Genomic DNA, 72089 nt, shown 5'->3' on the forward strand with positions numbered 1-72089 from the left:
ATAAAAATCTATCTTACCCTACAGGAAAGTAGGAGGGGAAGTAGATAAAAGAATGAGGGGGTGGTGATAAAGGAAGGGTAGATTGAGGTAGGTGTAGTCAGAAGAAAAACACTTTTAAGGAGGGACAGGATGTAAGGAGAGAAAATAGAATAAATGGAGTGGGTGGAATAGAATGATGGGAAATACAGTTAGCAACTGAAAAAAAATGAAGCAAATGTCTCTGATAAAGTCCTCATTTATCAAACATATAGAGAACTGAGTCAAATTTATAGAAAATAAGAGCTCCATTCCCTAATTGATAAATGATCAAAAGATATAATTGGTTTTCATATGAAGTAATTAAAACGATCTACAGTCATATGGAAAAAAAATAACTCACTACTGATTGGAGAAATGCAAATTAAAATAATTCTGAGGTACTACCTCATACCTATGAGATTGTGTACTAGGATAGCAAAGATTAATGACAAATATTGGAGGGTATGTGGGAAAAACGAGACATTAAAACACTGTTGGTGGAGTTGTGAACTGATTCAGACATTCTGTGGAGCAGTTTGGAACTATGCCCAAAGGGCTATAAAATCACACATACACTTTGATCTATTAATACCACTAGTACATCTTTATCCCAAAAGAGCCAAAAAAGAAAAGTACCTATGTGTACAAAAATATTTATAGCAGCTCTTTCTGGGGTCAAAAATTAGAAATTGAGGGGATGCCCATCAATTGGGGAATGACTGAACAAGTTGTGGTATGTGATTATTATGGAATACTATTGTACTATAAGAAATGATGAGTGGGATGCTCTCAGAAAAACCTATAAAGATTTGCATGGGCTGATACAAAATGAAATGTACTGTGTACAAAATAACAGTAATATGGTAAGATGATCAGCTTTGAATGACTTAGCTATTCTCAGCAATACAATCCAAGACAACTCTGAAGGACTTAAGATGAAAAATGCTATCCATTCCCAGAGGAAGAACTAATGATGTCTGAATAAGGATTGGAGCATACTTTTTTTTTTAACTTTATTTTCCTTGAGTTTTTTTCTTTTGTCTGTTTTCTTTCATATATCTATTATGGAAATGTTTTGCATGTCTACACATGTATAACCTACATGGAATTGCTTGACTTCTCAAAGGGGATGGGTGTGGAGGGAGGAAGGGAGAGAATGTGGAACTCAAACTTTTAAAAACAAATGGTAAAAATTGTTTTTACATGTGACTGGGGGAAAATAAAATAATAAATACAAAAAAGGGGGAAAAAGAAGTTATTGGGACAGAGCTCAGGTCATGTGTAAGGTTGCTAATCACATTTTTATTTTCTATATTTCAGTATTTTCAGGGAAGTTGTAGTAAAGCTATTGGCCTTTGATATATAGAACAATTCTATTAATTTTTTTTAAGTTTGCTCTAAGCAAGTATTTGTTAATATCTCTTGTTACAGATGTTTATCAATGCTGAGAATAAGTGACAGCCTTGAAAACAAATAATATCCTTATTTAGAGTTAGGTTATGTTTGAATACTATGTATCAATAATTTTGCTAGCTACATAGTTTTAAGAGCCATACTAACCAGTCTTTGGCAAGAAAGCAAAAAAAAAAAGTCCATTCCCAAAATTCATGAGTCTACAACTGTATTGACAAAAAGGTTCAGTACCAGCTAATTCATATCTCTTATTCTTAGTTATTTGTATTGATTGAATCCACACAATACATTCTGTTCTCACACACATCATTGATTTTAGAGTAGCTTAAGTAGAAATCACATGTTCTGTCCTATACAGCTTTCTAAGAAAGATACTATATCTTCCTGAGATACACCCTATTACAAAAAAAGTGGAGAAATAATTGTTTCCCTTACATTTACTACATAAAAAACTGTGTTAATTAAGCATCCATATTTGCTAGCTCTTTTTTAAGGTCAATTTAAATGTACTTAATTTAACAATTATATTTAAGAAAATTTTACAAGGCACTTTCCTTATGGAAAACCCTGCACTGGGTGTTCTTGGTAAGATGCAATGTTTATATAACACAGTCCATCTTCTCATGGAGTTTGCAGAGTATGAGGAGTACATAATACAAATTGCAAATAAAGTTCTATGTAATGGCTCAAGGAGGAAAAGTTATAAATGGCAGAGGAGCCCAAGAAGGGCTTCATGAGGAGGTGGCATTTGAGTTGGATTTTGACAAACTGAGATAGGGAAGATGAAAATCACTTGCAGCATAGGGACCAGTAGGGCCAAAACAGATATATAAGAAAATGAAATACATATATGGAGAGATCAAATATTTTGAGGGGATAGAGTATAGAATATTTGGATAGTAGTATTAGGAAGTAAGCCTAAAGAGTTTTATTGATAATGTAGATCGAGAAGGACCTTGAATGTCAGGTATAGGACTTTATATTTTATTTTTTGAGACATAGTAGATCGTTGACAGGTTTTCAGCAAATGAGAAACATGACCAGCTCTGTGCATAAGGAAGATTGGTTCTGGCATTAGCAAGAAGAATTAATGAGAGAGGTAAAATGGGAGGTAGTTGGAAAAGGATATTGAGAAATTATTTGGTCAGAGTGTTAGGAATTTTCTCAACCTGAATATTAAAGTTGTATGCATATTGGCATAGGATAAGATGAAAGATAAGATTAGGAGAAGTCACTGAGGAAATTTGGAAATTTAATTGGTAGGTGGCAGATGAAAGCAAAAATAAATGAGAGAAAATGATATAAATTGCCATAATTGTAAAATTAGGGGAAAATTTTTTGAGAGATTGTGGTAGTGAAAAAAATGATCTGAGATCAAGAGTAGGGATCAAGGAGCATGCCAAACCCTTCACTTCATCAGAGAAGTTACAAAAAAAGTAGTAAAAAATGGAAATATTTTCAAGAAGGTGATATCCACAAGGAAAACTAATTTTTAGCTAAAGCAAAGACGTGGAAGTTGTTGGCTGAAAAGTTCAAGAATGTAAGAGGATTTTTTGAGAAGAAAATTTTATCTAGGAAGTTAACTTCAATGATGATCCAGGATACTAGAAGTATCCTCCATCCTTGGGGCATCTTCTTCTGACTAGCTGTTTCTTTTCTGAAACTAACCTAAGGAAGATATACAGGCAAGCCATGTCTTCATCCCTCTCCAGACTGCGTTTCTAAATCTCCATATTTTCTCTACCTTGCCTGTGATTCCAACATTCCCCCTGCCTTTTTAGTGTCTGTTTATTTGTAATTCCCCCTCCCTTTAGAATGTAAGCTTTTTGACAGCAGTGACTATCATTCTCTCTGCATGTATTTTTATTTTAAGAATTTAGCACAGTGCTTGGCACATGGTAAGTGGTTAATAAATGCTTGTTGACTTGATTTGTTGCATAAAATTAATTGAAGGGAATAGGAGATAGATGAATTATGATATTGTAGGACTGGGTAAGAGTGAGACATATTTCAATTGAGCTTAGGGGTAGCTAGTAGTGACAAACTGCTTAAATCTAAGGGGATGAGACTATAGCAATTAGATTAAAGAACCAGTATTCTAAGAGCAATGGATATTAGGAGTACCACTATTTCCCAAAATAGCTACCCTCAATGAAAAGTTTCTCTTTGGGTTCACATGTACTTAAATTGAGAGCTCAGGAGCTGCAACTTCAGTATGTATATGTATATGTATGTATATATTCATTCATTCATTTATTGTTTATCTATTAATTCATTTATTCCAGTGGAGAAGATCACAGTAGTACAAAGCAAAAGCTGTCCTCACTTGGGATGCTTCTTGTTGGTCCTGGCATCACTGCTGAACAGTTTGCTTTGTTCACCTCTGCTTGCTTTGGTGTGTAGTGTTCAGTGGTCTCATTTACTGCTGTGTATACAGTCTCCACCGGCACTGAATAATGGTCTTGGCATCTTTGTTAAGCATGTTGCTCTCCTGTCCTCTGCTAGTCTCAGCTGAATGGTGCTCTGGTGGCTTCTGGGCACATCATCTGTGTTACATATTGCTCCCTGCTTCTAACTTCTGGGCTCATTGCTTCAGGGTAACCCAAGTCATCTGATCTTCTGCTAGAATATTATGACTAAAACATAGACCTTTTAAGGGTAGGGTTAGGGTTATAGTTTCAGTTATAGTTGTGTTAGGGTTAGAAATATTTTATTTTAGCCACTATACCCCGCTAACAAAAGTCATGAAAAGAATCTCAAGCTAAGATTATGTCTGTCCTTTTTAATTCCTCTCTTTGAGAATAGTGCTGAGACAAGGAAGAGAGAAATAAGAAAACAGCTTGAGATAAGATTGTAGGATCTAGTAAAAGTTTTGCACTCAGGTCTTTCTGACTCCATTGCGGTCCAACACACTATTCTCTGTACAACCAGGCTGCTATATTTTATGTTTTCTATATACATTATTTCATGGGTTGAAACAAGCAACACACACGCATATACAAACATGTACGTATGTAATTCTACAGAGTACATAAGTTTATATTTTATGAACTAACGACAGAAAAAAAAATGACCCAATCACATACAGAGAGTGCTCCATTAGTACCTAGATGATGTTGAGATGGTTTTTAAAAAAGTTTCCAAAACCACAGGTACCATTGTGGTAGACTTATGAGAGGATATGGACAACAGTCACTATGCACGTGCAAGGTCTGTATTTCCAAAGCTAAATCCCACAGAAATGAGATCACATGTCCACCGGGCTCAACATTAGGGTACTGGGGGGGAAGGGGTCCTTTTTAAATTAAAGTTTATGTATATGTATGATAATTTTAAGGAACTTAGGATATAATTTTGCTCTTGTAAATGAGTATAGCAATCCTTACTCTTCTATTAACAGCCCTCTCTGATGTCTTGTTATGCCATGGAGGTGATCTGGGTTGTTGAAAACTATGTCAGTAGGGCAGATAATGGGACAGCCCATTATCTGCCCTATTGACATAGTACCAAGTCAAAAAGGCTCAATTTTGAGGCCAGCAACAGAATGAATGTCTAAATAAATATGGAAGAGGAACTACTCATTTGAAAGCTGGCTTTCAGATATTAAATTTTGTCAGCCACAGAAACCCACAGACTGTGCTGTTTAGGGGATTGAGGGAAGCAGGTTGTGATCTGTGTGGTAGAAGTGAGAATTTCTGCCAGTGTAATGATGAATCTTTGATATATCTGAAGTAAGGAGAGGTTCGTTATGGGTATGAAAAGTCTACAATAAATAAGAAATAAAAATCCCATTCCCCCAAGTTTACAACTGAGGATATCACTTTTGCCTTACATGAATGCCTTGCTTTCTTTTTTCTACATCTCAGAATACCTTGATGTTATTTTTTATTCTCTATTTTATTCTGGTCTCTAAAGAAGAAAGTCCTTTCTTCCTGCCCTTTATCTTCTATCCTCCCTTTCTTCCTCCAGCTAATTATCCCCACTATTATCACCTTTTCACTAATTTTACTCAGTCAATCAACAATTAAGTGCCTGGCATTTGTTGGCTCTGTGCTAAATGGGGATACAAAAAGAGGCAAAAGATAGCCCCTGACCTCAAGAAGTTTACAATCTAAAGGGGGGAGACAACATGCAGACAAATGTATCCAAGCAAGCTATATAAAGGATTAGTAAGAAATAATTAACTGAGGGAAAGCATTGGAATTAAGAGGGATTGAGGAGGGCTTCTTGTATAATGTAGAAATTTAGTTGGGACTTAAAGGAACCTATGGAAGTCAGTAGGCAAAGTGGAGGAGAGAAAGCATTCCAGGCATGGAGGACAGCCAAAGAAAATACCTGGCACTGAGAGATGAAGTGTCTTATTGGTGGAAGCCAGGACACCAGTGTCTCTGGGTCAAAGTGTACATGTCTTAGAGTATGGTATAAGGAGAAGTAAGGGATGAAAAGTAAGACAGGAGGGGTCTAAGTTTTGAAAAACTTTGAATGCCAAAAAGTGCATTTCATAATTGATCCTGGAGACAATAGGAAACCATTGGCATTTACTGAGTAGGAGAGAGACATGATCAATCTGTACTTTAGGATGGAGAGTGATATGGAGTAGAGACTTGAGACATGCAAACACACCAGAAGTCTGTTTCAATAATCCAGGCAAGAGGTGATGAGAACCTGCATTAGATGTCTATAAACATGCAGGTCTCCACCATCCTTAAAAGAAAAAAAAGACAATATTATATTATACACTACTATCCCCTCAAGTTATTGTCCTTTATCTTTGCCCTCTTTCACAGTCCATGCTCCTAGAAAAAGTTACCTATTCTTATAGTAGTACATATAGGCTCTGGATTCATTCTGAACCCATACTCTTATTAGCAGGTTGGGTACCCAGAGTAAAACTATTTGCATCTAGGATTCTAGGGGTAGCCCAGCCTTTCCCTTCCCTTCCCATTCTATTACTATCGCAAGCGTCCATTCAGTGTACTCCTTAGAATATTTTTCACCAGTGAATATCTTATAGTAGTGTACTAAGTAAAGTACTCAGAATATCTTTCACCAACGAATATCTTTTTAAATATCAATTTAACATCAATTTGAACGTCAGTTTTTCCTCAATATCAGTTAAGATCAATTTTAAAATATATTTTTACTGCACTAAATATTTCCCAATTACATGTAAAAATTTTAACACTATTTTAATATGAGTTCTAAATTTGCCAATCTATATACAAAGTAACTCCAGAAAGAGCTAAAGTAAATGTTGTAACCAGAGGTTTTCAGCAACCTGATCTTGTATTTCCCCTAAGAAAAATAGTTCAGTATTCACTAATTCAGCATTCACAGTGACCTTATATAGCTATCACAAATTATGAGAATTTACTATGTATTAATTATACAAATTGAATCATTTTATGTTTCTGACTGTTCTTTTTTCCAATTCTATTTTATTTAATTAAACATTTCCCAATTACATTTTTAAAACTTTTTAACATTTTTTTAAATTTTGAGTTCCAAATTCTCTTCTGCCCTCCTGCACCTCCTCCATCCACTGAGAAGGCAAAGAATATGATATAAATTATACATGTGAAGTCATACAAAATATATTTTTATATTAGTCATTTTATAAAAATGCAAACAAACCCACACACATATGCAAGAAAAATAAAGTGAAAATACTATGCTTCAATCTATACTCAGAGTTCATCAATTCTCTCTGTGCAGGTGATAGCATTTCTCATCATGGGTTCTTTGGAACTGGCTTAGATCATTGTCTTGGTCAGAGAGACTGAGTCTTTCACAGTTGATCACCATTACAATATTGCTGTTATTATGTAAAAGTTCTCTTACTTCTGCTAACTTTACTTTGCATAAGTTCATATGTCTTCCAAGGTTGGATTTTTTTTCCTGAAGCTATCCTGCTCATCATTTCACATAGCATGATGGTATTCCATCACAATCATATACCACAACTTGTTTAACTGTTCCCCAATTGATGGGCATACCACTGATTTCCAATTATTTGCCATGACAAAAAAGAGCTGCCATATATATGTAATTATATGTGTGTGTGTGTGTGTGTGTGTGTATGTGCATGTGCAAATAGGTCCTTTTCCTCTTTCTATGATTTCTTTGGGATATAGACTTAGTGATAGTATTGCTCGGTCAAAGTATATGCACAGTTTTATAGCTTTTTTGGGTGTAGTTCCCAATTGTTCTCCAGAATAGTTGGACTCATTCATAACTCCACAAACAGTGCATTAGTGGCTCAATTTTTCCACATCCCTTCCAGAATTTGTCATTTTCCTTTTTGGTCATGTTAGACAATCTGATAGGTGTAAAGTGGTATATCAGAGTTGTTTTAATTTGCATGTCTTCAATGGGTAGTGACTTAGAGCATTTCTTCGTATGACTATTGATAGCTTTGATTTCTTTTCTCTGAAAACTGACTGTTCATATCCTTTGACCGCTTATCAACCGGGGAATAGCACTTCTTTAAAAAAATAAATTTGGTTCAGTTCCTTATGTATTTGAGAAATGAGGTTTTTATCAGAAAAACTTACTATAAATTTTTCCAAGTTTCCTGTTTTCTTTCTAATTTTGGCTACATTAGTTTTGTTTATACAAAAGCTTTTTAATTTCATGTAATCAGAGTTATCTACTTTACTTCCCTGTAATCCTCTCTATATATTGTTTGGTCATAAACTCTTCCCTTATCCATAGATTTGACAGATGGTTTTTTTCCATGTTTCCCTAATTTACTTAGGATATCACCCTTTATGTCTAAGTCATTTATCCATTTTGATCTTATGTTGGTATAGGGTGTGAGATATTTGCCTGTGCCTAGTTTCTGCAAAATTGTTTTCTTTTTTCCCCCAGGAATTTTGTCAAATAGTGAGGATTTGTCCCCAAAGCTTGGATCTTTATGTTTATCAAACACTAGATTACTATGTCATTTATGACTATTTATTGGGTAACTAATTTATTTTACTGATCCACCACTCTATTTCTTAGCCAGTACCAGATTGTTTCAATGATCACTGCTTTGTAAAATAGTTTGAATCTGGAACTACTAGGCCACCTGTCTTCACACTTTTTTCCTTATAGATTCCCTTGATATTCTTGACCACTTTTTCTTCCTAATGCATTTTATCTTATTTTTTTCTAGTGCTATAAAATAATTCTTTGGTAGTTTAATTAGTATGGGGCTGAATAAATAAATGAACTTAGTTAGAATTGTCATTTTTATTATATTGGCTCAGCCTACCTATGAGCAATTAATATTCCTCTAGTTGTTTAGATCTGTCTTTATGTGAAAAGTGTTTTGCAATTGTGTTCATATAATCCCTGAGTTTGTCTTGGAAGGCAGAGAGCCAAGTATTTTATATTGTCTGCAGTTATTTTAAATGGAACTTCTCTTTCTATCTACTACTGCTGCTGAATTATGTTGGTAGTATATAGAAATTATGATGAATTACGTGGGTTTATTTTATATCCTACAACTTTGCTGAAGTTGTTAATTGTTTGAACTAGTTTTTTTTAAGTTGATTCTCTAGAGTTCTCTAAGTATATCATCATATCATCTGTACCTATTCTAATTCCCTCAATTTATTTTTTCTTGTATTATTGCTATAGCCTACATTTTTTGGACAATATTGAATAATAGTGGTGATAATGCACATTCTTCTTCACTGCTGAACTTATTGGGAAGACTTCAAGTTTACACATGTTACAAATAATATTTGTGCTTGGTTTTAGATAGATGCTTCTTTCATTTTAAGAAAAACTCCATTTATTCCTATGCTTTCTAGTATTTTTAATATAATTGATGTATTTTGTCAAAGACTTTTCTACATCTATTGATAAAATCATATGATTTTTTTGGGCGAGGATTGTGATTGATATGGTTAATTATGGTTATAGTTTCCCTAACATTAAAGCAGACCTGCATTCCTGGTATAAATCCTACCTGATCATAGTATATGATCTTTGTGATATTTTGGTATAATTTCCTTGAAAGTATTTTATTTATTTTTGCATTGATATTAATAAAATTGACTTAGAGTTTTCTTTCTCTGTTTTTGCTCTCCCTGGTTTAGATGTCAAAACCTTGTATCATAAAAATAATTTGGTAATGACCAGGTAGGATTTATACCAGGAATGCAGGGCTGGTTCAAAATTAGGAAAACTATCAGCATCATTGATCGTATCAACAACAAAATTAACAGAAACCACATGATCATCTCAATAGATACAGAAAAAGCTTTTGACAAAATACAACACCCATTCCTATCAAAAACACTAGATAACATTGGAATAATGTAGTCTTCCTTAAAATGATAGATAGCATCTACTGAAAACCATCAGCAAACATTATATGTAATGAAGATAAGCTAGAAGCATTTCCAATAAGATTGGTGATGATGGACATCCTTGTTTCTTATTATCCAATGTTATTCAATATTGTGCTAGAAATGTTAGCTGTAACAATTAGAGAAGAAAAATAAATTGAAGGAATTAGAATAGGCGAAGAAGAAACAAAGCTATCACTCTTTTCTGATGATATGATGGTATATTTAGAGAATCCTAGAATCAAGTAAAAAATTACTTGAAATAATAATCAAATTTAGCAGAGTTGTAGGATATAAAATAAACCCACACAAATCATCAGCATCTATATATGTATATGTATATATGTATATATACACATTGATATATATGTGTATGTGTATATATATACATATTTATACATATACATATATATATAATATATATGTATATATTACTAACAAAGCCCAGCAGCAAGGGATAGAAAGAGAAATTCCATTTAAAATTACTGTAGACAGAATAAAATATTTGGGAGTCTACCTGCCAAAACAAAACCGGGAACTATATGAACACAATTACAAGACACTTTTCACACAAATGAAGTCAGATCTAAATAATTGGAAAAATATCAGTTGCTCTTGGATAGGCCAAGCTAATACAATAAAAATGACAATTCTACCTAAATTAATTTATTTATTCAGTGCCATGTCAATCAGATTACCAAAAAATAGTTTATAGAGCTAGAAAAAAAAACAGTAACAAAATTCATCTGGAAGAACCAAAATTCCAGAATACCAAGGGAATTAATGAAAAGAAATGCAAGTGAAGGTAGCCTAGCTGTACCATATTTTAAATTGTATTATAAAGCTTCAATCATCAAAACTACTTAGTACTGACCAAGAAATAGAATGGTGGATCAGTGGAATAGGTTAGGTATGCAAGACACAACAGTCAATAACTATACTACCCTACTATTTGATAAATCCAAAGATTCCAGTTTCTGGGATAAGAACTCACTATTTGACAAAAACTGCTGGGAAAACTGGAAAAAAGTATGGCAGAAACTGAGCGTAGACCAACATCTTACACCCTATACCAAGATATACCAAAATGGGCACACAATTTACATATAAAGACTAATACGATAAGCAAACTAGAAGAGCAAGGAATAGTTTACCTGTCAGATCTATGGAGAAGGGAAGAATTTGTGACCAAACAAGAGATAGAGAACATTATGAAATGCAAAAGGGATAATTTTGATTACGTTAAATTGAAAAGTTTTTTGCACAAATAAGTCTAATGCATCCAAGATTAAGAGGTAAGCAGAAAACTGTGAAAGAATTTTTACAACCAGTGTCTCTGATAAGGGCCTTATTTCCAAAACATATAGAGAACTAAGTCAAATTTATAAGAATACAAGTCATTCCCCAATTGATAAATGGTCAAAGTATACGAACAGGTAGTTTTCAGAGGAAGAAGCTAAAGCTATCTATAGTCATATGAAAAAATGTTCTAAATCATTATTGACTAGAGAAATGAAAATCAAAATGACTTTGAGGTACCACATCACACCTAACAGGTTGACTAACATGGTAAAACAGGACAAATATAAATGTTGGAAAAGTTGTGGGAAAATTGGAACACTAATGTATTGTTGGTGGAGTTGTGAAATAGTCCAACCATTTTGGAGAACAATTTGGAACTATACCCAAAGGGCTATAAAATTGTATCTTTTGACCCATCAATACAACTTTTAGGTCTGTATCCCAAAGAGATCATAAAAACAGGAAAAGGACCCACAAGTACAAAAATATTTATAGGAGCTCTTTTCATGGTGACAAAGAATTGGAAATTGAGGGAATGCCCATCAATTGGGAAATGGCTGGATAAGTTGTGGTATATGAATGTAATGGAATGCTATTGTGCTAGAAGAAATGATGAGCAGGTGGATTTCAGAAAAACCTGGAAAAACTTACATGAATTGATGCTGAGTGAAGTGAGCAGAACCAGAGAACATTGTACACAGTAACAGCAAAATTGTGCTATGACCAACTTTGGTAAACTTAGCTTTTCTCAAAAATGCAATGATCTAAGACAATTCCAAGAGGCTCATGATTGAAAATACTGTCTACATCCAGAGAAAGAACTGTGGAATTTGAATGCAGATCAAAGCATAATATTTTCTCTTTTTCTTTCTCATGGTTTTCCCTTTTGTTCTGATTCTTCTTTCACAGTATGACTAATGTGAAAATATGTTTAATATGATTTTACATGTACAGCCTTGCATGTCATTTTGGGGAGGGGGGAAGGAGAGAAAAAATTTGGAACTCAAAATTTTATAAAAGGGAATGTTGAAAACTATCTTTGCATGTAATTGGAAAAAATAAAATACTATTAAGTGAGGGGGATGGGAAGAAGTAGCAGCATATTTTTGTATGCAAATGGTGACCAACATAAGGAAACCACTCCTCCACCCAAAAACTTAAAGCATTTCTTCTTCTCACTTGGTAGCTAGCAGGGAGAATTCTGGAGAGAATTCATCTGTTAGTGCCTTTTGTATGCTCAGTAACCAGATAAAATGTTTTTCATTACCATGAAATAAGCCAATAGAAGAGACCAAGATTACTTTTGCATGTTCTGAGTAAGGTTCAAGGCTCCTCCATTATACATAATCACACATTTCCAGAAGACTCATCAACCTAGGATTTCTAGCAGGCAGAGTTTATTTTATATGCTTGAAGGATTAGGACCCCATTGGTCCCAAAACAATTGACCTCTCATACCTATTTTCTATTACCTTCAAATAGTTTCTTCTCACTCATCAATCCTTCTGTAATCTGGTTTCTGACTATATAGTTCAACCTAAACAACTCTCTTTGAAGTTGCCAGTGGATTCTTAATTGCCAAATCTGATAGATTTTTCTTAGTTCTTATTCTTCTTGACTGCTTTGTAGCATTTCATAACTGTTTACCATCCTCTTGATTTTTTGTCATTCTTAGCTTTCTTGATTTTCATCACACTGTTCTTAGTTCTCCTCCTAATTATGTAATCATTCCTTCTTGGTTCTTATTTGCTTGTCATCTGTATTATATTCCTTGTAGCACTATGGGTATACCCAAAGGCTCCATCTTGGATTCTACTCTCTTCCCTATATATATCCTCTTCCTCTTGGTTATTTCATCAGCTCCCCAGGTTTCATTTTTCTTCCCTGTTAAAAAAAAAAAAAAAACTTATGGATCCATGTATCTAGAATGAGTTGCTCTCCCAAGTTGCATTACTGCATTGCAATTACCTACTGGACATTTTAAACTGGATGTTTCATAGCCATTTCAAACTCAACATGTCTGAAACTCAACATATTCAAAAAAGAACATTATCTTTCCTTCCAAATCTACCCTACTTCTGAACTTTCATATTACTGTTAAGGAGACCATCGTTACTTCCAGACACCCAGTGCACAGACTCAATCATTGTCTACTCCTCACTTCCGCTCATCCATTGTATACAATTACTTAAACCTTGTTGCTTCTGTGTCCACTTTATCTTTTTTCTGTCACCTTCTTTCTAGTCATAGAACCACCATGTTCAATCAGGCACCACTTCAGTCCCTAAGCACTTTCTCCTCACCTATCAGAAGGGCATCCTGTTTAGTCTTCCTTCCTCATCTCTTCCCATTCCATTCCATCCTTTATACAGCTTTCAAAGTAATTTTCCTAAAGCACACATTTGTCCATATCACTCCCTTATTCAATGAACTCTAGTTCCATATTATCCTAATGATCAAATAAGGACTACTCTGTTTTGGCTTTTAAAGCACTTCACAAGGTGGTCCCTACCTTTCCAGTCTTACTATATACTATTCTCCTTCACTCATTCTTCCTTCCTAACAAATTAGTCTTCTTACTGTTTCTCTCATACATGGCAGTCCATCTCTCATCTTCCTGCATTTGCACTTGTTGTCCTTTACACCTGGAAGGAACTCCCAACCCCCACTAACTCTTCCTCTTACAGGTACTCGTTTCTTTCAGTTTACAATCTAAATGCTGTGTTTTTCATGATGCTTTTGATAATCCCCTAGTTGCTAGTGTCTCCTTTCCCAAAATACCTAGTATGTGTTTCATATATGTTTTACTTATTACTAATATGGATGCATATTGTTGCCCTTGATAGAAGGTATGTTCTTGAGGACTGGGATGACATCATTATTTTCTTTGTATCTTCAGTAGCATAATTCCTAGAACATAGTAAGTACTCATAATTGCTAAATGATTGATAATTATAAAGAAGATTCATAATAAAGGATATTATCAAAGAGTATAAGATTGAAAAAGAAGATAAACTGATAACTTAGCAGTAATGTTAACAGATAGCCCTCATGCTTCCCAGGTACCCTTAGGAAATCAACAGAAGGTTAATAAGGCCTCCTGTGCATTAGGGAATTCTTGTACAAGAACAGGGAAAAAAGTTGCAAAGGTTGGGCAGGCAGGTGTACAGTGTGATTTGTCTCACTGGAGAGAACATTGACATAAGAGATTCATCAGGTCCACTTGAATATTTGAGAGAACTATGATTTTTTTATCCTAGAATTTTTAATATGTTGTTGATCATAGTCATGATTAATAAAATGAAAAATCCTTGGTCAAGAGCATATCCCCAACCATGACAGTTTTCCTTTGGGAAAATATTATCTTTTATCACAATTTCATTTGCAATATTATTTCCAGGAATATGAAAATCAGGTGCTGCCTGTCATTGCTTGACTCTATTTCATTTTCCCTGTGTAGAAACAGACTCTGTTGCTGCTTGCTCTTTTGTTTATACCTCATTATTGCTGTTTTGGAAACTTAGGAAATCTTTGTAAACTTTTTTTATTTGCTTGAGTCTGGGGAGCATGATGCTGCCTGCTGTAATGCCTCACATAGACATTTTTCTATGTTATTTCCCATGGCCTAGGAATGCAGAAGCTAGTAACTACACAGGCTGCCATACACAGAATTGATTAGGAAGGGGGCATTGTGGAAGCAGGGGGAGGTCAAACAAGAATACACAGTAATTTGACATAGATGGAAATTAGGGAAACCAAATTCATTAAAAAATAGGGAACAAGTAGTTGGCAGCATGGTTAATATTCTTAATGCTATCTGCCAGACAATAGTAGGGATTGCATTATTTGCAAATCTCCTTGAAGTTACATCCCTTACTGAATTGCTTACACATTTATTTTGATCTAGACCTAAGCTTTTATTGGGATAGAGAACCCTGGTTGTGAAAACTTCTTCTGTGGATGAAGATTTCCAACTAGTTTTAATATGTAGTCTCAGAATATTAAATGAGGCAATGACACTGGTAAGTAATTTACCCACAGTTGCACAAAGGCCACTAAGTGGTGCAGAGTCAGCAAGGTGGTACATTGGAGAAAGTGTTAGATCTGGAGTCAAGAACACCTGAGTTTGCATACTGCATCTGACATTTACTAGCTGAGTGACTCTGGAAAAAAATTTTAACCTCTGTCTACTTCATTTTCCTTATCTGTAAGATAAGGACAATATTAGAACCTACCTTCCAGGGTTGCTGTGAGGAGCCAGAAGGATAATAATATGCATAAATCACTTTGCAAACATTAAAGTGCTATATACATGCTAGCTGTTGTTGCTGTTTTTACACTATCTGTTAAAAACAGGACTTGAACCCAAGTCTTCCTGATCTGAAAACCCATCCTTTAACAACTCCCTGTTACACACACATTTAAGTGTTCAGTTGGGACTCTAAATGAGGAAGATAATATCAGTGTGGAATTTAGGAATGGAAAGCACCTTAGAGTTTAACTAAGATTTCATTTAACTAAGATCTTACAAAGATCTCATTTTACAGATGAGGTAACTGAGCCCAAAGAGGCAACGTGCCTGAGATCACATGTATAATAAACAGTAAAACTAGCATTTGAACTCAGACTATTCAACTACAAACCCAGTCGTCTTTATACTATATTCACAATGCCTTGTGATTAAGATGCCTTGTGGTATAAGTAGTGCAGTATAAGAATATGTTAATCATGATATTAATAGAGAAATCTTGCATTAAAAAAATTTGTCTCTTGTTAATATAGCTGATTTGAAACCAAGAAAGGCTAAAATTCAAATGCAAAATACAGTTCATTAAATCAGTCTCAGTAATTTAGAAAAATTGGAGAAATAATTGCTTCGCAATGTGAACACCATCTCTTCAAATTCTAGAGAGAACACCCAGGATTCTTCAGGATTATTTGAGAAAGAATCTTAAAAAAATTTTTAAGAGATTTTTATCTTCAGTATCATAGCTGTAAGTACCCTTTTTCACAAAGGGGCAAAACAAAGCAGGATTATGCATTAGGGATTATGGCAATGAAATATTCACATTTCCTGCTGAAGAAGTAATATGCTAGCTTTTGAACTACTGAAATATGCTGTTTGTTATTTGTAAGGAAATGTTATTAGTAAAGATGGGCAACACTTAGGTGGTTTGGGGTTTATCATTTTTCTGAATAGAGAGTTTTTAAAAAGACATTTCAAATATCCTGTCCTCCCTTGCTACATAAAACTAAAATAATAATTATAGAATTTCTGTTTTAACAGTCCTTGCCCTCATTCTACTGTGAATACTGAGGGAACTAAATTAAAAAGAATGCAAAATATAGCATCTATAATGTAAATGGTGGTTTGGGGAGCAAGCAGGAAACAACAAAAACAATCTTATGAAACTATTGATGATGCACATATATTCATTCAAAAGGAAAAAATACTTAAAAAAATCAATTCATGGTATTAGCTTAACACAAATATATTAACATTATACTCTGTAAAAAGGTTGGTTATCAGAGTTGAGGGTACAAAATGAAATATGATACAATCCTTGCCACCAAAAACCGTATAGTCTAAAGCAGGGATGGGGAACCTGTGGCCTGAAGGCCAGATGTGGCCTTCTAAGTCCTTGGTTGCAGCCTTTTGAATGAGTCTAAATTTTACAGAACAAACTTTTATTAAGGTTTTTTTTTCTATAAAGTTTGGATTCAGTCAACAGGCCACACTTGAGGACCTAGAGGGCCACATGTGACCTCGAGGTTGCAGGTTCCCCACTCTTGCTCTAAAGGGATAAGGAATGAACACAAATAACTCTAACTCAGATTATAATAAGGAAAGTGCACAGGAGACGGTAAGCAGGGTGAGAGATTAGGGAGGAAGGAATCTTTCCTACACTATGAATCAGAAAAAGAGTGAGACTTGATGTGAATGGACCTACATTGACCTTGATTCTCATGAAATTAGGCCAGTCACTTAAACTATCTGAACCTTAGTTTTTTGGTTTTGTTTTGTTTTTAAAATCTGTAAAACCAGAAAGAAATTACTTGTGCCTCCTAAAAATACAATGTAAATATGACTTGCTATTCATAATGGAAGGTCATCCACCTATCAGAGAAAGATTAACAAAGCATGCTTATGTGCCTACCAACTAAAAATATAGACCTTAATTTTTGGTTTGGTTAAAAACAAACAACAATATAACAACAACAACCACCAAAACAAAAGAAAACAAAACAAACAAATAAAAAAAAAACCAGATTACCTAAAAGTCATAGTGACAATGGTCCTTCCACTAAACAGTACTTGAACACCCTATGTCATATGCACACTAATTAGAGATGATTGTACAATTATCCCATTATCACTTTCATATTGCAACTTTCCCCATTGCAGTTTTGATATATCATGGGTTGGCATAAAAAATTAAGTGAGATTTTTTTTTTGGAGTTTTGTGGAAGCCTCAGACAACATGCAAAGGCCAGCAGATGACATAGAGCCTATGACCAAATACTTAACTCAATTTTTGCAATAAGGTACCATAAACACACCATAAAAGAAAAAGAAAAAAAAAATTCAGACTTCTCTGATACAAAGGGAGGGCCAAAAATTTTATATGGAATTTCCAGATTGCAGGGGCTTCACACCCCTAACCCTCATGATATGAAAGGGATAACTGTAAATCATAAGGAAAATAAGCCACTTCAGAGGTATTTGAAACACAGCTTAAGAGGCCTATGCCAAAAGAGGATGAGGATCAGATGTGGAGGTAGGGGAACTCTGAATTTGAATTGAAACTCTAGAGAACAAATTGATTTCAAATTTTAAAAAGAATGATGTTAACAATTCAATTCAATTCATTTCAACAAACATTTTCTGAGTTGATATTGCATACAAGGGATACAAAGAAATTAACAAAACAATCCTGGATCTCAAGTAATTTAGAGTGAACAGGCAAAAAACATAAGTGCAAAATATATACTACAGATATGCAGAGTAAATACAAAGGGTTTTTTTGTTTGTTTTGTTTTGTTTCATTTTGTTTTGTTTTTTGGTGGGGAGGGGAGGAGAGTAACAATAAGTTGGGGGATGACCCTCTATAGAAGGTAGTACCTAACCTGTGCTTTGAAGGAAGCGAAAGATTCACTTAAGCAGATGTGAGAAGGAAAAACATCCTAGGAATGAGAGACAAAAAAATGTAAAGGCAAAGAAATGGGTAGTGGTATATAGGGAATAGTAAGACAGTTGGAGTGGTTCACATGAAGATGAGTAATGTACAATCAATCTGGAAAGATATATTGTATACAGTTTTAAAGCCCTTAAAAATACCAACTGGAAAAGTTTGTAATTTATCCTAGAGGTAGGAAACCTCTTGAAAAAGGGAATGCCATAGTCAGACCAATTTATGCCCCAGGAATATCAATTTGGGAACTATGTGGAGAGTCTGCCACCAGGGAGATGAATTAGTAATGTACAATAAATAGTTCAGATGAGAAGTAATGAGTATGAGTGGAGAAAAGATGTGAGAGATGTTGTGAAAGTAGTATCAACAGAATTGGCAATTGATTGGATCTAGAGGATGAGTAAGAGTGAAAAGTTAAACTGGTTAACTTTAGATGAGTGGCAGAGTAGAAAAGTAGGTATGAGTAGAGTAACTTCAGGTTTAGATGAGAAAAAAATAACAAGTTTTGGTGGAGTGAGGCTTTGGGAAGGATAGAAGAACAGGTGGTTTTTGTCAAGCAGAGGAATTTCAGAACTCTCAATCATGAAAATATAACATTTTGGGTAATAGGGAGATGAAATGGAATTAGTGGCAAATATGTGTGAAGTACTGTGCTAAGTGCCAGAGATACAAATAGAAAAGTGAGATAGTCCCTGCTCACATGGAATTCACATTCTAATTAGGAAGACCATATCTAAAAGAGGACTCATGTGAAGTTGAATTCATAACAAATGGAAAGGTCAGGTAGTAATTAGGCAAGTGTAGTATCAGGGCAGATGATAAATCCAAGAGGTCCTTTAGGAGCAATAGCAGGAAGTATATAATAACTAACCAAGAGGACAGTCAGTTCAGGGGTTAGCTGACAAAAACAAAAACATTGTATTCAATAAAGTTAAACTGTTTACATCTCTACATGGGAAAACAATACTTATACCTCTTAAGAACTATCTGTATTAGGGCAATTAGAAGGAGTATACTTAGAAGATGGGGGTATAAGTTGACTTTGATGTGATGATAAAAAAAATAAGTTGTGGGAAAAAAAGATTTTACTAGGAGAAGAGGAAAGGAGGAGACAGAATGGGGTAAATTATATCACATGAAGAGGTATGAAAGAGCTGTTACAGCAGAGGAAAAGAAGGGAGAGGGTGAGCATTGTTTGAACTTTACTCTCATTGAATTTGGCTCAAAGAAGAAATCAGATATATGCTTAGTTGGGTAAAGAAATCTATATTACCTTATAGGGAAGTAGGAGGGGAAGGGGAAAGAAAAAGAGGGGTGGTGCTAGAAGGGAAGGTAAATTGAGGGAGGTGGTGGTTAAAAGCAAAACACTGGTAAGGAGAGATAGGGTGAAAGGACAGAGAAAAGCATAAACAGAGGGAAAAATAGACTGGAGGGAACTATATAGTTAGTAATCATAACTGTGAATAAGAATGGGATGAACTCTCCCATAAAATGCAAGCAGATAGCAGAGTGGATTAAAAACACAATCCTACAATATGTTGTTTATAAACACATTTGAAGCACAGAGACACACACAGGGTAAAGGTAAAAGGCTGTAGCAGAATATATTATGCTTCAGTTGAAGAAAAAAAAACTGAGGTAGCAATTCTGATCTTAGACAAAGCAAAAGCAAGAATAGATCTAATTAAAAGAGACAAGGAAGGAAATTACATCTTGCTAAAAAGTACTAGACAATGAAGTAATATCAGTACTAAACTAAACATATATGCACCAAGTGGTGAGGAATCCAGATTCTTAGAGGGGAGTTAAGTGACTTATAGAAAGAAATAGACAGCAAAACTATACTAGTCAGGGTCTTCAGCCTCCCCCTCTCAGAACTAGATAAATCTAACCACAAAATAGACAAGAAAGAACTTAAGGAGTGAATAGAATTTTAGAAAAGTTAGATGTGATAAACCTCTGGAGAAAACTGAATGGGTATAGAAAGAAGGTATACATTTTTCTCAGTGGTATATGGCACTTACATAAAAACTGATCATGTATTAGGACGTAACCTCACAATCAAATGCAGAAAGGCAGAAATATTAAATCTATCCTTTATAGATCATGATACAATAAAAATCACATGTCATAAAGAGCCATGGAAAGATAGATTAAAAATTAATTGGAATTTAAGTAATCTAATCCTAAAAAAAAGTGGGTCAAACAGCAAATCATATAATCAATAATTTCATCAAGAGAATGACAGCAATGAGACAACATACCAGAATTTATGGGATTCAGCCAAAGCAGTACTCAGAGGAAATTTTATATTTTTAAATGCTTACATGAATAAAGTGTAAAAAAAAAAAAATTAAGAGAAAGAACAGATCGATGAATTGGGCAAGCAATTTAAAAAGCTAGGAAAAGAACAAGTTGAAACTCTCCAATTGAACACCAAATTAGAAAATTGGAAAATCAAAGTGGAGATTAATAAAATTGAAAGTAAAAAAACTATTGAACTAATAAATAAACTAAGGGGGGAAAACAATGAAATAGAGAAGACTTTGGTTGTTTTAAAAAGAGAAAGTAGAAAATAAAATTACTAGTATCAAAAATGAAAAGATTGAATTCGTCACCAGTGAAGAGGAAATTGAAGCAACAATTAGGAACTATTTTGCCCAGCTGTATGCCAATAAATCTGACAATATAAGTGAAATGGATGAATATTTACCAAAAAATATAAACTGCCCAGATTAACAGAAGAGGAAATAAAATACTCAAATAGCCCTGATTTTAGGGAAAAATAAGAAATTGAACAAGCCATCAATGCACTCCCTAAGAAAAAATCTCCAGGGCCATATGGATTTACAAATGAATTCTACCAAACTTTTAAAGAACAATTAATTCCAATACTATACAAACTACTTGGAAATTAGGCAAAGAAGGAATCCTACCAAATTCCTTTTGTGACACAAATGTGGTGTTGATACCTAAACAAGAAAAAGCCAAAACAGAGAAATGAAATTATAGGCCAATTTCCCTAATGAATATTGATACAAAAATTTTAAATAAAATATTAGCAAAGAGATTACAGCAACTTACCTCAAGGATAATACATTAAGACCAGGTGGCATTTATACCAGAAATGCAGGGTTGGTTCAGTATTAGGAAAACTATTAACATAATTGACCTTATCAATAACTAAACCAACAGAAATCATATGATTACCTCAATAGATGTAGAAAAAAAAAACAAAAAACAAGAAACAAAAACCTTTGACAAAATACAGCACCCATTCCTATTAAAAACTCTAGAGAGCATAGGAAAAAAGCTCTCCTTAAAATTATAAGTAGCATCTATCTAAAACCATTAACAAGCACTATCTGTAACAGAGATAAATTAAAAGCCTTCCCAAGGATGCCCATTGTTACCACTGTTATTCAATATTGTACTAGACATTTTAGCTTTAGCAATAAGAGAAGAAAATGAAATTGACTGAATTAGAATAGGCAACAAGGAAACAAAATTATCACTCTTTGAAGATAATATGATAGTATGCTTAGAGAATCCACTAAAAAAAAAACAACTTCTTGAAATTATTAACAACTTTAGTTGCTGGATATAAAATGAACCCACATAAATCATTAGCACTTCTATATTTTACCAATGAAGCTCACCAGCAAGAAATAAAAAGAGAAATGCCATTTAACATCACTGTAGACCTGATAAAAAGACCAGAACTCAACAAAAAATTTGATCTTCAAGTACAAGATTCAAGAGAGACATAAAAAGGTAAATAGGACAGAAAGATACAATATGTTGTTAATAAGGGCAAAATGTTTACATCCCTACAAGGGAAGATGACACTTGCAACTCTTGAGAACTGTATTGTTATTATACCATGTTAAAGAGTATACATAAAGGGGGTGGATATAAGTTGACTTTGATGAAATGATAAAACAAAAATCTAATCAAGTGGGTTAAATGGATTGAAGTAGGTGGATTAGTTTGAGCTAAGAAAATGTACTGAGAAAGGAGGAGGCAGACAAGGGTAAATTAGATTACAGGAAAAGGCACAAAAACCTATTAGAGCAAGGTAAAGAAGGGGGGGGATGAGCATTGTTTGAACCTTACTCTCATCAGATTTGGCTCAAGAAGGGAATAACATAATAAGTTAGGTATAGAAATCTAACTTGCACTATAGGCAGTAGGAGGGAAAAGGAAAAAGAAAAGGGAGGGGGGGTAGAAGGGAGGGAAGAAGCAGTAAGGGTAAAGGGAAAGAAAAGGAAAAGGGATAATAGAAGGGAGGTGGAACTGAAGGAGGCAGTGGTCAAAAGCAAAACACTAGTGAGGGGGGAAAGGAGAAAGGAGAAAGAAAAGCATAAACGGGGAAAAAAGATGGAGAGAAAGACACAGATAGTAATCATAACTGTGAATGTGAATGGGATGAACTCTCCCATAAAACAGAAGTGTATAGCAGAATGGATTAAAAACCATAATCCTACAATATGTTGTTTACAGGAAACACATTTGAAACAGAGTGACACATACAGGGTAAAGGTAAAAGGCTGAAGCAAAATATATTATGCTTCAACTGAAGTAAAAAAAGCAGGGGTAGCAAACCCGATCTCAGACAAAGCAAAAACAAAAAATAGATTTTATCAAAAGAGATAAGAAAGGAAACTACATCCTGCTAAAAGGCACCACAGACAATGAAGTAATACCATTACTAAACATATCTGCACCAAGTGGTATAATATCCAAATTCTTAGAAGAGAAGTTCAGGAAGTTACAGGAAGAAATAGACAGCAAAACTATACTAATGAGGGACCTCAACCTCCCCCTTTCTGAACTACATAAATCTAACCACAAAATAAACAAGAAAGAAGTTCGGGGATAGAAAGGAATATACTTTTTTCTTGGTGGTACATAGCACATACACAAAAATTGACCATGTACTAGGGCATAAAAACCTCACAATCCAATGCAGAAAGGCAAAAATATTAAATGCATCCTTTTCAGATCATGATGCAATAAAAATTATATGTAATAATGGCCATGGAAAGATAGACTAAAAAATAATTGGAAACTAAACAATCTAATCCTAAAAAATGATTGGGTTAAACAAAAAATCATAGAAGCAATCAATAATTTCATTCAAGAGAATGACAATAGTGAGACAACATACCAAAACTTACGGGATGCAGCAAAAGCAGTTCTTGGGGGAAGTTTTATATCTCTAAATACTTACATAAATAAAATAGACAAAGAGGAGATCAATGAATTGGGCATACAACTAAAAAAACTAGAAAAAGAACAAGTTAAAAATCTTCAGTTAAACACCAAATTAGAAATATTGAAAACCGAAGGAAAAATTAATAAAATTGAAATGAAGAAAACTACTGAACTTATAAATAAAACTAAGAGCTGGTTTTATGAAAAAAAAACCAATAAAATAGATAAACCTTTGGTTAATCTAATTAAAAAAAAGAAAGAAGAAAACCAAATTGCTAGTATCAAGAATGACAAGGGTGAAGCTACCACCAATGAAGAGGAAATTAAAACAATTAGGAATTATTTTGCCCAACTATATGCCAACAAATTTGACAATCTTAGTGAAATGGATACACCAGAAGAGGAAGTAAAATACTTAAATAACCCCATCTCAGAAAAAGAAATTGAACAAGTCATTGATGAACTCCCTAGGAAAAAATTTCCAGAGCCAGATGGATTTACATGCGAATTCTATTAAACATTTAAAGAACAATTAATTCCAATGCTATACAGACTTTTTGTTAAAAGAGGTGAAGGAGTCTTACCAAATTCTTTTTATGATACAAATATGGTGCTGATACCTAAACCAGGAAGAGTCAAAACAGAGAAAGAAAATTATAGACCAATTTCTCTAATGAATATAGATACAAAAATTTTAAGCAAAATATTAGCAAATAGATTACAGCAACTTATCACAAGAATAATACACTATGACCGGGTAGGATTTATACCAGGAATGCAGGGCTGGTTCAACATAAGGAAAACTATCAGTATAATTCATCATATCAACACCAAAACTAACAGAAACCACATGATCATCTCAATAGATGCAGAAAAAGCTTTTGAAAAAATACAACACCCATTCCTGTTAAAAACACTAGAGAGCATAGGTATAAATGGAGTCTTCCTTAAAATAATAAATAGCATCTATCTAAAACCTTTAGCAAGCATCATACATAATGGACACAAACTAGAAGCATTTTCAATAAGATCAGGGGTGAAACAAGGATGTCCCTTATCACCACTGTTATTCAGCATCCTACTGGAAATGTTAACTTCAGCAATAAGAGAAGAAAAAGACATTGAAGGTATTAGAATAGGCAAAGAAGAAACAAAGCTATCACTCTTTGCAGATGACATGATGTTATACTTAGAGAATCCCAGAGAATCAAGTAAAACATTACTTGAAATAATAAATAGCTTTAGCAAAGTTGCAGGCTATAAAATAAACCCACATAAATCATTGGTATTTCTATATATTACCAACAAAGCCCAACAGCAAGAGATAGAAAGAGAAATTCCATTTAAACTTACTGTAGACATTATAAAATGTTTAGTAGTCTATCTCCTGAAACAAACCCAGGAACTCTATGAACACAATTACAAAACACTTCTCACGCAAATAAAGTCAGATCTAAATAATTGGAAAAACATCAGTTGCTCATGGGTAGGCCGAAGTAATATAATAAAAATGACAATTCTACCTAAGCTAATTTACTTATTCAGTGCCATAACAATCAAACTACCAAAAATTATTTTATAGAGTTAGAAAAAATAATAACAAGATTCATTTGGAAGAACAAAAGGTCCAGAATATCAGGAGAATTAATGAAAAGAAATGCAGGGGAAGGTGGCCTAGCCATTCCAGATCTTAAATTGTATTATGAAGCAGCAATCATCAAAACTGCTTGGTATTGGCTAAGAAATAGAGTGATGGATCAGTGGAATAGGTTAAATATGCAAGACACAGTAGTCAATGACCATAGTAATCTATTATTTGATAAACCCAAAGACCCCAGCTTCTAGGATAAGAACCCATTCTTTGAAAAAAACTGTTGGGAAAACTGGAAAAGAGTATGGCAGAAACTAGGCACAGACCAAAATCTCACACCATATACCAAAATAAAGTCAAATTGGGTTCATGATTTAGATATAAAGGCTGATACTACAAGCAAACTGGGAGAGCAAGGAATAGTTTACCTGTCAGATCTATGGAGAACAGAAGAATTCATGAACACACAGGAGATAGAGAACATTACGAAAAGCAAAATAGTTAATTTTGATTACATTAAATTGAAAAGTTTTTGCACAAACAAAGCCAGTGCAACTAAGATTAGAAGGAAGGTAAAAAATTGGGAAAGAATTTTTTACAACCAGTCTCTCTGATAAGGGCGTCATTTCTAAAATATATAGAGAACTAAGTCAAATTTATAAGAATGCAAGCCATTCCTCAATTGATAAATGGTCTAAGGACATGAACAGACAGTTCTCAGATGAAGAAATTAAAGCCATCTATAGCCATATGAAAAAATGCTCTAAATCACTATTGATTAGAGAAATGCAAACTACAACAACTCTGAGGTACCACATCACACCTATCAGAATGGCCAACATGACAAAACAGGAAAATGATAAATGTTGGAGAAGATGTGGGAAAATTGGAACACTAATTTATTGTTGGTGGAGTTGTGAAATGATCTAATCATTTTGGAGAACAATTTGGAAATATGCCCAAAGGGCTATAAAAATGTGCATACCCTTTGACCCAGCAATAGCACTTCTAGGGCTATATCTCAAAGAGATCATACAAACAGGAAAAGGACCTACATGTACAAAAATATTCATAGCAGCTCTTTTTGTGGTGGCAAAGAATAGGAAATTGAGAGGATGCCCATCAATTGGGCAATGGCTGAACAAGTTGTGGTATATGAATGTGATGGAATACTATTGTGCTATAAGAAATGATGAACAGGCTGACTTCAGAAAAACCTAGAAAGACTTGTATGGTCTGATGCTGAGTGAAGTGAGCAGAACCAAGAGAATGTTGTATACAATTACAGCCACGTTGTGTGATGACTAATATTGATAAACTTAACCCTTCCTGGCAATTCAAGGATCTAAGACATCTCTAGAGGCTTTGTGATGGAAAATGCTATCTACATCCAAAGAAAGAACTATGAAAGTTGAATTGTTATATTTTTTTTCTCTTCTGTTGAGTTTTGTTTCCTTTCTGATGGTTCCTCCTATTGGTTTTAATAGTACATCACTAATGTGAAAATATGTTTAACATGACTGTATGTGTATAGCCTATATCAGATTGTGTGCCATCTTGGGGAGGGTGGTGGGGGGGAAGGGGGAGAAAAATTTTAAACTCAAAAGCATATGGAAGTGATTATTGATAAATCAAAATAAATTAATAAAAAATAAAATAACTGTAGACAATATAAAATGTGTGAGAGTCTACTTATAAGAAAAACCCAGTAACTATATGAACACAATTACAAAACACTTTTCACACAAATAAAGACAGATCAAAACAATTGAGAAAATATCAATTACTCCTGGGTAGGCTGAGCTAATATAACAAAAATGACAATTATACATAAATTAATTTACTTATTCAATACCTTACCAATCAAACCACCAAAAAATATATTGTAGAGCTAGAAAAAGTAATAACAAAATTCATCTGGAAGAATAAATGGTCAAGAATATCAAGGGAATTAATAAAAAGAAATACGAGGGAAGGTGGCCTAACTACCAGATCTAAAAATATTTCGTAAAGTAGCAATCATCAAAACTATTTGATATTGGCGAAAACATGGAGTGGCAGATTAGTGAAGCGGATTAGATATACAAGATATGGTAGTAAATGCTAGTAATCTACTGTTTGATAAACCCAACGACTCCAGCTTCTGGTATAAGAACTCACTACTTGATAAAAATTGCTGGGAAAACTGGAAAATAGCATGGAAGTAACTAGGCAAAGACCAACATCTTAGACCCTATACCAAGATAAGGACAAAATGTGCACACAATTTAGACATAAATGGTGATACCATAAACTGATTAAGAGAGCAAGGAATAGTTTATCTCTCAGAGCTATGGAGAAGGGAAGAATTTGTGACCAAACAAGAAATAAAAATCATTATGACATGCAAAATGGATAATTTTAATTACATTAATTTTTTTTAAAAAAATTGCACAAACAAAATCAGCATGACCAAGATTAGAAGGAAAGCAGGAATTTGGGAAACAATTTTTACAGCCGGTGTTTCTGATAGTGGCCTCATTTCTCAAATATGTGGAGAACTGAGCCAAATTTAAAAGAATATACATCAATCCCCAAATGATAAATGTTCAAAGGATATGAGTCTGTAGTTTTCAGATAAAGAAACTATAGATATCTATAGCTCTAAATCACTATTGATTACAGAAATGCAAATTAAAATAATTCTGAGGTACCAAAATTTTGGAGAACATGTGGGAAAATTGGGAAACTAATGCATTGTTGGTGGGGTTATGAACTGATCCAACTATTCTAGAGAACAATTTGGAACTATGCCCAAAGGGCAATCAAACTGGGCATACCCTTGATCCAGCAGTACCACTACTAGGTCTGTATCCCAAAGAGATCATAAAAAAAGGTGGCAGGGGAAGGGATCTATATGTACAAAAATAGTTATAGCATCTGTTTCTGTGGTTGTGGTTTGTCCTTCATTCTCGAAGAGGACTATGACATCAGTGAAATTATGACATGATTTGCAATTGACTTTGATTTGGGTGAGGGAGGGCTGTGCAAGATTAACAGCATCACTTTCTCCTCCACGGTCATCTGGGTCCAGTGACCAGATATTCATCAGGATGACTGGAGATGGCCTGGAATGCAATGAAAGACCCTGACCCTTTTAAGCTAAGGTCTTTTCAAATTATCCCTTTGAGTGAGGCAATGCCCATTCATTGAATAGGTTTCTTTAAGAAGTGGAAGTGGAAGTCCTTTAATTAAAAGAAAAAATCAAACTGGGTGGGGAAGACCCTCAAGGTTGCTGGTCAAATACTATTTACATTCATTCTAAGCCTGGAGGGCCCAAAAAATAACCATTAAGTGGTGGTTGGGCAGAGACTTTTGTTGTCCAATCGATGAGATCCAGAGTGAATTGGGTTTAAGGCATGGTCTTTGAGAAAGAAATCTAGCCAGTTAACTCCTAATTAACTAAGTAGGTTTCAGCCATCAAAATTGACCTTCAGGGGGCAGCTAGGTGGCACAGTGGATAGAATACCAACCCTGGATTCAGGAGGACCTGAATTCAAATGTGGCCCCGGATACATAACACTTACTAGCTGTGTGACCCTGGGCAAGTCACTTAACCCCCAACCGAACAAAAAAAAAAATTGACCTTTCTTTGGGCAGAACACTTTCAGGTGTTACTGGAGGAGATACTGGAGGAGAGGAGAAGACAAGATAGGAGGGGACAGGAGGGGAGGGAAGGGGAAAGGAGGCTGAATTGTCCAACTGGAACTGGTCAGCTGGGTCCCCATACTGGCGGCTTGGACTATTGACAGGTTATGGTTTGTCAAGAATTGGAAATTGAGGGAATGCCCATCACTTGGGGAATGGCTGAACAAGTTGTGGTGTATGAATGTAATGGAATTCTATTGTGTTATAAGAAATGATAAGTAAGTGGATTTCAGAAAAACTTGGAAAAACTTACATGAATTGATGCTGAGTGAAGTGAGCAGAACTAAGAGAACAGTGTACACAAAACAGTAACATTGTACAATAATCAACCATGATTGACTTAGCTCTTTCCAGCAATACAATGATCCAAGACAATTCTTAAAGACTCACGATAGAAAACACTATCCACATCCAGAGAAAGAACTATGGAGTCTGAATGCAGATAAGAGCATATTATTTTTACTTTTGTTGTTGGTGTTTTTGTTTGTTTTTGGCTTTTTCCTTTTGTTCTGTTTCTTCTTTCATATCACTAAAGAGGAAATATGTTTTCATGATTCCACATACATAACCGAGCTCATAGATTGGACAATAGGTCCCTGCCCAAACACCGCTTAGGGTTTATATTTGCGGCCCTTATGGCTTAGAGTGAATGTAAATAGTAACTGTTTCTCTTTTGGTCTTCCCCTCCTAGTTCGATTTTTTTTTTTTTTTTTGTTAAAGGGGCCATCCCTTGACTCACTTCTTAAAGAGGCCTATTTACAGAAAGGGCATTGCCTCACTCAAAGTGAGAACCTGAAAAGACCTTAGCTTAAAAGGGCCAAGGTCTCCTCTTGTATCCTGGGCCATCTCCGATCTTCCTGATGGATATCTGGCCACTGAACTCAGATGGCTCTGGAGGAGAAAGTGAGACTGGTGACATTGCACAGACTTCCCTCAGTCAAATCAAAGTCAACTGCAAGTCATATCATCATCTCTCTGATGTCATGGTCCTCTTTGAGAATGAAGGAAAAACACAGTAATTGATATCAGATTTCTTGCTATCTTGAGGAGGGTGGAGGGCAGGCAGGGAGAGAGAAAAATTTGGAACTCAAAATCTTATAAAATGAATGTTGAAAATAACAGAACTGGAAAAAATAAAATACTATTTACAGAAAAAAATAAAGAGAGTGTGTGGGAGGAGAAAAGATTATAGGCATTTAGATTTGTTTATTAATAGAAGTAATTCACTGACAGTATTATCTCTATTTTTCTTTTGAAGAAAGATCCCTTCATAGTTGTTTCTGAAAGTTACAATAAAAAGTTATCTTCAAATTAAAAAGAAAATAGGTTTTTTTAAATTCAATGTCAAAGTATTATTCAAGAATAATCTTTCATCATGATTGTATTTAATAAACATAACACATGAATCCAGACCTTTTTTTTCACTCAACAAGGATAATCTAGAACCTTCTGTGTAAAAATTTTTTGAGTGTGTTTTTTTTTTTTGGCGAGGCAATTGGGGTTAAATGCCATCAGCTAGTAAGTGTTATCTATCTGAGGCCAGATTTGAACTTAGGTCCTCCTGATTACAGGGCCAGAGCTCTATCCACTGTTTCACCTAGCTGCCCCAAATGTATATTCTTAATAGCAGAATTTAATGTTTCTAATTAGTGAATGCATATATTTTAGAAATGAAAAATTTTAGCATGAAAATACTTGTATAATATTTCATACTCATTTTTATCTAAAAAAGAAAAAAGTATTTATTTTGTATAAATTGCATATATGTTTAAATTCTTATAATAATTCAAGTTTACATGAGTTTTATAGAGAGATCCCCAAAGTAAATAGTCATATTTCATTCTTTGTGCATAAGCTAAAATTTCAGTATAGTTTATTTTTTATATTCCTTTTAGTATCATGCAATTTAATTGTTTTCCAACCTAAACATAAAATTTATCTAACGAATCCATTGATTTTTGGTAAGTTGACACAAAAGAAGATGAGAAAATAGTTAAACTGAAAATAGAAATAGGCTTGAAAATCATTATTGAATATTTCATAATAATCTTACAATGAAAATTTAATAAACTCATCCTCGGTTGGTATGTTTTCATGAGAGATGCTAAGTAACATTTTAGTGAACATATATTGTAACCTTGTCTTCATTGATTATTTCCATGAAAATTATAGTGAGAAAAACATAAATTAGGAGAAGTAGGAGCAGAATAAATGGAAATTGACAAAGGGGTGAATTTAGGCCTGAAAGAAGGAAAACAACAGGCTTCCTTGGGAAGTAGTGTGTTATTCCTCATTAGAAGACTTCAAACAGAGACTGAATGACCACTCTTTCGATATGATGTGGTGGGCTTTCTTTTGCTGGTATAAGTTGGACTAGATAGTTGCAACTATGTAAATCTGTGATTCTGATTTTCTGAAAAACTGGACATACTAAAAAAGAATAGAAATAAAGTGAAAAATAATGAGAGCTACCTAATATGTGTGATTATGCTCTGCTAAACCCCTTTTTATGTAAACCTGACCCCTGTTATTAATCAACACTTGTTTACCAAGGGCTTTCTTGTCTATTCTATCTCAATGCCAATATATTCTGTGACTTAAGGCCCCTTTATTCTTATTTCCCCATTCTTATACTGCTCTTGGTATTAAATTAGAGAAGTAAATTCTCCTGAAGACAGAGTGGGGAATGTATATTTTTAGTTTCTGGGAAGATATTCACTTATAGCCCTTCACTATTTATTAGGGAATCTTGGATAGCCCATTGTGTTGAGTAGATAGCACACAGGCCTCTTTTTGGCCTTAATAAAAAACAAACAAAAAAAACCCCAATCTGTCTCCAGTGTTCAATGTATTTTTAAGCCTGGGGTGGAGGTAGGGAGGTCTATGTTAGCAATATTCATATTCATAAGCAAGAAGACTGGGTAGAATAGACCTAGAATAGTGTTGTTTTATGTTTTGTGATTTTTGTTTTTCTTTGGTTTGTTGTTGTTACCATAAGTTACTTTCAGGGTTTGATATTCAAACCATCAGGATCATATGGTCAGCTACTTAAAAAAAAAAAAGGATCTGAATGTGTTTGCCTAAGGAAAAAAAAAATCTATAATTTATCCTGGTTCTCTCCCAGAGAGGTATTTTGCCATCATGAATTGAGAGAGAAGGCCTCTGAGACAGATAGACCTGAGTTCGGGTCCTAACACATACTTGGTATAATAGTTGTTCTAGGCAATTCTCTAAGACTGTAAGTTTTGGAGAAAAGGACAACCTAAAATGATATAAGAAGTTTTCTGTACTGAAAGTTCCCATACCAATGAAATTACATGACCAGTCCCTAGCCCTTCTCTGCCAGGCTTAAAGACCTGCACAAGTATTTTTACTCCTCCTCTCCCTTCCCCTCTTTCCTCCAAAATTTTTTTTTCTTCCCAATCCTCTCCTTCTCTTTCTTTTTTTCTTCTTCCCTTGCACTCCCTCTCTTCCTCTCTTTTCTCTCTCCTTTTCCCTCCTCTCTGTTCTAAATTTTAAATTGTTATAATGCATTTTCCTAATGTAATAAACACATGCATTTTCTCACAGTAAATAGCTCATATAATATCACTAAGACTACTCCAAGGGGTAGTAACTCTGCGCTGTTGTGTCTTAATGCTTAATCACACCCTCTGGCTACTTAATCTTTTTATGTGCAAGAAAATCACTAATTTAATTAGGTGGCTTAATGCTGATGAAAGGTCCATCTATGAATCAATAAATTTTTCTATCATGATGTGCCATATGTCCTTTCATTATCATTTCAAAGTAAGTTTAAATTATGCCTAGACTGAGTTTTGTAGGATATGAATTAAAATTATCATATGTCTGTATAAAGGTTAGACATACCTAGAATAATAATGGCTTTGTGTACCTTGCAGTGGACTAAATGAATGTCTGGTGATCATAAAATAATTCTAAGAATAAGTATCATTTACAAAACAATCTATTTTTAGTAATATCTATATAATTTACATCAAAACCCCGTATTTTTGCTGGAGTTCCTTTTTTAATGCCCACACACTTTCAATCATCTAGTATTTTTTTTTTAATCAAGTAGATTGAATTCATTTGTGACAAGATGGGAAAAACCTCTTGTGTTTCCTAGCAATCATTTATTCATTTTCTTCAGTGGCTGATATAGAATGTGTAAGTGAAAAATGCAGACTGTGTTGTGAATTTTTATTCTCTTCAGTTGAAAAAAAATTGCTTTTTTGTATGGCTCAGATCACATCTCTTGTACAAGGCATCATATAATATATTGTATTTGATCTAGATTTCATTAACTTCAGCACTATCTTTTTTAATTTCTCCTGAAGTTATCACATTAGTGGTAGCTTCTGTTAAAGGCAATGAGAGTTCCACACCGAAAGAAAGCTATTTTTTTGCCTGAACTTTCTTTTTCTTAGATCTTGGAGGTTCTTGTGTGTTTCCAACATTCACACTTAAATTCAAAAGGGTGGAAATGATGACTATGGGATCTGGACCCCAAAAAAGTAAAAGCCCCAGGACTTTCCCAAGTGGCCTAGTCCCTGGTGTTCCCCAGAGGTTTAGTCCATCCTACTATAATCCTTTCAACTGTCCTTTTATTCTTCTTTAATTCTCCATTACCTCTAACCCAGCTGGGCCCTCATTGCATGCACCTGGCCCCACCCTAGGATTTCCCCCCACCCCCACTTCTTGATTCCATCTAGACCCACTCCTTGACCGCTGTATGTAAGTGTCCATATTGCCCCCATTAAATCACTCAGATTTTTAAAATCTGGTCAAAGGCTGGCCTGGTTGTCAATACCAGCATCTCAAATGCTCAGATTCTTAAAATCTGAAAATCTCACTCACCTCAACTGGTGTTTTAATAAATGTTGTCTCTGCCTGAAGGAATTCTTTCAAGACAGGACCTGCATCTTCTGCCCTTGAATTTTGGGGTTCCCAGCATCCCTAAACCTCAACAGGAAGTAGAAGACTAATAGAATTCTCTGATATAGATCAATTCTTGTTATTGTCTTCCAGACCACAGGTTGGAAATTTCCTACACACTGCAATCTGCTAGTGGTAAGACGTCCCAAAATTTTCTCTATGAACCCTTTCTTACCCAAAGTCTATGCTGTAGATTAGCATGTAGTATTACATTCACTATGGGTGTTGTATTTGGAAGTTTTTTGCCAGAAAATACCATTCTCAGAATTAAAAAAAAACAGCTAAAAAAAGACTTAATTACTTTAACTTTCTCACAATTGTCTTTTGTCATCATCCCAGTCCCTCTAGGTAGTGTTTCTAGCTCTTATTTGATCTTTCTCTTATCCCCCATCATAGCTAAATAAATTAACCAGTATTTATTAAGTGCCTACTGCAAAATACAAACAAATCTTTCAGTTATCACATATTGTATCTCATTTAATTCAGTGAGGACTGATGAAGGCAATATTTAAAAATCTGAAAGACCTAAGGTACAGAAGAGGGGCCCTAGATGAGAATTCAGACATTAGAGGGATTAGGCAATATCCTGGTCATAAGAAACCAGGCTTAAACTTAATTATGAGAACTAGAATACAAAATCGTTGTAATGGCAGTCACAATATCTAGTTTCATGAGCTATAGATATTACTAGTATTTCATATTTCTATAGTAATTTAAGATTTATCTTTATCCTCACAAAGTAGTTAGAGGAAATATTAATGTGATTCCCCATTTATAGATCAAGAAACTGAGGATCAGAAAGGCAAGTAACATAGTCTATTAGAGACACTATTTCTATTGAAATCTCCCTTTCTACTATGCCATACTGCCTTCCCTAGATCTGCAGGTCATTATATATCCTCTGTCTGGAGACTGCAGTAGGACTAAGTTATTCCAGCTGATAAATAGAAAGATTTCGAGACAGAGAGCAAGAACTCAATATAACTGTTTTTTTTCCTCCTCCTCCAGTAAGATCCTAAGGAACTTCCAAAGGTGGTTAGAAACTACTAGCTTAAATGACCATAGGAATTTTTTTTTTCAATAAGGAATGATCTTGAACCAACCTCATTTTAGTCCAACCTAACTTTTTAGAAAAGTTAGAGATGCGTGTTAGGCATAATAGTCTTTTTGTCAGACACATATCTTATGATTTTGTGGTGATTAATTATATAATTTTATACAGCATTTTGAAAATCTTTGCATATTCTGTATTTAAGGGTGAGAATTATGTTTTGTTTTGCTTTTTGGTAATAAGATGAATTATCTTGCCTTGTGTAAAGTAAGTGATAAAAAGTTACTCCTGATAGTCTAGTGAGAACATTCCTGAATGAATCAAAGAGATTAAAATAAGTACAAAATGTCCTTATAAGTCTTTGTATGAACTGGAATGATATTGCACACACACACACACACACACAATGTTTGGATTGAATGGTCCTAACCTGGGTTCCTGTATAAAGTTGAGAGCTCATGTAGCATCTAAGGCATTAGTTCTTGGTATTAGAGAAGAGAATTTCCCCTGAAGGGGAATCCCTTGGGGGTGGGGGAAGAGTACCTTAGCTTTGTCCTAGGTCTCTTCCTCCTCCCTTTGGCTAAAGAGGAGGAAACTCAGAGTTTTGAAAGATTTGGAATATTTGGAATTTTTAACTATGCTGTAGCAGTTTTACCTAGGACAACAGCGGCTGATCTGCATCAGGAGTTAAGAACACACCAGATGGATAAGGACAGGCACATCCAAGGCTTTATAGAGAGCCAAGCACAAAAGCTACACCATATTTAAAGACAACAACTGAGGATTTCAGAAGAAAAAAAATTCTTCTGGGAGTTGTAAGTTACTCCCTAGCCACGTATGCTTTCAATTCTTGAGCCCAGTTTCCCCTAGATTCTACATGTACTTGGTGTGGGGTGGGGGGAGAGGGAGGGGAGTATATTACAGTTTTGTGGACATCTTTTGGAACAGTGCTAGGACCATAATAAATAGCAATTTCTAAAAGTTAATTAAATGTGGATAACTCATTGACATAAATAAAATATAATAATCATGAGTTTATAAGCAGAGGCTCATGAGCTATATAGTACTAAGAAAGAAAAAAAAACTCTCTGGGATGCTCCTAGATTCTAGGGCCTAGTATATGGAAGACAAGCAGTCAAACTCTGGGAGCACAGCCTGTTCATGCAGTTGGAGTGAGTGTAGCTCAAGAGACTATGTGCCCTACATGCAAACACAAAGCATCAGTAATATTCTGTCTGTATATTAAATAGTACTTTTAGCTGATTATAAACAGCTGGAGTCAGTTATTCTGCAGAAGATATAGACTGACTAATATAGAGTGACAGCCAACCACTGTATGTAGGGAAGCAGGTTATAATATTTCTGATCACTATGTACTGGAGAGAATCAAAAAGAGACTTTTTAGATCCTCTCTGGCCTTTACTTTGTTTTATTTTTTAATTCTCTTCCCAGATGCCTTAATATTGCTGGTTTATCTTAGAACTGATAACTAAAAATAATATCCAGGAGACTATCAGACAATGAATGACATAAACAAAACAAATACATCGTTAAAACAAATTCATTATACAATTGATAAACATCAATAACAATAAAAAAAAATCAAACAGGTAAAGCAAGGGTTAAAATCTTACCTGAAACTTTTAGTATTTAATAAGTAGAGACAAATTAATTTAAAAGGCATCAAACAAGAAGCAATTTTGGGGATTATTGTTCTTGTGAATCCCCAGCTCTCAGCACAATGCCAGGCACATAGTAAATATTTATTAAATGCTTGCTTAACTGTCTGCTTCTTCTGGCTTTGTTTTCCTTGACTATTTCTTCACACACACACACACACACACACACACACACACACACAATTCATAAAGTACTTAATTCACTTAAAAACAACTAAATATGGCTAACAATTCCATAATTTAGAATTAATGGGAAAGACAGCAAAAACTAAAGTATAATCAGTGTCCTGCCTTTTCTCCCAATTTTATAACAGCTTGTTTTTAAACAGGAACAAGCACTTGCATTCCAAGTTATTAACGCCTTTCTTCTCAAAACTTTTGAGAATTACAAGGTCAGAAAGGACTGTGATCACCTCTGCCCTTGAGTTTTCAGAACAGCTGGTATAAAGCAGCCCACCTTCTGAAACAAAGTCTTTTGCAGTAAAATATTCCTTCTGGGGAACATGCACATGACTAAATGTTTTTTTGTGTGTGTTCCCCGCCCCTTTCCAGACTTTGCTTCTGAATTTCCTTTAACATAGTCCTTTAACTCAATTCAATAAATATTTATCAAATGTCCAAATATGTCTGGCCATAGCTACAAATGAAAATAACTATAGCATAGTGGACACAGAATTGACTTTGGAGCTAAGAAAACCTTGTTCAAGTTCTGTCTCTGACACAGACTGAATGTTTGACCCTGGGAATGTCACTTAGCTTCTCAGCACTCAGAGCCAGTGGTGGCAAAGTAAAATAGAAATGGATGCCATTTAACTAAACATTAGGATCTCTGTGAGGTGTATATTTTTTTTTAAATCACAAATTAACATTATCTGTGTAGTGTTTTTTAAAAAAGTATTTTCTAATTACATGTTTAAATTTTATTTATTTTATTTTTAATATATGAAATAAAACAAGCATTTTTATAACATGGTAGAATAAAAAAGATGATTGTACATGAAACTGCAAATATATTATATATAACTTGTTATTCCTTTTAAATATATAAAGCTATCATGTAACTTTCTTTTTTTCCCTATTTTTATTCCCCCCATCCTAGAGATGACTGCCATTAGACACAAATATGTGTGTGTGCATACACACATACATATGTAAGTATATGCGTGTATGTGCATACACGCGTACACTTATATATGTAAAATTAGTCTATACATACTTCTGTTTATCAGTTCTTCCTTCATGGGTCTTTTGTAGTTTGTTTGCTTGTGTGTGTATATGTAGTTCAAAGTTGTTCTTAAAACTACGTTGCTGTTGCTGTATACAACATTCTCTTGAGCTCATTTTGCTCTTCGTTATTTCATGCAAGTCTATCCGTGTTTTTCCAGAATCAATGAGCTTATCATTTCTTATGGCACAGTAATATTCCATTATGATCATATACAACAACTTGTTCAACCACTCCCCAATTGACGGGCATCCCCACAATTTCCAGTTCTTTGCTACCACCAAGAGAGCTGCTATAAATATTTCAGAACATATGGGTTCTTTTCCTTTTTTTTTAAAATCATCTTTGGTTGCACCTCTACTCTAGGAATTCTCTAATACTTTACAGAGAAAATGCCAGCATGCATCAGTAGGGGTTTTTTCTCACCTAGGAATTCCCTACATCAGAAATTACATATTCAGGCCCTGTCCCCATGTTCCTGGCCCTTGGGTAAACACTGGACATACAAAGAGGGGAAAAATAAATAAATATAAATAAAATAAAAATAAATATTTCAAATAAATAAAATAAAATAAAATATTTAAATAAATAAATTGAATAAACAAACAGAAATAAACAAATAAAGAGCAAAATAAAACAAAAATAATCTCTGATTGCAAGGAGTTTACTGTCTTTCAAGGGGGCGTACAATATCTATATAAGTGGATATACTACAAGGAAGAATGTGACAAGGTGAAAGGGGAGGAACAGACAAAGTGCTAAAGGAAAATGTTAGAAAGAAGTGACCCCTTTTAGCTGGGAGAATCAGGCAAAGCTTCAAGGAAGAGGTAGTACTTAATTCTCCCCTGAAAGCAAGAAGATTCTCAGGGGACAGAGTTAGAAGAGAATGTGTCCTAGACATCAGATACACAGCTAGTGCAAATGTGTGGAGGTCAGAAATTAGAGGGCATTTATTAGTGAATAATGAATAATCTGGTTTGATTGGGATGGAGATTGAATGGAAAAAAAAGCCTGAAAATGTGTATCATTGACAAATCAGTGAAAGGATTTTGTATTTTATTATAAAGTCATTAGGGAGCCACAGGAAGTTTTTGAGCAGGAGATTAACATGGTGGAGTCAATGGACTTCACATTAAGGGAATTTTGTCAGGTGTGTGAAGGAAAATTTGAGAAGAAAGAGCCTCATTGCAGAAAGATTTTTTTAATATTTCAGCAAAGAGGTTATAAGACCTGACCTAAAATCGAGATACTGGGGGCTAACATATCTTAGATAGAAGATCAAGACAAATGTGTTTATCTTCTCACACAGACACACATGTATGATTTTTTTTTCTCATTTTTGTCCGGACCCGTGATTTCATCTTTGTAGAGAAGTTCTGGTGAGGAAACTCCTTCTATCAAAGGTCAGAGGTGGAACTTGAACCCAGGTCTTTCTGACTTCAAGGTCTGCCCTTGGTCTTCATACCCTTGCTTCCTCTAGAAGAAAAATTTCCAAGGTGTATTCAGTAAGAATTAGCAAAGAATTGAACTTTACTTAATTTTTGAAGCTTTGTGATTTCTTGTTTTGACTATTTATTTTAAAACCCTGATTATGACTATCTTAAATGATTTCTTTTATATCCACTGTCTTCTTCATTCATTCGCTCGGATATCACTCATTTGTTCTTTAATTTATAATTGCACTGCAGCTATTCTAGTTGTATCTCTTATTGCCTTAACCTGGATTATTAAAAATCTCAGAATTCAAAGGACATTTTAAAGTCATCTCATAAACTTGTAACAGAACAGGGATTCTAATAGCACACCTAATTCACAGGGTTTTTATAAAGAAAGCATTTTGTGAACTCCAAAGTGCTGTGTAAATGCTAGTTATTGTTACATTATTCTCTCTCTCTCTTTATCTTTTTTTTTTTTTATGAAGTTCAGATTGAAATAATCTTGGGACTGACTGTTACTGGTCCAATTTTATTATTTTACATTTAGTCTTCTTAAGACTATGAAAAAGTGGGAAAAAATACCTACTTTTGTATTTGAATAATACGTCAGGATGTTTGGTCATCCTTTGCAGGCTCATTGAAAGCATCCTTCATACAATGGTAGTATCAGACAGGACACCAAGATGCAATGTACTTCATTCTTTTCCCATAATATTTTGATTTTGTCTGAAAAGTCTTTACATTTTACAGTTTTTTTGTTCCACAAAGGTTGAGGTTATAAATATTTGGTATGGTAATAACATTAAAATGTTCTTAATTTTTTTATGAATCAATGTTTTTTTCAGGCAATTATATGCTACTACTCATTCTGCAATTGTGTCTGAGTTATCCAGAATGCTTTAAGGTTTATATTTGTGGGATAGAGATGGGTCACTTCAATCCATAAAAAACAGCAAACTTCTGATCCATAATACTAAACACTGGGTTAAAACTAGATAGGTATTTGGTAAGGGTTAACTTGTTACAGCCTGTAGTGATATATTGCACAGTTTCTGTTCTTTTATTGCACAATCTATATTCACTCCTTAAGGACAGTTCCTGCAATTTCTAGTGGCAATGATGGGTCTTAAATTTCCACTACAAACCCTTCTGTTTTCATAAACACATCTACATGACTCAGTAAGTAGTTGAGTTTTTTAAGTGCTTTTCATGCATATATCATTGACTCAGTTCATGTGAATGTTTCCCAAGGATCTGAGTCACTTCACAGATTCTATTCATAGGCAAATCACCTTTGCTGACATTCTACAAATATAATGGCATATCTCTGTTATTATCTTTAGTATTTAATATCACTCAGAGACATGAGGGCTACCTATGCCACCCAAAAATTCTTTAGTTTTTCCTGTTCTTCATATACTCCAACAATGCCCACCAGTCCTCTTACTTTATTTTCTCTTTCCTTCTCTTTTTTCTTTTTTCAAAAAAATCTTCCTTCCTTTCTTTCTTCTCTTCTTCTTTCCTTTCTCCCTCCCTCCCATACTCTCTCCTTTCTCTCTCTGAAATGGTAATTTTACTTTAGTTGCTTTAATGTGATGAACTCTGTATTTGTTAATATTATATAAGTTTTTTGTTAGAATACTTTCTGAATCTTAGTATGGTCTATTTTGCTAACCTTTTACCAGCATCCAAAAATATACATTTAGACTGGTATTGTGGAGATTTCTGGAAAAGATGGCTTCATGAATGGAGGCAGGACAGCCTTGTTTAACATACCTCCTCAAAGCAAAAAGCTGATGTTTGCATAAGACCAGAAAAAATGAAGAAATTCAGTGAGAAACTACAGTGAATGACAACTTCAACCCGAGATCTGTATAAAAGCCAACCAGAAGCCCATTAGCAGTAGGAAATAGGATCACAAGAAAAGAAAGAATGAACAGAGGAAAACAAGCTGGCTCCCAGCATGACTTCTAGTTAGAACAGAAGCTTTGTAGTCTGTAAGTCTGTGTCTTGAGGCAACAAAAGCGAAAGTCTATTTTGAGAAAACCATAGGGTGGTTGACAACTCACGGCAGGGACATTGGCAGCTATTAGGAGGATCAGAGACCAGTGTGGGAGCAACAGCTTTCCAGGTAGAAAAGCTTAGGTGCCCACGGGCTTAATGATCTTTAGCACTTTGTCTTGTGATGCCATAGAGAGCCTGGGAGACCCAGAGCTCCAACCCTCAAAGATCAAAGTCATTTCAACTGTAGGATGTGAAGATCAGCACAAAAACTCAGGTGACCCAGAGTAAGACAACTAGTGCTGACTACTCTACCCAAAAGCTGAGGAGAAAGGGGTAGAATCTGGTCCTGGCATCAAACCCTTGTTGAGGAACTAAAACTAGAGAGATGAGTAAATCAAAGACACTGGTCAGCATTAAGTATATTGTAGCTACAAAGATGCCTCAAAATTCAGGCTAGGAGAAAATAGCTATAAATTGTAAAATCTCAAAGGAAAAAATGATTTTTCATGCAAATAAATTATTCAAGAGATATAAATAATTAAGTAAAAGCTTAAGAAAGAATAGTAAAGAGAATAAATATCTTCTATCAGTGAGTGGTAAACTGTACCCAAGTAATAGAATCCCTGAAAATTAGAATTGAGCAAACAGAAATGACTATTTCCACGAAGACAGTCAGACATATTGAGTCAGCTAGATGGCCTCTGATATTTACTTGCTCTATGACCCTGGGAAAGTCCCTTAACCTGTCTACTTAAGTTACCTTATCTCTAAAATGGGAGTTGGGGGTGGGATAATAATAGCACCTACCTTCTAGGGTTGTTGTGAGGATAAAATGAGATAATATTTAAATGCTATCTGTTGTGCTTATAATTGTTATTATTACACTGGAAACATGCTGCATTGTATTTAGGAGAGATGATGGTGGATTTAAGGCTAGGTAGAACCAAAATGAACTATCTCCATGAAAAATACCATATTTTACATAACTTTTTTATATTATTGTATGAGTACAGTTTAAACACAGAACAGTTTTCCACTTGGAAATCAAATACTCTAGCATTCTCAATAGCCTTGTGTCAGTTCTGTATATTTGCCATGTATAAATAAGCCATGTCAGTCAAAGGCTTTGTGATCATCAAAAGTGGTATAACTATTATGATCCTTTTGCTAGTAGTGCCTAATAATTACAGAATCAACAACTAATTGCTCTTTTCACCTCAAAAAGAGTGAATGAAAATATTGTTTTGATGTGTTCAAATTTTAAAAATTAGATTTTAGGTCCATAAGATTTGAATGTTTTATATAAAGATATGAATACATAACTGACCTATATTTAAAAAACAAACTAGTGGGTTTTTTTAATCTTTTAATAGTAGATATGTAGTTTTTACATTTAAGAAAGGTATGATCAGACTTATGTCTGAGAAAAATCTGGCAAAAATTTTTATTAGTAATTAATGTGCCAAAGTGAAAAATTTGAGCCAATAGTTATGGAGAATATCTATCCCAAACATCTTTTCTGTTTTATAGAACAATTAGGGTTTGTCATGTCCCTTGATGTGGGTGTTCTGTCTTATATTACTCAAACACTTTGCAAGCTTTCTGTTTCTCATTTGTTCCAACTTGTATTTTCCTTGTGCTTGCCTTCTCATAACCATAGAGATGCCCAGAAATTTTACCCATCTTCATTTTCAGAGTTCTATTTTTATTGTTTGTTTCTCAAATCTCTTTTCTAAAAGTTTTTTAGTAAGATGAACTTATATATCTTGTTCTTTTTTGCTTTGCTGTTTTGACTTCTTACTTGCCTTGACGATCTGATTTTGCTTTGAATTACTGATTGAAGAAATCTAAACATTTTGATATGCATTTCTTTTCCAGATTTCTTTTGACATGTTTACTTTGCATTACCTTAATTTGGACAGTATGATATGTACATGTTTTACTGCATATATTGGCTATTGACAAAATCTTGTAATGCCTTTCCACAGCTCCTGAGCTGCTCTTAAGGTGACTTTGCCTTGGTGGTGTTTGAGAGGAGTGTTCTTCTATATCTCCACATTTCCTCCTTTGCTTCTTACACGAGATGGCCATTGTAAAATTAACGTATGCAGGTCCTGGGGCAGCTAGGTATCACAGTAGATAAAGTGCTGGGATTGGAGTCAGGAAGACTCATCTTCCCAAATTCAAATCTGACCTCTGACACTTATTAGCTGTGTAAGTCACTTGGGCAAGTCACTTAACCCTGTTTTCCTCAGTTTCCTCATTTGTAAAATGAGCTGGAGAAAGAAATGGCAAACCACTCCAGTATTTTTGCCAAGAAAACCCCAAATGGGGTCATGAAAAGTCAGACACAATTGAAAACGACAAAACAACAAATAGTAAGAACAGCACAGAATGTTACCCTTTTGTTGATATTTTAACAGATATCACACTGTGGGTATTCACACCTCTGGTGAAGACTGCAACCCATTCTTACTCTCTCTTCCTATAGAATTCTTGTCCATGTTTTCTGTAATTTTTCCCTAGAGAATCCACCAAATAGACTGGAAGCTTTCCTCTGGTTCCTTTAAGATTTAATGAGTATTTGTACAGCACAAGGGCTGTCTGTTGTTCTCTTACTTTACATGACTGGCCAATTTCCTTTTCTAGGTTCATGTGATCTTGATATTATATGCCCTTTTATTTTCACATCAGGGAAATAATTTATAGAAAAAAAAAGAATGTTTTTCAAATTCTTTTCTGACAAGAAAAAATGTGTGCTGACTCCAAGTGAGTTTTTCCCCCATTTTTAGAGGGCAAATTTAGCCTGATATTAACTTCTTCACAAGTCATCCATCTTATAGGTAGTAGGTCTAGATACAATGGAGGATTCTTTGCACCTTAAATAAGGAACAGATAAAATAACGCTATTCTCTTCTATAGACTAGTCAGTTATAATATCAGATAGTATGTGTAGGTCAAACCATCGCACCCCTTTACTCAACAAACTCCATTGACTCCCCCGTCACCTCTGGATCAAATACAAAAACTTCTGTTGGATATTCAAAACCCTTCATAAGCTATTCCCCTTTTGACCACCTGCTGTTTGATTCAGTGATACTGGCCTCCTGACTGTTCTATGAACAGGACACATCCACTCTCATCTCTGGCCATTTTCTCTGGCTATCAGCCATGACTAGAAAGCTATCCCTCTGCAACTTTGCCTCCTGACTTCCTTTTAAGTTCCAACAACAATCCCATTATTTACAGGCAGCTTTTCTTAAATGCTCTTAATATTAGTGCTTTCCCACTTTTAATTATTTCCTCTTGATCCCATATGTAGTTTGTATATATTTGTTTGAATGTTGTCTCCCCAATTAGACCATAAACCCCTGGAAATCAGTGATGTCTTTTGCTTCTCTTTGTCTCCCAGGCCCTTAGCTCAGTGCCTGGTACTTAGTGCTTAATTACTGTTTATTTATTGATTGATTTGATAATTGTTAAAAATCTATGCAACTCTTACAGTTACAGAAAGAGTACTTCTTTCTGATAGAATCTTTATACAAAGTTTAAAAACAACCTCATAAGAAAACAAGAGTTTTATTTGAAGATACTTTCAAAGAAGGAGAAAGGTCTTCAATAAGCATAACTATCAACGAGAAAGATATTTTATCTTGCATCACGTAGGGGGAAATACACACATACACACATATAAAATTTATATATAAACATGTACATATATATATATGTGGGTGTGTATGTATATACGTATATATATGTGTATATAGATATAAACTTGGAGTCATAGGACCTGCAAATTTCAGCTTTATTACTTACCATATAGGTAAACTATATAACTTTGGATAAGTCACTTAATTTCTCTGAGACTCAGTTTCCTAATCAATAAAATGAAGTAATTCGACTAAACAATTCCTAAGACCCCTTGCAACTATAGAACTATAATCCTATGAACTATGACAATAAAATCAAAATAATGTAATATTGCCTTACTATGTTAAGTTCAATTTGGAGTTGTGTCTGATTTATTTTTTATTTTGAAAACAGTAGTTTGTATAATTTTGAGGAAAAAAATTAGTTAATTGTGGGGTGAGAAATCATTCATATATATGAAAATATTATGACTACTGCTCAGAAATTTAATAAACCCATACCCATGAAGTAATGCTATTTAGAAGAGCTTTAGATTTTTAGTTAAGGAATCCATGACCAAAACCTATTACAGCTAACATCTTTATAGTCTTAGGCAAGTATCTTTATCTCTGTGATCTAAAGTTTCTTATCTGTCAAATTATGAGGTAGATTAATTGAATCCTAAAGTCCTTCCAATAACCTGTGGTTGTTATGAAGTTCATCACTGCATCTATGAAATCAGTGGACAAGGTCTTAATTTTTCCACACATTTCATCTTAGTATGTAATGGTGACATGATTTCTTTCTCTCTCAATGTAGGTAGCTATTTAAAGTACTGGAAAAACAATTGACTCAGTAAAGCTTTGATATTGACATTACCAGTGTTTTGTTTTTTTTTTTTTTGAACACTTACAGGGAGATAACTTGTCTTTTAAAATTGTGAAATATGTTTTTATTTGTGTTTTAACCATTGGAAAGGTCATAGGAAAAACATTGACAGTTGGATACACCAAAACAAAGCATTACAATATGTCCCTGAATGCAGCTTGAAGAATTTAACATTCCATGTGACAATCACTCTGAACAGCAGTGAGAAATGTCACTTTTCAGTTTGTCCGAAAATAATGGAAACTGTAAAAGAAAAGTTGAATTAAAAAAAAGACATACTGTGCATGTTATATTTATATGTTGTTTTGGAATTTGAGTCACTATCTTTACTTCAATCTAAAAGCTATATGTCTTGAGATACTTGTGTAGACTACAATAACTTCTTGTCCTTAGGTTGGAGAAAAAATCACTAAATGGTGCACTTAGTTTATTTGATAACACAAAACATTGATATGGTACACTCTACCAAATGATGCTTAATGAGTTTGCAACAAAAGTTACTACAAATGTCTATTCATACTTAATAAGAAAGGTATAAGACACAAGATGCCTATCTATCTATCTATCTATCAATCTATCTATCTATCTATCTGTCTGTCTATCTATTTTTGCTTTTTGGTGAGGCAATCAGGGTTAAGTGACTTGCCCAGGGTCACACAGATAGTAAGTGTCAAGTGTCTGAGGCTGGATTTGAACTCAGGACAAGATGCCAATTTAAACCAAGAATTTAAAGACCTAGAATTTCTTAGCTCTTGAAGTGCCCCTGAAAACCTTCCACTATATTACTGTAAGAAAAAATTACTACTCAGCTTTATATAACAAGAGTACCTTTTATTTAAACAGTTTATGCATCTGAAGGTTAACAAACTGTTATAGTCAATATTATAGTACATCAGTTGTAGTATTGACTTGCTATGAAGTTGACTGATAGCACCAGTTAAGTGTTGAAGCCTCTTAAGTAGAAAAAGTGCTCTATTTGATTTTTCCTTTGTAGAGGTAAATGTGGTATTCATTTGAGCAGGGAACTAAGCATTTATTAAATTCATACTATATGCCTCTAAGTTCTTTACAAATCTTACCTCATTTTATGCTCACAACAACCCGGTGAGTTAGGTATTATCTCCATTATATAGTTGAGGAAACTGAGATAAACAGATATTAAGTGACTTGCCCAGGATCAAGTCCTTAATAAGTGCCTCAGGCCAGATTTGGACTCAGGTCTTCCTGAACTCCAGGTAATTCTTTATCCACTGTACCTCCCAGGCAAAGATGCTGAATGTTAATGAGCAGGTACTAAGGGAATAAGACTTTTCTTTCTGTGCCTTTTTCCTACTTACCTCCAAACTAAACTTTATAGAAAGAAAGACACATTTATTTAATAAAGATAAGAGTAGGTAGTAGATAGAAGACCAGTTTTTGTGTCAGGAGGACCACCTCACCTCCTACTAGCTATGTGACAAAGGGGATTCTTTCGACTTCTCATTGCCTCCAGGTAACTCTCTAAGACTTTAAGTTACAGTTTGCCAATGGTGCATCAAAGGAGGGAGTTTATATATTGGGAGCTCCCCACATGAATGAAGTCAAAGGTAGGACAATAACCCTACTAAACTACTACTGTTACTCATATTTTATGGTGTTTTAAGGTTTACAAAATACATTTCTAGTAATAACTCTTTGAGATAGATAGTACAATAATTATTGTGCCATTTATTTATAAGGAAGTAGAGTATCTTGTTCAAGATCACAAAACTATTACATGACAATTGGGACTCAGAGCTAAGTCTTCTGTTTTGACCTCCAAAGCTGTTTCCTCCAAAGTTGTTTCTTTCAACACTATCAGGCAGAGCCAAGGCTTTGCCTTGTACTCTTTCCCCCCTCTTCTCTTCACTAGCCAATAGCACAGGATCAAGTCCAAGAGCCTTTTGAGTGCCCCTCCCCAACATGGAGGAGGAAGTTAAATCATTGTTAAATAACTGAGGATTCAACTGAGTCCTGGGACAAAATTGTCATGACTGAAAATTGTAGGGTGAAGAGCTGAAAAATGCCTTATACTTTCTTAGGCCCAGCTAGGCCCAAGGATTCTACTGTCCTCTGCTTCAGTTGAACATAAAACAAAGCACAGTACTTACTGACTTCCCTACTGTCCATTACCCCATCCAGGTCACTAGTTTCCTTCCTTTATAACACCTCAAATTTCTTTTTACATTGTCAGAAATTAGATTTTATTTTTAACAGACTACCATCACTATTAGTCTTGTGCTTTCCTTGTAGATATTACCTTGTTCATACATTTTTTAAATTTTCTGTGTACATGTTGCTTCATCCCAATAGAATATAGCCTCCTTGAAAGAAGGGATATTTTATCCTTTTAGCGTAGTACCTTGCATATAGTAGATGTTTAATTAATGCTTATTTAATCTCACAAATTATGCAACTTGTTCCCAATAATTATCTAGCTATTCACTCCCCACTCATTCTCAGGTACCTTGACTATGCTTTGTTTAAGAACAAGTTGGAAGGTGTCTACTACATGAAGAAAAAGTAATTCATCTTCCTTGCTCTACATATCTTATTGACAATTTGAAGGTTTTATCTACTACATATGGAGTTTTACTTTCAAAAGGCAAGAACAAGAATTAGCTCTTAACATCTTTACCTTTTAAATATTTTTTCCCTTGAAGGGCAACTAGTTGGCAAATTGGATATAATGACAGGCCTGTAGTCAGGAAGGCCTGAGTTCCAATCCAACCTCAGATTAAGCCTTCACTTAACCTCTGTTTGCCTCAGTTGCCTCATCTGTACAATGGTGATAATAATATCACCTACCTGCCAGATTTTTGTGAGGATCAAATGAGATAATGATTGTAAAATACTAAGCACAGTGGTTGGCACATAATGAATACTATAGAAATATTAGTTATTATCGTATTTATTATTATATTATCTTTTTACATAGTATTAAGGAAGGGAAATTCTCATTCATTCATTCATTCAACACACATTTATTAAGCATCTACTGTGGGGTGAACATCATAAAAGACTTTCTAGTTCAGGTCATTATTACCAGCCCCTTGGCCTCCAAGCAGGTCTTCCTGTTGAGACATCCTATCACCAATCCATGCTATATAATACTGCCAGAATAATTTGTCTTGTTACTTTTCCACTCAAATATCTTTAGTGATTCTCCATTGCCTTAATGAGTAAAGGTCAAAGTCATTACTTTGGCATTTAATGTTCTCCACAATCAAATACAGCTACCATTTTGGTCATCATCATCATCATCATCATCATGTGTCTATATATCACATTAAGATTTTCACATCCCTTTACATATTATTTTGTCAATTGGTCCTCCCAATAGCCCTGTGATGGGAGTCTTACCTCCATTTTGCACATGAGGAAAATAAGGCTCAGAGGTGTTAGATGGCTCACCCAGTGTCACACAGAGAGTAAATGTTTGAGGTAGGATTTAGACTCAGTTCTTCCTGATTATCCTTTATATACATTATGCTCTAGCCAAATTAGACCACTCTGTATTGCCATACAGAACCTGTGATCATCTGCCCTTATGTATTTCTCACCATGTTGTTTTCACTATACCTGGAATGCCCTCCCTACCTTTTTTCATCTGTTGCATTCCTGTCCACCTATTAAGATCCTAGTCAAGTGCTACTTTCCTGATCTCTCTAGGAATCCCAAGATTACCTTGTACATCATGTAGATTTTTATTTCAGACTTTTCTATTTCACTTAACAATTATTATATATTACAACTAATCCTATTTGTTATCCCTTTACTAGAATATGTTTATTAAACTTTGCATATCCTTCAGAGTCTATCACTGTCCCCTACACATAGTAGGCATTTGTTACATATTTATTGTAGTGACATATATTTGATTGTGGATAATCATACCTTTCACCAATCACCACAGTGTCTCTTGCAATTGGGTGTGTATACTTTATGTGGAAGAATATAAAAAAGGAAAGATTTGGCAATTGCAGGAACATCTCTCTCAGCATTATCAGCTTCTGAATGCTTCATCTATGTGCTGAGTATAAAAAAGACTGTGTAGAACACAGTGAATTTGAAGTGGATATAGAAGATCTCTCCTCCCTATACAGGAACATAAGCATCAGTTGCAACTGTGTTGTGTTTTGATGCCTAAAAAATTAAAAGAACAAGAAAAAAGAATAAAATATCAGTTTAACTGGTTGGATTATATGGGATAGATGAGGGTTTCCTCTTCTAAACTCTTCAAAGTATCTGGATTTCCTACTGCTTTTTCAGGCTCAAAAGGAAGAATTGAACTAACTTGCATGTTTTTAAATTTAATTTAATTTATTTTATTTCTTTGTTACTGATTTATTAATTTATTTATTCTTAGTTTTCCACATTCACTTCCATATAATTTTAAGTTTCAAATTTTCTCCCCATCCCTTCCCTCCCCTTACACCAAGACAGTGTGCAATTTGATATAGGATCTATGTGTACATTCATGTTAAATCTATTTTCATATTAGTCATGTTGTAAAGCAAAATTAGAACCAATGGGAGAAACCACAAGAAAGAAGAAACAAAAAAAAGAAAGAAAGAGAGCAAATAATATACTTCCGTCTTCATTCAGATTCCATAGTTCTTTTTCTGGATGTGGATAGCATTTTGTATCATGAATCTTTTGGAGTTGTCTTAGATCCTTGTATTGCTAAGAAGAGATAAGTCTATCAAAGTTAATCGTTGCACAATGTGGCTGTTACTGTGTACAATGTTCTGTTTCTGCTTACTTCACTCAGCATCAATTCATGTAAATCTTTTCAGGTTTTTCTGAAGTCCACCTGCTTTTCATTTCTGTAGCAAAATAGTATATCATTACATTCATATACCACAGCTTGTTCAGTCATTCCCCAATTGATGGTCAACCCCAAAATTTCCAATTCCTTGCCACCACAAGAGGAACTGCTATAAATATTTCCGTACATGTGGGCCCTTTCGCCATATTTATGATATTTTTGGGATACAGACCTAGAAGTAGTATTGCTAGGTCAAAGGATATGCACAGTTTTAGGTGTAGTTCCCAACTGCTCTCCAGAATGGTTGGATCAGTTCACAACTCCACCAACAATGCATTAGTGTTCCAATTTTCCCACATCTTCTCCAGCATTTATCATTTTCCTATTTCATCATGTTAGCCAATTTGATAAGAGTGATATGGTACATCAGAGTTGTTTTCATTTCCATTTGTCTAATCAATAGTGATTTAAAACATTTTTTCATATAACTATAGATAGCTTTAATTGCTTCATATGAAAACTGCCTGTTCATATCCTTTGACCATTTATCAATTGGAAAATGGCTTATATTCTTATACATTTGATTCAATTCTCTATACATTTTAGAAATGAGGCCTTTTTCAGAGACACTGGTTGTAAAAACTCTTTCCCAGTTTTCTGCTTTCCTCCTAATCTTGGTTGCATTGGCTTTGTTTATGCAAAAACTTTTCTTTCCCCTTTCCCTTACTACTTCTTCCCTCTCTTCTATCCACCCCCTCCCTTTTCTTTCTTCTCTCCCCTCCTACTTCCTATAGGGCAAGTTAGATTTCCATACCTGAGTATGTTATTCCCTCCGTGAGTCAAATTTGATATAAGTTTCAAACAATGCTCATCTCTCTTCCTTCTTTCCCTCTACTGTAATAGGTCTGTATGCCTCTTTATGTGATGTAATTTACTCTTTTCTGCCTCCTCCTTTCTTCTTCTCCCATGGTAATCCCTTTTCACCACCTAATTAGGTTTTTTATCATCACATCAAAGTTTGCTTATATCCATACCCTCTGTCTAAGTATATCCCTTGTAAATGTCATAATAAAAATAGACTTCTCAAGAGTTACAAGTATTACCTTCCAATGTAGGGATGTAAACAGTTTTCCCTTATTGAATAACATTTTTTTTCTTTCCTGTTTACATTTTTATGCCTCTCTTGAGTCTCATATTTGAAGATCAGATTTTCTATTGAGCTCTGGTCTTTTCATCAGAAATGTTTGGAAGTCTCCTATTTCATTGAATGTCCATCTCCTCCTCTGGGAGAGTATGCTCGATTTTGCTGAGTAATTGATCCTTGGTTGTAATCCAAGCTCCTTTACCTTATGGAATGTCATATTCCAGGCCCTCTGATCTTTTAATATAGAAGCTGCAAAGTCCTGCATAATCCTGAATGTGATTCCATGACATTTGAATTGTTTCTTTCTGGCTACTTGCAATATTTTTTCCTTGACCTGATAATTCTAAAATTTGGTTACAATATTCCTTGGCATTTTCAATTTGAGATCTCTTTTGGGAGGTAATTGGTGCATCCTTTTGATCACTATTTTACCCTTTGGTTCTAGGACCTCAGGAGAGTTTTCCTTGATGATTTCTTGAAAGATGTTGTCTAGGCTCTTTTTTTTATCATGGCTTCCAGATAGACCCATAATTCTTAAATGATCTCTCTTAGATCTGTTTTCAAGGTCAATTGTTTTTCCAATGAGATCTTTTACATTTTCTTCTATTTTTTCATTCTTTTGATTTTGACTGATTCTTGATATGTCATAGAGTCATTAGCTTCCATTTGCCCAATTCTAATCTTTAACAATTTTTTTTTCAGTTAGCTTTTGTACCTCCTTTTCCATTTGGCCAATTCTATTTTTTAAGGAGTGGTTTTCTTCAGTGTACTCCCCCCCCCCATTTTGTCAATTGTATTTTTAAAGGAATTGTTTCTACAGCCAGTTTTTGTCCTTCCTTTTCTAAGATATTGACTCTCTCTTGCATACCTCTCATTTCTTTTCCCAGTTTTTCTTCTACCTCTCTTATTTGACTTTTAAAATCCCTCTTGAGCTCTTCCAAGAAGGCTTTTGGGGCTTCAGACCAGTTCATAGTCTCCTTTGAGGTTTTAGATGTTGATATATTAAGAATGCTGTCCTCTTCTAAATTTGTGTTTTGATCTTCCCAGTCACCATGATAATTCTCTATGGTCAGTGTTTTTCTTTGTTGCTTTTTGTTCATGATATTTGCCTTTTTTCTGGCTTTAAAAATTGATCTTTGCTTCTGGGGCACATGAGGCACTGTCCCAGGCTTCTTGTGCTGGGGGCTAGGGAGCTGGTTACAGGGTATGTGTGCTGGGGCTTCAGGTGCTGGCCACTGAATGCTGTAGCAGTCTGGTAGCTTACCTGGTACTGAACTGGAGCTGGTGGTGGTGGCTGATGTGTGCTGAGGCCAGGTGGGGTTTTTTCCTGCATTTCCTTGTATTTACATTGAAATTACAGTTCATTTATAACTGGAGTTACAGGTCATCTCCTCACCTGGGGCTGCACTAGAGCATAGTTATGTTCAGCTGCTTGTGGACATGTATCCTTTGGTGCACATGGCAGTTCTCTGATCAGGCATCTTCCAGTTTCCCTGGCTTTGCCAAGGCACATTGCAGGGGTGGGTGGGGTGGGGGGTTGGGTCCTGGTGTTGTCACTTACATGCTCTACCACCCTGGGGCTCAGGATCTCCCATTGGTTTGCTGAGGTAAGGGTTGCCTCTGGCTTGCTGTGACACCTCCTGTTCTGCACTGGTATCCTTCATCTGCAGCAAGAGGGACTTTTCCCATTAATCCCCCAAGATTCCCAAGCTTAAAGGCTGATGAACCCCATCTTTCTGTTGGCTCCACTGTTCTAGGATATTTCTTGGGGTGACATTTTCTGGGTTTTTCAAGGTCAGTAAGGGGAGAGTGACTTACTGCTTACTCCACCATCTTGGCTCACAGAAGTTGAGCCAGCTTTCTATAAAGCACTTCATATACTTTAATGAAAGACCTGTTAGAAATTCAAGACATTGTTCTTTGATTCAATATGAGGAAGTTAAATAACAGAATCAATTTAAAATCTGATATTTAAAGGTGAAATGGACCATACAAATTTTCTTTTTGTTTGAGTTGATCACTGAACGATGTTACTTTTAAGACACAGACATTGCAGAAATTGCTTAGGAAAATCAGCTCATTTCAATATCAAATTGAATGTTTTGTCATGTTTTAAATTGATGTGTGTCACAGACATGATTTAAAATTATTTCTAATATTTCTAATCATTGCTCTCTGTGTAGAGCCTCAATTTAAATTAATAAAGATTTATAGATTTAGAGTTCATTAAAGGAAGAAGAAATTTTGGAGATCATCTAGGCCCAAACCCTCAGGACATGAGGGAAACTGAGTTTGAGAGGATGGAAGTGGTTTGTTCAATATTACATAACTAGTGTTGGAGATATTTAGGCAACTTAAAACATTGCCACATATCTGGCAAAAGATTTCTTAGATTGGTAATGCTCGAATTTGTAAAAACAACATGTATGATTCTATGTAATTTTAGGAAATTACTACAATAGCCTATAATACTTTTAATGTGGAGATTGCTAAAGGGATAATAATTATGTCTTAATTCTTTAAACCTTATCATTATCCATTCACTTTATAGAGTACATTGATAAAATCACAGTATCCCCTGGTGTACACTAAAATTGTTAAACAGAATAATTTATGCAAATTGCTTATAGAGTTAATATATGTTAAATGTGTTTAATTACACCACAGAACTTAGTTCAGCAGCATACCCAATTATTTTTAATTATAAAAACAGATATTTTGGAGATTTATGTGAGACTGGTTACATTGCTAGTTAATGCTTCTTTTTTCTCTGATTCTAAATATAAATTGAGCTTAATAAAACAGATTATTTGTGCCAACATTTTCCACTGGTTGAAATTGCTGTGTATTTCATGTTTATGATTCTGTAAAATTTAAAGGTGACTGAACATTTTTAGAAGCTCGATTAAAATGCAAAAAGGTCAAAGTATTCACCTTTTTCTCTGACTTTTTTCTCTACATCTTCCATCATTTTAATTATTTTGTTCTTTTTATGATGGATAACTGAATAAAGAAAGCACAGGATTTCATGTATCATATAATGGAAAGTATACAAGATCTGAAGTCATAATATTTAGATTCTGCTACTAAGTATTTGTGTCACTTTGGGAAAATCACTTTGGCTCTCTATGACATCAGCAAAATGGCGGGTATCAAATTAAGTGCCTCATCAAGTTATGTCATTTCTGATTCTAGTTATATAACAATGGAAATGCCCCTTAACCTTATTTACACTCAAGAAACTCACTAATATTACAATTTGAAGATAGAGTTGGATTGTACTTCACTAGAGACGATTTCTGAATAGTTTAAGTCACAGGATCTTGCTGTTGATTTATTCATTGAATCACACCATTTCCAATCAAGCCTCTACTTCTCCCTTCCTTCAGTCTAGCACTCTATCTGTTTTCTTTATCTCTTACAACTATTTTGGCCTGATTCCTTATCTACTCATATGGTGATATCTACTCTAGCTCAGGAGTCAACCTGTTTGGCATAATGCAGTCTACTTTATGTAGCAGCTATTACAAATAAGAAAAAGGCTAATATATAGCATTGGCTCATATAAAGAAGAAAACTGTGATCAAGTTGAGTAAAAGAAAAGAAAATAATAGGTTAGTAAATGAAACATTAGGTGGAAAATCTTGTACAGACTAATATATTTGATTTTATGTTGTTGACTTGGAAATAATACATCATCTTGGGGAACTTTTGGTAGCTACAAATGATGTTAAATATATTTATCAATATATTCAGTAGTCAATGAAATATTCCATGACCAAAAATGTTAAATCTATGTTTTGTTTTCTTTTTTCTTTTCTTAGAATAAGTAGATCATGATACATGATGCTGATATAATACACTTCAACTTGTTATCTAGCCATTACAGCTCTTCATTTTAGTAGGTTTTGTAAACAGAAAGGATGTTAGATTTCAGTGACTTTAAATTCTTAATAGGTTTTTTTCTCCATTTGAAAGTTATATTATTCACATTTTATTAAGTCACTGATGAAATAAGAAGGGGTTATGAGAAATAAGATAAAGTATCACATTATTTATTTGCTCAGCCTTTCTTAGCAAATAGGTTTAGTCTGAATCCATTTATCCTCCTCTCCATTATTAAAGGCAGTTACTTTTTTTTCTGTTTGAAGTTTTTCTAGATAAAAGAGTGACCTATTTATGAAAGGAAAAAAAAACCCTATTTTAAATCCTCAGGAATATTTCACCTTTTCTTTCCCCCTTTCCTGATCTCAAATAAATTCCTCTCACACGTTCCATTTTAAATTCAAATTTGTGTTCTAAACATTTCCAAAAAAATATGCATCTAGTCCATTTACATTCTCTGTGGGAAAAAAAACAGGCTTTGAAATGATGTTGTAATAGAAGAAAAGTTTTGTGGGTCCATACTGAAATTCTCTAACTCCAGTATAAACACCATGGATTTATGGACTTCCAACCTTTGAACTCTGAGACTGAAGAATCATAGAATCTTAGCCCTGGAATAGATATTGAGGGATCATCTATTTTGCTTTGTCATTTTGCAAAAGAAAAGGAAATGAGACCAGCATTTATAATAGCATGGTGGAATAGGAGCAACTTTTTAAATGTTGAATATTTTGTTATTTTTTATTTCAACGTACAGCACCTGGAAATAATTTATTTACACTGGAAGTAATATTGTCCTGTCTCTAATAATTTTCCCATAGGTCAGTGGTCAGTCTATAACATAAACTTAAGTAGACTAGCCCTCTGAATACTTCCCTTACCATTTCACCTTTTCCCCAATTCCCCTAACATAATCAGAAATACATACCTTTTCTGTGTATTCAATAGCCCCTGGGTTAACAAGAGGAGATTTTGATTTTTTTTTAAATAAAAACTTTTTGAAATTTTTGTTTTTCCTCTATCTGAATTTCCTACTATATTTCTTCCCCAGGACCTCCCAAAGAGTCATCCTTTATAATAAAAGCAGAAAACATTTTTTTTGCAAAATAAAACAACTTAATGAAAAAGACTGATATATACTGTATCCCATATCCATGGTCCCCCACTTCTACAAAAGTTTGAAGGGAGGTATCTTTTCACATCTCTTCTTTGGAGGCAAACTTGTACCCTTATTATATTCCAGCATCTGATTTTGATTGTTCTATTGTTGCTGTTCTTAATATTTAAATTGTGTTTATTTTTCTCCTGGTTTTGCTTACTTCACTTTGCATCAGTTCATATGAGTCTTTGTATATTCTTCTGTAGTCATCATATTCATCATTCTTACAGCACAGTAAAATTTCATTAGATTCATGCTATGAGAATTTGCTTAGCCAGTTTTGAATTGATGGGGATGCATTTTTTCCTAGTTATTTGCTACCCTCAAAAAGTGATGCAACACATTTTCATGCACATGGAACATTTCTTTTTGTAACTGACCTTGGGACATATGCCTAGCAGTGGACTCTCTGGGTCAGAGTTTATAGACATTTTAAATACATTCTTTGAATAATTCCAGATAGCATTCCAGAATATTTTTCTTTTGCCAATTCACAATTCCACAAAGAAAGATTTAATGTCTTTATGTTTCTAGTGTCCTTTCCACATTCACTGTATCTATTTTTTTGTTATCTTTGCCAGTTTTCCTGGTGTGAAACAAATCCTCGAAGCTGTTTTGTTTTTCACTTTTCTTATTATTAGTGATTTGAGACATTCTTTCATGTGGTTGTGTAATGATGTGTAATTCCTCTTTTGTGTCATGTTTGTTATCCTTTGACCACTTATCTATTAAGAAGTGACTTTTGGTCTTATGTATTTCTGTCAGTTATCTGTATGTCTTGTATATGAGGCCCTTAGCAGATATGTTTGACATAAAGATTTTCTTTTTTAGACTTTGACTACTTCCCTTATTATTCTAGATGAACTAATTTTGTTTGATCAAAACCTTTCCAATTTCACTTATTCACCATTAATTATTTTATGTTTTGTAATTATCTCTAAAACCCTCTTTGGTTAAATATTCACCTTTTAGTCTTCCTAAGGAGAGTTTTCCCTAAATTCATGTATAATAATTTGCTCAACCATTTCCCAAATGATGAACAACAATTTTCTTTCTAGTTATTTATTTTTCAGTTCTTTGAATTTACAAAAAAAAGCTGCTATAAATATTTTTATACATGTGGGTCCCTTTCTTCCTTAGCTGATCATCTCTGGTGTATCAACTTAGTAGTAGAAGGAAGAATGGAAATAAGCATTTATTAAGCTTCTACTATATCAAATACACTGTGATGAAGGCTTTACAAATATTATTCCATTTGTTTCTCACATTATTACCTGAAGACAGGTGCTATTATTATCCTCATTTTATAGTTGAGAAAACTGAGGGAGAGAGAGGTTAAGTTAACTGCCCAGAGTCACACTGCTAACAAGAATCTGAGGTTAGTTATGAACTCAATCTTTCTGATTCACTCCCACAGCTCTATGCATTGTGCCACCTGGCTGCCTCAAATTGTATATTTAAGTGATGTTTCTGTTTGGAATTAATCTTGCTACAAAGTGGGAGGAATGCATCTAACACTATTTTCTTTTAATATTCTGCTTTCTCATTTTACTGTGTGATTCTGTGGAATAATGAATTTCTATCTCAGCAGCTGGGGTCTTTATGTTTATCAAACAGTGGTTACCATGTTCCCTTGTTCTCCTAGTTGTATGTTTTAATCTATCCCAGTGTTAATCTCTATTTTTTTCACCAGTACTGAATTGTTTTGATGATTACTGTTTTGTAGCGTACTTTGAAATCCAATACTGCTCAACTCCCCACTTTCCCACTTTTCTGCTCTACTTTTTTTCTTGAGATTCTTAATCTTTTGTCATTCTAAACAAATTATGTTATTATTTTTGTTGACTCTATAAAAAAGTTCTTTGTTACTTTGGTATGACACTGTGCACACGTATTTAAGGACGTAGGTATGTCAGTAAATAGAACTCTGAATATAGAATAAGAAAGATCTGAATTCAAATCTGGCCTCAGATTGTAACTAACTATATGACCCTGGGCAAGTAATTTAAACTCTCTCATTATCAATTTTCCCATCTACAAATGGGAATATTAATAGAATCTACATCTTGAAATTTTTGGGAGGAATAAATGAGACTATAATATTTGTGAAATGTTTTGCAGATGTTAATAGGCTATAAAATGTGTAAAAACTGATATTATTAAACTATTTGTAAATCACTTTGCCAAAGTTAAAGTGCTATACATCATAAAAATAATTATTGTTTTTGTTGTTATATTATCGTTGTTTCTATATTAGCTTGGCCATAAATGTAGGTTTTCCAATTTGTTATATCTGTATTTTTCTAAAGAGTGTTTTATAGCTATATTCATATAGTTCCTGCATTTGTCTTGGTAGGTAGACTCTCAACTATTTTATATATTCTGTACTCAGTTCAAATTAAATTCCTCTTCATAACTCTTCCTAGATTATTTTGGTAAACTTTAGAGTCTGGTGATTTAAGTAGAATTATTTTATATCCTGCAACTTTGCTAAAGCTAAAGCTATTAATTATTTAAATTAAGTTTAGTTGACATTTTAAGATTCTCTAAGTGAACCATTGTTTCATCTGCACCAAGGAATAATTTTGTTTTCTCTTTTCTATATTAATTCCCTCAACTCCTTTTTCTTGACCAATTGCTATAATTAGCATTTCTAGCATTATGGTAAAGTGAAGATCACGGAAATTCTTGCATTATCCCTATCATATTGCAAAGGAAATAACTTCCATTTTAAAAGAGTACTGTAGGAAAGGATTATAAATTACTGTGACAAAGAAAAAAAGATACATACTCAAATTACATCCATAAGCTCAAAGTATTTGAACAATTTTCAAAAGATGAATTATGAACTGCCAGTGCCCATATGAAAACACAATCTAAATTACTAGTCAGCCTAATTAAAACTAAAACAACTCTGAGGTTCTGATAAGGGTAAAATGATTTGCCCTAGTGCGCATAAGTAGCACATAGTACAACTGGGGAATTTTAGCATAGGTCCTCTAACTCCAGGTCTAGTCTTCTTTCCATCATACCTACAAAGTTATTTCAGTGCTTGAATCAAATAGCAGGAGAGCATCAAATGTTATTATAAATGGAGGGATTTGTGGTCATTCTTCTTGTTACAATGTTTAAATAAATGCATCACCTTAAAAACATAGACAGTTATACATGCCAGCAATTTAAGTATCTTCAGTGTTTACTCTGACCACCACCTAGATTTTTCACTTTCCCTCTGAAACCAACAATCAAAAATTAAAAAGAAGGAAAAAGGAAATAAAAAGAGGAAACTGGATATATTCATAATTCTCTCAAAGTATCAGAGTATACTAGGAAAATGTTCTTGTGAAGCATGCCACTATAAATTCAATTAATTAAACAATTATTTAGTTGGTAGAGCAGTGTATCAGCCTGTAGAGGAGACAGGGAATTGATATTAATCTTGTGAATTCATTGATACAGAAACACTACCAATGCAAGTTGACACTTTTTCTTCAATGCATAGTCTTAGAGGTTACCTAGAACACTGAGAAGATAAGTCATTTACACAAGATTAAACAGCCCCAAAATGTTGGAGGTGGGAGATACAAAGATCAAATAAGATAGGGGCCCTGACCTTTTAAGAACTCACAGGATAGGCAGACACTACTAGCCTGTCATAAGTACTGCATCCAAATTTATTCCAAGTATGTCTCCTCTTGATGTACAAGGGAACTGAAGGGTTAATCATCCTTCATTGAACTGAAGTTAAATGTCAATTCAAATGATTTGAAGGACAGAGAGCTAGACAATTCCTTAGTTATTTTTTGGGGGCGGGAAATCAATTTATCTCATATTATATGAAACTCTAATAACAATAACTACTTAACACAAATATTATATTCCTGACCATGTGAAATAGCCAATTTTCTTGTAATGCTGTTCCCTTAAATAAAATGTTACCAAGGAAAGCATGAATTCTTCAGAATAAAGTATTGAGCATAGGAGATATTTGTCAGATCTCTGGATAGGGGAAGAATTCATGACCCAACCGAAAAAAAAAAAAAGAAAAACTAAAAAAAAATTGGGGGAGATAAAATGTATAATTTTGATAATATAATTTTTAAAAAAATATATGAACAGAGTATATAGAGCTAAAATTAGAAGAGAAGCAAGAAATTGGGGGGAAATCTTTATAACAAGTTTCTTTGGGGAAAAAAAAATTCTTATTTCTAAAATATATAAGGAACTAATTCAAGCTCATAAGAATGAGCCATTCCCAAAAGATAAATAGCCAAATGACATAAACATGTAATTTTCACAGGAAGAAATATAAGCTATCAATGACCACATGAAAAAAGAAATGCTTTAAAAATAATTAGAGAAATGCAAATTAAAATAACACCAAATTACCACTTCACACTCATTGGCAAAGTGACAAAACAAGGAAAAAAGAAAATGACAAATGTTGGTAAACAATGTACTCTTGGTGGAAGTATGAAGGAACAGCCTGTTAAAGAAAGTATTTTGGAACTTGACCCCAAAAGCTATTAAACTACATATAATTTGGGACCTAGCAATATCACTACTAGTTCTATACACCAATGAGATTAAAGAAAAAGAACAATTATATATACATACACATATATGTATGTATACAAACACATACATATACACATGTGTGTGAGTCCGTGCATGTGTGTGTGTATGTGTGTATGTGTGTGTTACTCTTTTTTGGTGACAAACAATTGAAAATGGAGATGGTGCCCATCAATTGAGGAATGCCTGTACAAGCTGTTACATGATTATGACAGAATACAATTGTGCTGAAAGAAATGATGAAGAGGATAGTTTTAGGGAAACCAGGAAAGAATTGTTTGAACTAATATAAACTGAAGTGTGCAGAGCCAGAACAATTTATACAAAAGCAATAAAATTATAAAGACAAACAACTTTGAAAAAAATAAGTAACTCTGATCAGCACAGTGATCAAGTCACAATTCCAGATGGAACACATCATCCACTTCCAGGTCAGAAGGTAATATTGATTTTCATTCATTTATTTTTAGCTTTCATTAAAAAAATGTTTCAAATTCTCTCCCTTTCTCTTGTCTGCTCCCCACCCATTAAGAAATCAAGCAATATGATATCAATTATAGAGGTGAAGTCATGCAAAACTTTTCCATATTAGCCATGTTACAAACAAGAAGAAAAAAAACTAAAGAAAATGAAAAAAAAAATATGCTTCAGTCTGCACACAGTTCATCAGTTCTCTTTCTGGAGATGGATAGCATTTTTCAACATATTTCCTTTGGAATTGTCTTGGATCATTGTTGTGATCAGAGTAGCTAAGTCTTTCATAGTTAATCATCATTATAATGTTGCTATTACTATGTACAATGTTCTCCTCATTCTTCTCACTTCATTTTGCATCAATTCATATATGTTTTCTGAGTTTTTTCTGAAATGATCCTGCTCATCATTTCTCAGAGTGCAATAGCATTGCAGCACAATTCTATAACATAACTTGTTTAGCCATTCCCCACTTGATGGGTATCCCCTCAATTTCCAATTCTTTGCCGCTACAAAGAGTTGCTATAACAATGTTTTGGTACTAATAGGTCCTTTTCCCTTTTCTTTGATTTCTTTGTGATATAGACCTACTAGTGATATTGCTGGGTCAAATGGTAGGTAGTTTTATAGTTCTTTAGGCATAGTTCCAAATTGTTCTCCAGAATGGTTGGACCAATTCATAGCTTTACCAACAATGCATTGTTGTCCCTATTTTTTCCACATCTCCTCTGGCATTTATTATTTTCCCTTTCTCTCATGTTGGCCAATCTAATATGTGTGAGGTGGTAATTCAAGAGTTGTATTAATTTGCATTTCTCTAATCAATAGTGATTTAGAACATTTTTATATGACTATTGACAGCTTTAATTCATTCTTCTAAAAACTACTTCCTTATATCTTCTGATCATTTATCAATTTGGAAATGGCTCTTTTCACAAATTTGGCTCAATTTCCTATATTTTTGAGATATGAGGCCTTCATCAGAAAAAACTTGCTGTAAACTCCCCCCTCCCTCCATTTCCTGACTTCTTTCTAATTTTGGCTGCATGGATTTTACTTGTTTACTAACTTTTTCATTTTATGAAATCAAAATCATCTGTTCTTTTTCCCACAATCCTCTGTCTCTTATTTGCTCATAAACACTTTGTTTGTGTATATAATCCTTTATGTCTAAATCATCTACCCATTTTTATCTTATCTTCGTATATGGTGTGATCTATACCAACTTCTACCAAATTACTGTCCAGTTTTCCTAGCAATTTTTGTCAAATGGTGAGTTATTGCCATAAAAATTTGGATCTTTGAGTTTAGCAAATACTAAATTACTATAGTTATTTGGTTTTTTTATAGTCATTTGTTACTGCATATTGTGTACCTAATCTATTCCACTGATCCAACAGTCTATTTGTTAGACAGCATCAGATTTTTTTGTTGACTACTTCTTTGTAATATAGTTTGAAATCTGGTGTTGCTTGGTTTTCTTTCTCTGTGCTTTCCCTGGTTTAGGTATCAAAACCATATCTGTGTTATAAAAAATTGATAGGAGTGCTTCTTTACCTATTTTAAAAATAGTTTATATAGTATTGGGTTTAATTGTTTCTTAAATGTTTCATAGAATTCACTTTTAAATCTAGTCCATCTAGTCCTGGGGATTTTTTTCTTAGGGGGCTCATTGATTCCTTGTTCAATTTCTTTTTCTGAGATAAGGTTACTCAAATATTCTATTTCCTCTTATATTAATCTTGGCAATCTATATTTTTGTAAGTATTCATGCTTTTCATTTAGGTGGTCACTTTTACTGGCATATAATTAGACAAGCTAACTTCTAATAATTGCTTTAATTTCATCTTCATTTGATGGCACATTCATCCTTTTCATTTTTGATACTGGTAATTTGGTTTTCTTCTTTCTTTTCTCAATAAAATCTACCAATAGTTTATCTATTTTTTCATAAAAATAGGTTCTCATTTTATTTATTGGTTTAATCTTTTTTTTTCTTACTTTCAATTTTACTAATCTTTCTTTTGTTTCCAGGATTGTCCATTTTGGTGTTTATTAAGGGATTTTTAATTTGCTTTTTCTACTTTTTTTAGTTGCATGCCCAATTCATTGATCTGTTCTTTCTCTCTTTTACTGTTTAAAGATATAATTTTCTCCCTAAGTACTGTTTTGGCCACACCCTACAAATTTAGGTATGTTGTCCCATTGCTGTCATTAACTTTAATGAAATTATTGATTGTTTTTATGTTTCTTTTTGGACTCACTCATTTTTCAAGATTAGATTGTTTACTTTTCAATTAATTTTTAATCCATATTTCTATGGCTCAGAAAAGTGAGATTGAGGCAAAAGAGTATTAGAAAGTACAAAGATGCCATATATACATTTTAGAGTAAGAAGAATTGTATTATCATTCTGTAGATTCAGGTTATAAACCTGTCTTTTCCCTCTACCTCGTCCTTCTTCCTTATGTAATAATTTGACAAACCTTCACTAGTCTCCCTTTACACGTTTCATAACTAACACCTTCTCACCTTCTCTCCACCCACACAACCAACACTGCACTTAAGACGAGATTACTTCTCACCTGAAATATCTCAACAGCCACTAAGTTTCCCTGCTTCTAGTCTCCCCCCCACACACAAACTACTCCATTCTTTACTCCAAACAGTTACCAAATTGATATCCCTAAACCAAAATTATTACCGTGTAATTTCCCCACTCACAAATCTTCAGTGACTCTTAGAGACTCCTGGATTAAAAAAAAAAAGAAAAAGAAACAAAACTAATTAAATTAGCATTAATATCCTTTATAATCTATTTCCCACAAAACTTTCCAGTCTAATTTCATATTATTTCATTTCTAGTCAAACTGACCTATTTACTATTTCCCATATATGAAATTCCATATCTCACCTCTGAGATTTGAACAGGTTCTCTTCCATGTCTAGAGTATGCTTTCTTCTCATTTCTACCTCTTTGAATTCCTAGCTTCTGTCCAAGCAAAATTTCATTGCTACCTCTTACTGGAGGCCTTTGCTAATTATAGTTGGAGATCTCTAACTCCTTGGATTATCTTAAATTAATTTATAATTGTAGGTGTGCATGTCGTATTACATTTGTAAAATTCACTCTCCTCTCTGCCTCTTGGCTTCCATGACTTCCTTTAAGTATCAGTTAAAGTTTCACTTCTTGTGAAAAGCCTTTTCTGATCACATTTAATGCTAGTGTCTTCCCTCTGTTAATATAATAATGCATATAATTATATGTACATAGTTATTTTCATGTTATCTCCCTATAAGACTATAACCTCCATGAAAGCAGGGACTGCCTTGCATTTCTTTGTATTTCCAGTGCACAGCCTAGTGACTGGCACTTATTAGGTGCTTAATAAATACTACTTGACTGAGTAGAATAAATCTCTTTTTGTCTTTTTATCCATACTGCCTAGCACATTTCTTTATACAGTGTTTATCAAATCACATTGTTGAGATTTTATCAAGACTTATGATAGAAATTACAGTAGCTGTAATAAATATTTGATGGGCTGCCATGTAAAAGGTAGTTTAGGCTTTTTCTGCGTAGTTCCCCAGGGGACAGTACTAGGAACCATGAATTGAAGTTGCAAATTTAATTATGATGAAATGTAAATATACCCTAACAGATCTGTCAATGAATGAGCTACCTTGGGAGATGATGGAATTCCCCTCAATAGAGGTCTTTAGGCAAAACTTAGAAATTGCTTATTGGGGATTTTGTTAAAAGAGAATTTTTTTTTGTTAGGTATGGCTTGGTATAGATGTTCTCTGGAGGAAGTCCATTTTAGGGGGACCTCTAAAAGTCCTATAATTATCTTTCACAGCCTTCTACTAGGTTGTGAAACTAAATTCTATTTAAATTCTCAATATGTTGCTGCAGTCATACATATCATTATATATAATTTTGCAGTATAGAAAAAAGTTAAATATTGTGTTTAATATTCTCAGTGCCTCCAGTGCTTAGCATAGTACCTGGCAAATAGTAAACAATAAATGCTTGTTTACTTGACTTGCTCAATGTGCAGTTCATTGTCTCTTTTTTAATGTAAGGCAGTTTTCTATACTATAAGCATGATTTTAACTTTTTTGTATATAGGTGACAGAATTTCAACTTTCATAAGAGCAAATTTGCTAATTCTTCACTAGTCAAATGAAACATGATATAGTAAATGATAAAATGGATGAAAAGAAACATGATAAACCATTCATATAAGAGATATATCTTCAAAATCATCTAATTAATTCATAAAGAGGTTATGAGTTAATATTGGATGAAATTTGTCTGGCTCTGAATTGTGATTTCCCATCAGTGAAGGTGGCTCTTTAGCCTCTAGATAATTAAGCAGGGTGAAAGCTGCTTCATTTGCTTTGAGTTTATTACAGTACTTCTCTACAAATGAAGTGAGCACAACTTAATCAGTATCAAAAATAAGGTGAAAATGGCCTACCAGCCAACAAACAGTGAGGTCAAAATAGGTGAGGCTAAACTATAATTATATCATCTTAAAACAAAAGAGTTGATTCTCTTTCTCCAATTAGTTACCATATTTCCCCTTTAATATCATGTTACACTGATTAAAATGGGCTAATTCTAACCCTAAAGTGTCTTCAAGAATTATACCTTTTCCCCCATTCAAATGAATCAAATAAACCTATTAAACACCTACATAAAGAGCAAGAGAAAGCATGTAGTAGTGTATGGAAGACTTGCCTTGGTGTCGGGAAGAACTGTGGGCAAGTCTCACTTCAAACATTTAAGAAAAGTCTGACCAAAAGTCATTTACTGGCCCCAGCAAGAAGTTTTTAGATAATGAAACATACATGATGCTTAATAGGCAGTAGAAATAATATCAGCTTTGAAGTCAATGATTTGGATTTGAAGCTGTGACATAGAGTAATCTTTGATGCATCAATTTCCTCAACTGTAAAATTAGGAGGGCCTTTTCTAGCTATAAACCCTATGATTTATCTTCATATTGTCTCAGCCTGCAAGTTCATCATGTATTTATGGCTCTTCTCATAAGTGAATTGTTTATCAATATGTATTATTTACTCCACTAAACAGGAAATATTTATCATTGCTTTCAAAGAAAACCTTCATAATAGTTTCAAACATTATAGAGCTATATAAATTTGTGGGTTTTTTAATTCCAGAGATTCAGTGAAGTAGGCTGTTCATCATTAGGAACATTATTGTTCCCATTTTACGGATGAGGAAATATTGGATCTGAGAGTTACACTGATGGTCAAGCTTGTATAGCTAGTAAATTCCTGAGTCTAATTTGAACCCAGGTTTCCTGACTCCAATTATTCCATTGTAAAGCATTTATTATGAGTCTGCTAAGGGCAGTAGATTAAGGGACTCCTAATTATTTGGTTCCCTTCCCTACTCTGAGCATATGCAATGAGTTAACAGAATTTGAGGGAAGGTAATAGATGGTAATGAATAGAAGGTAATGGGTTTTGCACCTTTCCCCCTTTCTGTTTCTTAGTGTCTGATTTTGCAGTTTTTAAGTGATATCATACCAGTGGTCTTAAAAATACAGACAGCTTTTTAGGCCAGGTCATTAGGACGATGTCTAACTATCATTAATTCCATTAAATTAATAAGGATTTTGTTTTTTATATTTCCTAAAGTAACTTTATATTTTCTTCCCAGTCTCTGAACAGGCTACTCAGAGCCTAAGTCACCAAAGGTCTCAAACTTTTTTATTATTTTTTTAATTTTATTTTTTTAATCATCACAAATCTGCGTTTCTACCCTTCCATGTCTACACCTCTCCTTCAACTTGAAAATAAAAAAAAAATCCTGTCACAAATACATACAATAAAAACAAATGTCCATGTTGGCTATGTAAATATGCATACATATAGATATACACACGTATATATATAGTTGGGGGAGTGTGTGTGTGTGCATGTGTGCGTGTATAAAATTCTGCACTTTGAGTCTATCAGCACTTCTGATAGTGTGTTTTATCATTAGTAATCCTGACTCATGGTTATTCATTAAACTGAAAAGTTACTAATTTTTACAAAAATGTTTGCCCTTATCATAATGATATCGTTGCATAAATTCTAGTATTGTTCACTTCTGTTGGTTTCAGATCATACAAGTTTTCCAGGTTTCTCATCTGTACCTTCACAATGATATTCTACTACATTTATAAACCAAAAACTAGTATATCTATTCCCAATTTATGGGCACCCTTTCTCATCTTTACCACCTCAAAAATGATATAAATTTGTACATGCATAGAATTTGTTTTGTTTGGAACTAATCTCTCTCTTAATCTATTCTCTCTTCTATTTCCCTGTTGAATAAAATTTATTTGTGTACCAAACTCTGTGTGTATATGTATTTTCTTCATTCCTTTTTCCAGTTCAGATCAGCATGAGACTCAAGCTGTACACCCCACTCCCTCTTCCTAGTTTGTATAGATGTCTACTAGTGAACCCCAATTATGAGATAATTTGCTTTAACCTTCCTGTCCCTCCTCCTCCCACCCATGCTGAGTACATTCCTCTTCACGTTTTTCCTTTTTTATTACATTCTTCTCATAAGATGAAGACATAATATAACCACTCCTAGGTCTTATCTTATTAGATTCCTTCTAAGACTCAATTATGATAATGCTCAGAGGGGATATGTTTATCATCTACCTATATTTGAATGCAAGCAGTTTATCCTTGTTTAGCCAATTATTACTGTTTATCATGTTTACCTTTTTATATTTCCCTTACTTCCTGAGTTTGAACTTCAAAATTTCTCTACAGTATTGGTCTTCTCATCAGGAATACTTGGAAGCCCCCTATTTTATTAAAGATCCATTTTTCCCACTATAGCATTATATTCAGTTTTGCTGGCTAAGTTTTTCTTGTCTGTAAGCCAACATCCTTTACCTTCTGGGATATCATATTTCAAGCTCTCAGATTCTTTATAGTAGTGGCTGTTAAGTCAAGTGTGATCCCAACTGTATCTCCATGATACATTTTTTTTCCATTCTGGCTGCTTACAGTATATTTTTTTCCTTTGATTTGGAAGCTCTACATTTTTACTAGGATGTACCTGAGATTGTGTGTGTGTGTGTGTGTGTGTGTGTGTGTGTGTGTGTGTTTTCAGGAGATAACCAGTGAATTCTTTTCATTTCCATTTTGCCTCTGGTCCTGAGAAACTTGGATAGTTTTCTTCCAAAATTTCTTGAAATATGATGTCTAGGTTCTTTTCAGTCATAATATTTAGATAGTCCAATGATTCTTAATTTTTTTCACTTTGATCTATTTTCTAGGTCACTTGTCTTTGCAATGATACTTTATATTTTCTTCTTTTTCTAAGCTTTTTGACTTTTTTTAAATGTTTCTTGCTATCTTATGAAGTAATTGATTTCTATTTGGTCCACTCTAATTTTCAGGGATTTTGTTTTTTAGGCAAATTTTGTAGCAAGCTGTTCATTCCCTTTCCAATTCTTTCTTCCATAGCTCTCCTTTTGCAATGTTTCCCTCAAGTGCACTCATTTTTTGACAAAAATATTTTTTAGCATTTTTTAAAATTCTTGCTTCATCTTTTTTAGGAATTTTAGTTGAATTTGTGCCCAAGCTATATTTTTTTTCTCTGAGGCATTGCTTGTGAGTATTCTAGAAGCTTTCTTTTCTTCTGTATTTGGGCATTGAGCATCCCTGCCACCATAATAGTGCATTTTTTTTTGTTTGCCTCTTCTTCCAGCATACTTCCCAATTTGGGTCATGACATTAGGGGTAGGCTCTGCCATGTTTCTGGAGGAGAAGTCTAGACTAGATTGCTCCTATTGTTACTTTCTTGGGATATTTAGTGTTGTATTATTTCAGGATCTCGAGGCCATTCAAGCTTTCAAAGTTCCCAGAATGATCTGATTCAGAACAAAGTTTGATTGCTGCCCACATGGCGTGAGCTCCATAAGTTCCTGAACTGGGTTTCCGTTAGAGCAACAATAGGATGTTGCTACAGTCAGCCCCTTACCACTCACATAAGAAATTCTGCTAATTCAGACAGACAGAACTGCACGCTTCTCTTTGGTCTAGAATCCTTGCCTTGGTTATTTCTTTGCAGATTGTCCTCGTTACTGGAAATGAGATCCTGATGTGCTCCTGAGGTCTGAGTCAAATCACTGCTGCTTGCTTTTGTACTTCCTTCTTGATACACTGTCTAGGGCCTCCCTAATCAGGAACACCACCCCTTTGGGTGGTCCCCTTTCTAGTCATCCATGAGTTTGTGACCCAGAACTGGGTAGTGGACAATAAAGCTGCCGGTTGATACCTGTCCCCATCTTAGTGCCCCATATGGTTCTGATATTGTCCTGCTATGAGTTTAGGACCTTCTCTTCTCCTAGTACACAATCTCTACCTGCGTGCTGAAGTGCTGTGTGCCAGCATGTTCCTGGACCAGCCCTATAACCAGTGTCAGCAGTCTTCTTGATCTATTTTCCCATGTCAACTTGGACCATTTATAGGACTCACTGTGACTTCTGTATTTCCCCATCAGAATCTCATCTGGTATATTTTCTAGGTTGGGTTAGTGAAGTTTTGTATTCAGAGGCTGCAATGCCTTGTTTCCTCCTCTCACATACTTTACAAGATTAAAAATGATGCTCTCAGTTATAAAATAGCAAAACCTTAGCGCCTTGTTGTAATTGGAAGTTATCTTCCAATCACGTTCTAGAAATCAAGTGGGCTAGAGAAGGGGAAAAGTGTAGATTCACTTGGTTAAGGGATCCTTATCAAGCCTCTGGTATGCCCATAGGCATAATGTACCTGATGATGCCAGTCATGTTTAATTTTTTTTTAACAAATATGAATTATGGAATGGATAAACTAAAAAAATAATTTATTAAGTACTTGCCAAGTCATGTGCTATGGACTAAGGATGCAAATAGGAGAAAAAAAATGTGATGGCCCTTGTTCTCAGGAGCTCACATTTTAATTGGAGGAAATAATGCATTAAAGAAAGTTCAGTTTCAGGGCAGATAGAAAGGCCTAGAAGTTCCAATGAGGCAGTGAAACGGTAGATGACAAGGCCCTGTGAGCCTTAGTTTACAAAATGAGTTCAGATGATAGAAGGGGGGATTGGAGGGGAGGCCTACAGTACATATGGAGGTAAGACAAATGATAAAGCCTGGAAGAATTTAGGAAGCAGTGTTAGCCTTGATGTTCTTCCATGTCATCATTAGGAATTGATATATTGACTCTCATCTCATCTAGGTTTTGGGAGCAATCAATAGCAAGGAGGACCTTCCCAACCCCTACCCCCAGAACGTTCTTTCACAGAACATTCCTACATAAGATTGTTGTTGTTGTTTTCTGGAGGAGGGAGCAAGAGGGAGAGTCAAGAGGGTAGAGCTCTCCCAGTTGGCAGTGGGTGTCTTTTCATTATCTGGTACTTTAGTAGAGTCCTGGACTTGAGGTCATGAATACATGGACATTGCCTTTATGAGCCTAAAATAGACATTTAAACTCTGGGTGCCTCAGATGACTCTGAAGGATTCATCATGTAAATCGGAGCCTGATTGTAATACACATTGATGGAGGGGAAATCACATATATGGAAAACAAAGAATTATGTTTCCTTGTTATTCTCTAAAATTTATATTCTTTAGAAAAAGATTTGCATGGAATCACTTGCTTTGAGGATAAATTGACTTTCCAAAATCCATTATTTCATTTGACTGTTTTGATAAAAGTAATTTTCTTGTTGAACTATTGCTGAAGCATCTAAAAATTGATAAGATTACCATGCTGCAATAGAACATAGGGAAAAAAGGAGATTTATAAATTACAAAACCTGTGCAAGGAATCAATCTATTGATCTTTAATGCAATCCTATTGTCTTGTAGTCTTTTTTTTTTTACACGTAAAAAAGCAACTTTGACTTGCCTAGTCTCTCAAAGCACTCTTTCTCCACCAAAGGAGTTTAATTATATTCATTTCCATTCTTTGGAAATAACAAGTCAGAGTTCTGAGTGCCTTTTTCAGTACAAGTGACCCTGAAACTTTCTCCATTCTTGCATCAGTAAATTCCTAGTGCCATTTAAATCAAGTTATTTTTCTTCTTTCTGTCTGAATTCTCATCATTCCAAAGAATTACAATTTCATTCTCCTGAAGTGAGACAAACTCATTAAATAATATCCCCCTTAGGAGAGAATACTTGTTCTTTATTAAGTCTATAAAAAGGATAATAAAACTTTGAAACTTCAGGCAGGTCAGAGATGCCATCAGAGTAGTATACATTTTCTATAGCATGCTTCCCCAAGGTACAGTCCTATTTGATTTAGGGGAAAAAAATGTTCCTACTCACACAAGGAGAAACATGACATGTTTTCAAAAGATCTACTTTTCAAACTTTGATCAAATATTGATTAATAACTCCCAAATGGTAAATA

This window comes from Vombatus ursinus, unplaced genomic scaffold, assembly GCF_900497805.2.
Source record: "Vombatus ursinus unplaced genomic scaffold, bare-nosed wombat genome assembly UNPS02014770.1, whole genome shotgun sequence".
NCBI lineage: Eukaryota > Metazoa > Chordata > Mammalia > Diprotodontia > Vombatidae > Vombatus > Vombatus ursinus.